The sequence below is a fragment of the Podarcis cretensis genome (assembly GCF_951804945.1).
Source record: "Podarcis cretensis genome assembly, chromosome: 6".
Lineage (NCBI taxonomy): Eukaryota > Metazoa > Chordata > Lepidosauria > Squamata > Lacertidae > Podarcis > Podarcis cretensis.
In genome coordinates, this window is record NC_137175.1 from 85266920 (window position 1) to 85339008 (window position 72089).

The 72089-nt window shown below is 43.1% G+C and overlaps 2 long non-coding RNA genes across 5 annotated transcripts; one reads left to right on the forward strand and one right to left on the reverse strand.

Annotated features, from left to right (window-relative positions):
• Positions 1-5623: 5623 nt before the first annotated feature.
• On the reverse strand, positions 5624-25151 carry LOC307218989. Its single transcript, XR_013840229.1, has 3 exons — positions 24822-25151; positions 22169-22261; positions 5624-5693 (listed from the first exon to the last, which is right to left on the reverse strand). It is a non-coding gene; the product is annotated as an uncharacterized lncRNA (long non-coding RNA).
• Positions 24507-56018, forward strand: LOC307218921. Of its 4 annotated transcripts, none has more exons than XR_013840138.1 (4): positions 24507-24813; positions 26361-26457; positions 54896-55142; positions 55884-56018. It is a non-coding gene; the product is annotated as an uncharacterized lncRNA (long non-coding RNA). The 4 variants fall into 4 exon arrangements; XR_013840139.1 differs by having other exon boundaries at positions 26361-26453; XR_013840140.1 differs by lacking the exon at positions 24507-24813 and adding an exon at positions 25171-25242.
• The last annotated feature ends 16071 nt before the right edge of the window (positions 56019-72089 follow it).

Sequence of the window (72089 nt, forward strand, 5' to 3'; positions counted from 1 at the left end):
ATAGACAGTTGGGATAATCAGTTAGGAGTTACTAGGAAGGTATAGGTCGGTAAAGAAAATAAGAAACGGACAAGAAAAATTATCTGAAACCATAAACTTGTTAATGCTTATAAAATAAACTTGTTTATTTGGTTTAATGTTAACAACTGTCTGGACTCTGTGTGTACCCAAGAGAAACAGGTTGGTAGCAGCGGGAAAGCAATCACAGTGGTGGCACAGGGATCAATAGACCATCAAACGTCCGGGGACCATGTGTGATTGCCACAGAGGGTCATAAAGAAGGGCCTCAGATGATGATTGCATGATCTGGGTTGGTTTATACGGGAAGAGGCGGTCTGAAGTTAAAATTAGTTTTTAAAAGCCAGTACTTTGTATGGACCTGGGAACTAACTGGCTGCCAGTGCAGTTGGACAAGGATTGGTGTTATATCCTCAAATCTGGCTGCTGAATTCTTCAGCAGCAAGTAGCCCCATGTATAATGCATCAGAGTAATCTAACCTAGAGGTTACCAGACAGTAGTAATCATACAGGGCAACCAAAGCAGTTTCTGTGTACAGACTTGGTCTAAACTCTGTTTGAAATGGCACTTTCCTCTGAGAGTGTCTGGATCTCTACCCAAAGGGGAGTCATCAAGGTGAATGAATGAATGTTGTTTAGTCGTTTAGTCGTGTCCGACTCTTCGTGACCCCATGGACCAGAGCACGCCAGGCACTTCTGTCTTCCACCGCCTCCCACAGTTTGGTCAGGCTCATGTTTGTAGCTTCGAGAACACTGTCCAACCATCTCGTCCTCTGTCATCCCCTTCTCCTTGTGTCCACCATCATTCCCAACATCAGGATCTTTTCCAGGGAGTCTTCTCTTCTCATGAGGTGGCCAAAGTATTGGAGCCTCAACTTCACGATCTGTCCTTCCAGTGAGCACTCAGGGCTGATTTCCTTAAGAATGGATACGTTTGATCTTCTTGCAGTGCATGGGACTCTCAAGAGTCTCCTCCAGCACCATAATTCAAAAGCATCAATTCTTTGGCGATCAGCCTTCTTTATGGTCCAGCTCTCACTTCCATACATCACTACTGGGAAAACCATGGCTTTAACTATACAGACCTTTGTTGGCAAGGTGATGTCTCTGCTTTTTAAGATGCTGTCTAGGTTTGCCATCGCCTTTCTCCCAAGGAGCAGGGGTCTTTTAATTTTGTGACTGCTGTCACCATCTGCAGTGATCATGGAGCCCAAGAAAGTAAAATCTCTCACTGCCTCCATTTCTTCCCCTTCTATTTGCCAGGAGGTGATGGGCCCAGTGGCCATGATTGTGCGGTAGTTGGAGCATTCTTTGGCAGTGCCCTTCTTTGGGATTGGGATGTAGACTGATCTTCTCCAATCCTCTGGCCACTGCTGAGTTTTCCAAATTTGCTGGCATATTGAGTGTAGCACCTTGACAGGATCATCGTTTAAAATTTTAAATAGTTCAGCTAGAATATCATCACTTCCACTGGCTTTGTTATTAGCAGTGCTTTCTAAGGCCCATTTGACTTCACTCTCCAGGATGTCTGGCTCAAGGTCAGCAACCACACTACCTGGGGTGTACGAGACATCCATTTCTTTCTGGTATAATTCCTCTGTGTATTCTTGCCACCTCTTCTTGATGTCTTCTGCTTCTGTTAGGTCCTTTCAACTTTTGTCTTTTATTATGGTAATCTTTGTACGAAATGTTCCTTTCATATCTCCAATTTTCTTGAACAGATCTCTGGTTTTTCCCATTCTATTGTTTTCCTCTATTTCTTTGCATTTTTAAAAAAATAATATTTATTACTTTTAAAGCTTACAAAAAAGAAAGAAGAGAAAGAAAACAAAAAAGAGAAAACAATACAATACAATATATAAACAATACAAAACACAACCTTAACACATTAAACTAAATACAATAAACTAAACAAAACAAAACAAAAATAATTTAAAAGCATACATCATACCTTTTCCATACTCTATCTTTCATTCCCTTGTTTCATCAACCTCCTCTCACCTCCCTCTTTGTATTCCACTTCCATTAATTGTTTCAGCAATTCCTTTCCATCTTTCTCTATTTTCTATCATATAAATGTCTTAACATATTTTTAATCTTATTTCCATTAAAACTAGAATACTTATTTAAGCTTAACTCCTTATAACATTTCTACTAAGGCCATAAAATTTCATTCCAACATTTTTCTATCACTCATTAATTTTACAATATTTCTATATATAGACTTTAAATTTTCCAATCTTCTTCCACCATCTCCTCTCCCCGGTCTCGGACTCTGCCAGTCACTTCCGTCAACTCCATACAGTCCATCAACCTGGATATCTTATGTCCGAGGCTCTTAACTCTTTTCCAAGTCCCTTCTGCAGGTCTTCTTCATATTCTTTGATGCTATAGAGCAGATCCCTTTATTTCTTTGCATTGCTCATTTAAGAAGGCCTTCTTATCTTTCCTTGCTATTTTTTGGAAATCTGCATTTGATTTCCTGTATCTTTCACTATCTCCCTCACATGTTGCTTGCCTTCTCTCCCCCGCTATTTGTAAGGCCTCGATGGACAGCCACTTTGCTTTCTTGCATTTCCTTTTCATTGGGATGGTTTTCATTGCTGCCTCCTGTATAATGTTACGAGCCTCCATCCATAGTTCTTCAGGCACTCTGTCCACCAAATCTAAATCCTTAAACCTGTTCCTCACTTCCACTGTGTATTCATAAGGGATTTGACTTAGATTGTATCTTACCGGCCCAGTGGTTTTTTCCTACTTTCTTCAGTTTAAGCTTGAAATTTGCTATAAGAAGCTGATGATCTGAGCCACAGTCACCTCCAGGTCTTGTTTTTGCTGATTGTATAGAGCTTCTCCATCTTTGGCTGCAGAGAATATAATCAATCTAATTTCGATGCTGCCCATCTGGTGATGTCCATGTGTAGAGTCGTCTCTTGTGTTGTTGGAAAAAAGTATTTGTGATGACCAGCTTGTTCTCTTGGCAGAACTCTATTAGCCTTTGTCCTGCTTCGTTTTGAATTCCAAGGCCAAACTTGCCAGTTGTTCCTTTTATCTCTTGACTCCCTACTTTAGCATTCCAATCCCCTATAATGAGAAGAATATCCTTCTTTGGTGTCATTTCTATAAGGTGTTGTAAGTCTTCATAGAAGTGGTCAATTTCAGTTTCTTCAGCACCAGTGGTTGGTGCATAAACTTGATTATTGTGATGTTAAAAGGTCTACCTTGGATTCATATCGAGATCATTCTATCATTTTTGAGATTGCATCCCAGTACAGCTTTCGCCACTCTTTTGTTGACTATGAGGGCCACTCCATTTCTTTTACGGGATTCTTGCCCACAGTAGTAGATGTGATGGTCATCCGAACTGAATTCGCCCATTCCCATCCATTTCAGTTCACTGATGCCCAGGATGTCAATATTTATTCTTGCCATCTCATTTTTGACCACATCCAACTTACCAAGGTTCATGGTTCTTACATTCCAGGTTCCTATGCAATATTTTTCTTTACAGCATTGGACTTTCCTTTCGCTTCCAGGCATATCCGCAACTGAGCGTCCTTTCGGCTTTGGCCCAGCCACTTCATCAGCTCTGAATCTACTTGTACTTGTCCTCCGCTCTTCCTCAGTAGCATGTTGGACGCCTTCCGACCTGAGGGGCTCATCTTCCAGCCTCATAACTTTTATATGCCTGTTGCCTTTGTCCATGGAGTTTTCTTGGCAGGGATACTGGAGTGGCTTGCCGGTTCCTGCTCCAGGTGGATCACCTTTGGTCAAAACTCTCCACTATGACCTGTCCATCTTGGGTGGCCCTGCACGGCATAGCTCATAGCTTCTCTGAGTTATTCAAGCCCCTTCGCCACGGCAAGGCAGTGAGTGAATGAATGAATGGGAATCTGCAAATTTGTGCAGCTGTACACTCTTATCGCTGCCTGCTTCAACAATATCAGTTAAACAGTAAAGCTGATATATCAATGCACAGATGAGAGCAAGCAGAATCTCATTTACTCAAAGAACCAAAATCTACCCTCTGACTACAAATTACTGCATATTATCCCTCCAGAACCCCATGTTTGATTAAGGGAAATTAGATAAAAACTTATGCTTTCAAGAGAAGGCATTAACTTATAAAATATTCCAAGAAACTGTTTACTCTCTTTGTAGAGCACTTGGATATGTCATAACTCTGTCGAGAGTGCATCAGGTTTAGGAAAGACTGGAGTAATTAAATCAGAGCAAGCCTAATGTGGCATTCTTCAGATAATGTAGGGCTCCATCTCCCATCAGCCTTAGCCAGTGTGACCAATGGCCAGGAATGATGGGAATACAGCAGCATATGAAGGGCATCACACTGGAGACCCTTGGCTTTTTTTGTTTGTTTTGAAAAATTATGTTGTGTATAACATTTTCCTTCTGCTGCACCCAGAATGTACTGACACCCCCTTCTGATAGCTGCATTTATCTAATTTCCTAAGAGAATCAGTGATGTGTTTTCAGATTTGGTAAGATTGCTGTGGGAGGTGGTGGAAGACAGGAGTGCCTGGCGTACTCTGGTCCATGGGGTCATGAAGAGTCGGACATGACTAAATGACTAAACAACAACAACAAGATTGCTGGGCTAAGTTTGCATTCTTGCTTCTATCTCATTGTCACTTGCTACAGCTAATGAGAGCTGACAGGAACTGAAGGTGTTTGGGGTCTGAAGAACCCTGCACATGCTGGTTTTTGTTTTGTTTTTGTTTTTTTGCTATAGTAAGTGCTTTTCAATGGTGAAGTTTCTTTTTCTCCCTTGCTGTATGATGATCACAGACACTCTTCCTGTGTCAATCTTAGCTTAAGTGAAGGGAATTTACAGTCCTTGTGACTTTAGAATGCATTCCAGCCAAAGGAGGCAATGTCAGGCCCTGGGAAACTATGGGCTAAGTATAAGGAGTAGTGACATCTTTTATCAATGATGACAACAGGTTGGGGGGAAAACCAATGCAGGACTCTCTCACCGCCCCCAAAGAATCTCTGGTGCATGTTGCAATTAAGTATGACAGACAAAATCCTCAAGCTGCGATTGACCTTTCTCTTCTCTAAGAAGCTCGAAAGCAAGTAAAAGTAGTGTAGGGCTTTTGCTTTTGTGCTTGCAAGCCAATTGGTGGCTTGTTTTTTGTTTATTTTCATGGTTGTGATTTTTTTAAAAAAAAGAGGCATTAGCAAAGCTGCATGAACTAACTGCTGAAGCAATAAAATTTGTGTGTGAAAAGAACCCAAAATCTATGACAACAAAACAGGGATTCTGCAGCCCATAAAGAATATGCAAATTGGCATGCTCTCTCCTATTTTAAATCATTTATTCTGAATTGTTATGAATGTGATTTTTAGTGTGCTTCCCTTGTCCTCAACTTGAGGAGGGACAGAAAGCTTTTTAAAAAATAAAAAAATCTTTGCTTACTGTTATTAGCTATTTTTCTGTTCTACAAAATAACATATGATGTTCCTTAAAGCATTTGTTTGCAACCTGCTTAGAAAGTTGGTCTGCTGCTTAAACAAACAAACAAACAAACAAACAAACAAAAAACCAAAATGTTTTTTCAGGAAGTTAAAAAGGGATTATACCAACCATCACCCATCAGCCTGAGCCAGGATGGTTGTGCTGGCTGGGGCTGTTGGGGTTGGGTGCCATAGCCATTCTAAGAGAAAGAGGAAGAGGTTCATGGTGAGCTCTGACATCTCATTTTCTGGAAAAATAGCTCAGATATGCACAAATGATGAATTTCTTGCAGCCTTTGTTGTAATTTGAAACAGGTTGGTGCAGGCTGGATTGGATTAATTCCTGGAAGATGAAGTCTGTCAATGGCTATTAGTAACAATGGCCAGTGCTTTTGTTCTGGGGGGGGGGTACGCAGGGGTATGCACACCCCTAAACATTTTGTGAATCTAAGTTTGGCCTCATTGAAGGGGCAATATTTCAATATGAGTAGGAAAATGAGAGTACCCCTAAACACTTTTTTTTTGGGGGGGGGGAAGCACTGGCGATGACTGCTGGTATTGTTATTGTAAGTGTTAATAATCACAATATTAATATTGTTGTGATTTGGGGGTAGGCTGCATGATGAACGAGTCCCTTCAAATTCCTGTATCAAACAAGGCTTAACGTATAATGGAAGATTCCATTGTTAAATTAGCCAAGCAAGGGTCATAGTTATGACCTAAATATGGTCCTTATTCTGGCAAAGGAAGCTGCTATGTGCTCAGAGATTGGTGCGCCATGCAACAATAGGTTTGTGCATGTCACACCTTACTACGTATAGCACCCAAGGCAGCTTACAGCTGCAGTGGAGGCTGGTGTTAGTTTCTGTTTGCCACTGTGCAGTGCTTTGGAGTCACAAGACTCTGTTTACATTCCACACATTCCATACTGTTGGAAGTCTCACAGGAGACGGATGTGACATTACTGGTTTCCTCTTCTTTTGTTTGTTCAGTTGCTCTCTGCTTTCACAGAGAGAGGATGTGTTTTCTGTTTGCGTAGTAAGAAATAAAGCATAGCGATGTAGCCATAAATCTCATCACTTCCGCGTGCTGCTTTGATTCTCTGCTGAATGGGAATGTGCCTGGAACCTCTTTAAGGGCTCAGGTCGTTAATCATCGTCAGAGGCCAATTCCGGAAGATGAGCTTTATCAGCTCGGTCGAACGGAGATTCCAACAGCTGGTTTATTAGAGCACATGAAGCTCTACTCACCAACCTCAGTTTGTTCTCAACCACCCCTACCAGCCTGCCTTCTTACTTACAATTCCAAGGCATGGCATGCTCTGTCTGCTTCCTTCTCCTCCTTACCGTTGCTGTTGCAGAACTCATCAAGCGAGAGGATGGGGTTGACATTGGAATTAGTTGGCCCAACTGTAATTGGTGTTGTCTCTGCCTGTCGCCACCACCTTCAACCCTACCAGATCCAATGGGCACCTGCTACCACAAAATGGTGATAATAATAAACTAATGAACCATTTTTGAAAGAAAAAGCCAACGATTTTCAAGAAGTCTATAACAATAAGGTAAAACAAATAAAAAATGCCAACAGTAGCCACATTAAAACATATTAAGATAAACAGGAAGGGAGGGGGGGTCAACTCAACAAACGCAAAACCTGTTTGAATTATTTTTAATATTACTACTACTACTACTACTATTAATAATAATGATAATAATAATTTGCCCATCAACTGAAGAATATCAGAGACAGGGCTAAGCGGGATCTGTTAATGAGTGCTGATTTTTGCAGCTTAAAGAAAAAAATCTGCAACATTGTGACATACACATAAGCCTGAACATAAGAATTGCTTTGCTGGATTTAACCAGCGCTATGTTTGCAAGAGCACCTAGCTTCTGAAAACCCCCAGGAAGGGCATTATTGTGATAGCTAATATCTGGGCTTTGGTTCCATCATAATGAGATCTACAATGGACCTGAACATGGAGATTCCATTTAGCTATCATGAGCTTCGGACACTAATAGACCTCCATAAATTTGTCTAATCCTTATTAAAATGCCATTTAACCTAATGGCTATAATCACGTCTGGTAGTAATTTAATTCCATACTGTTCATTGGTGTTTGGGAGTGCACATGATGCTTCAACTTTTATCCTTTTCTGTAGACGCTAAAATCCAATTGGACATCAAAACACAATTGCTTCTCTGTGAATTCTGCTGGTTTGCTGGTCATCCCAGGCCAGCAGTAGAAACAGGAGGTTTATTAAACTCCTGGCTATCCAGCATAGAGTGTGTGCTGTGGTCAACTTTGTGAGATACAAGTTGCGGACACATGGTATGCTTTGTACCAGTATTATCTCAAGTAAGTTTGTGAGTTTTTGATGTATTAAAGAATCTGATCAAAGGGGGTGGGGGAAAGTAATGAATGTACACAATGAAAGCTCAAGTAGTTTGCTATTCACAAAAGTCAATATGGGGCACCTCTTTTCCTTTATATCAGGGATGAAGAAGGAGACTGTCACCCTCCAAATGACTTTCATCATCCTTGATAATTAGCCATTCCCACTGAGGCTCATGGGAGGTGGAGTCCAGCAATATTTGAAGGGCCACAAGTTTCTCATTCCTAGCTTATATTGAAAAGAAAAGACTGTTCACTATTAGGGAAGAAAAAGTTTGACTACTTATGCTTTGCCATTTAAAATGGTAACAGACCTGCTGTTACAGTTCTGGTCTCCCGCTGTCCAAGGTACTGGCAACATTGGCGCTGTGGTCTAAACCACTGAGCCTCTTGGGCTTGCCAATCAGAAGGTTGGCAGTTCAAATCCCTGTGATGGGGTGAGCTGTCATTGCTCTGTCCCAGCTCCTGCCAACCTAGCTGTTTGAAAGCATGCCAGTGCAAGTAGATAAATGGGTACTGCTGCAGCAGGAAGGTAAACAGCATTGCCACGTGCTCTGGTTTCCATCACGGTGTCCCGTTGCACCAGAAGGAGTTTAGTCATGCTGGCCACATGACCTGGAAAGCTGTCTGTGGACAAATGCCAGCTCCCTTGATCTGAAAGCGAGATGAGCACCACATCCCCTAGTTGCCTTGGACTGGACTTAACTGTCCAGGGGTCCTGTATCTTTTTTACTTTTACATGTAAGATGCCAGCTGTTTTGATCAACAAATGGTTGATTGGTTGATTTACCTCTTTGAGAGATATTTGTAGCACATTTACTGTTGTGTATGTCATTATTACTCCTCAAAACAAAAATCATAGTTCTTGAATTCCCAGCTTTTTTTGCTTGAAACCACAAAACAGAGTGTCTGAAAACTCACATGTAAGTTGCGCTCAGGTGAATAGGATAATAGCCTTATTGTCAAACTACATGTCATGTCTTAATGTGTAGTGTTCAGCCTGCCTCCATGTACATATCTCTATCTCTATCTCTATATGAATAGAAATGGGAAGATTCCTTTCTGGACCACAGCATGGTAGGGAAGGGAAATTGATCTTCTCTCTCATCCCAACCGGCAGCTGCAGTCAGGGTGAAAGTCACACATATACAGAGCTGGAAGAAAGGCTACCTTTGTGAGAATTATTTCTGAAACATCTTAGCTGCACAGGGGGGTGTTTTTCATCATGATAACTAGCTAGGGAGGAGAGATACCCCACAACCGACTGTGGTCCAGATAAAAATAACCCTCAAACACCTGTAATTAAAGAAAGACCAGCAATGTAATTGCATGGTACACATTAAATGCCGTTTGACACACACAGTAATATTATGGCAAAGACGAACTTCTCCTGGGGTCTAGAATATGGAAGCAATTGAATGATGGCAGCAGCTGGAGGGCGAATCCTGACATTCTCACATAGTTCTGAAGAAATGAGAACAATTGTCAGAGAGAATCAGCAAGGCAAGATCCAATTTGAGGTTTCAGAAAGTGAGCGCTGTGCACTGACAAGGAATATTAATGTGGATGTGAAAGAAGTGTTTACAGTCAACTTAATTTAATTGTGAGTGAAGCACCAGTGAGGCAGGTGTTAATGGAAGAGTTCATTTCTGAAATTCCATCAGTTCAGTCTGGCATATTCTTTGCACCATCGCACATTAACTCTTTGGGTCTCGTGCCTAGGTCTCTACCATTCTTAACCTTCAAATACCTCATTCAGCTCCATAGGCTTGCTCATACATGATGACAATCCCAAAATGAACACCTTGAGAAAGTGTGGAACTGTTATGGGGTTCTATGTTGGGTAATTCCCAATGGGACACATCCCATTGGGTAATCTGTTTGATACTGAAGCTGAAATGATATAGAGAGAGCATGAACAGCATGCTCATCATTTCAACTTCTATAGCAAAGAGAATATACCCAGTATGTCAACTGCTGAACTGCTATATTCCCTAAAAATGAATTAGGATGCATTTTTGTACAGACACACAACAGTTTTTGTTCTGCCATGTACCGCAGAAACATACTGATTCAAGTCTAAGTCCTACTTAGATCAGTGGAACTTCCTCACAGGAAAGTAGGAGTAAGATTGCAGCCTCGGAATACCTGTGCAACACTACTTCTTTAGCTCTAGTTTGGAATGTGTCAAGGCAATCCCAGATCACTCCAGGCTGGTTCCACCTGGAATCATCTATGGCTACCAAAGAGGGAGGAGAGACTTTTGCCTTCACCATCTCCTACATCCCCCAGACTCACCATCAACCACATATTTAATTTGGGTTTAAAGCTCTGATTCAACATGCATGTTGGGTGGAGTAGCCAGATGATGCCACCTACTACATGTTTAATTAGGGTTTGAAATATTCATTTTATATTGGGGACTGTGCAAGTCCCCCTATTCAGTTCAAGCCTCTCATCTAGATCAGGCTGGGTCAAGAGCAGTTCAGGTCTGACTGGGGCCTAACTGGGATCACCAAATTGGGTCCCACATTCAATCAGAAGTGGTCTGCACAGCCCTACTTCACATGCTCAATCTGTGCCACCAATGCATGGGTTATAGAAATGAATATTTTCTCTTATATGAGACCCAGTCTCTTCTGCTCCTTCAACTTCATCTAACTGATGCTTACAGATTCAGTAGCAGTCGAGTTAGATTACTATAAAGTGAATGAAGAAGAAAAAATAAAACTGGTATAAGATGAATTCAGTGGGGCAAATGTCGTTCTCACTCTACCAACACAAATTTCCACACATGGCTAATTTTCTTTTCTGTTTCTTGTTTGAGCTTTTCTATACAATTCCCCACCCCACTGCTGAAGGCAAAACAATAATGTTTTTCTTAGGTCCAACTTTAAAATATAAAATGAAAGTGACAGGTGTAAGATTACTACGAGTCTGGGAGAATTAGCCTGAACAGATTTGTTTGTAAGAAGATGGATGATAAGTACCTTGAAATCCCATTATCACTCCAATAGTCATAACCGGCAGAAACATCATTTATTGATGCAGCCTTCCTTAGAGGCTATGAAATATTTGCATGGCTAGCAGTTGTGAATGAAAATGTATTATGATTTCACCAACCCATGCTCACACCTGTTTAGTAGCCAGTTTGGGGCTTTGTTTTCCATTGTTTTCCATCCTCCCAATTTTATCACTGTTCTTATTTTTATCACCATCTCATCTAAATGCTCAGTTGACTGTGCAGTAAAGTCCCATGTGGATCAAATGAGACTTAACTATAGTTATTTATTTCCTTTCTTCCCTGCCTTCCTCAAGATCGTGGACCCAAGGGAAGTTATAAATTCAGTACAGTGGTACCTTGAGTTAAGAACTTAATTTGTTCCATAGGTCCATTCTTAACCTGAAACTGTTCTTAACCTGAGGTACCACTTTAGCTAAAGGGGCCTCCTGCTGCCGCCACCGCACAATTTCTGTTCTCATCCTGAAGCAAAGTTCTTAACCTGAGGTACTATTTCTGGGTTAGTGGAGTCTGTAACCTGAAGCGTCTGTAACCCGAGGTACCACTGTAATGTAATCCATCAGTTTAAACAGTAAACAAAAACAATCACTGACGAAACCATCATAAAAAGACATCGCAGCAACACAAATTAAAGCCATCCTTCACCCTGCTCCACACAATTTCTGGGGGAGAAAAGGAGGCGTCCATGTCATTCCAGAAGGTTTTTAAAGAGGGAATCACATTGACCTGAGAAAGTGAGTTCAATAACTGTTGAGTCACCACAGATAAGATCATACTCTTGGAAGCAACCAACTTAACTTCTAAAAGGGATGCTTCAAGGAATACGCTTCTCCTAAAAGATCCAAGGAGCCTGGGATATTCATATGACACAGAACTTTTTCCTGAAGAGCATAGCTGGATAGTTTTCTCTCCACATCACCTCACTGGCCCTTATGCTGCAGGAGGTAATTGCCAGTGGTCTTGTTATTGCCAATAGAAGCGGGAATGTTAAGGAACATACCTTGTACATGGACTGAGGAAAATACAATTGCTTTTGTTGGCTAGTTTCACTTTAATGTAAATAAAAGGTGTTTGCTTTGCCCAAACCTCCAATTTATTGAGACTTGATTTCCTTGTGAAGGAGGCTCCCTCACACCCCTGTCACCTTGAAAGCAAGGTACGCACAACAAAAACCCCATCCATGACTATTTTGTATTTTCTCTCTGTGTGTTTTGATCATTTCCAAGTGAAATTTCTTTCCCCATTAATTGATGAAGAATGGGGAAAGCATGGATTAAATTTTCAGCACAGTACTGTAGAAAATGAGTCATGGAGCACTAGAACTCCTACCAGATCAGCTCATAAACAAGAGGAACTCACAGTACAAAAACTTCCAACTTTGTGCTTGTTGTTGTTGTTTTGGAAGCCCGCAAAGCATTCTGGTATTTGAGGCAACTAGGGACGGGCATTCTGTCAATTTCAGTTTCTCTATTTTCCAATCTAAAGTTCAAGTCTTCGGACTTCCGGGTTAGCGCGATCGGCTAATGGCGGATTCCCTCCGAGCTCCGGAGGGAATCGGCTCTGCTGAAGACGGGTCTTACCGCGCCGGCGACGCGGGGACCCTTAGAAACTGCAGGCGCGGAAGCCTGCGGACTTGGTGACTCGGCGGGCACCTTTAAGCGCCTTCCCCGACCCACGAAGAGCCTTTTTAAAGGCTACGGAGAGGGTACGGGGAGCGGCGTGGTGCTGTGAGTAGACCGCTACTTCAGTGGAGCGAAGCCGCGAGCCATGGCCGGAGAGCGCTGACATTTTTCCAAAAATTCGGACTGGAAAACAAACAACCCGTGAGTAGAATGGAATTTGGACTCTAAAATTTATATCTTTGAATTCGGTACAACCGGGGGATGTGCTAAAGGGAAGTCCGCACCCCCCCTACCTACAAACGATCTAAAGCAAGGATCGGAGAATTAAGGTGGAGAGTATTGTTTTTGGTGTCAGATAAAAGATATTTCCATGAATTTGACAGAAGAAGTCTTTGTGCTGGAGAGAAAGTGAGGAATTTTGGAAGTTTTTGTGTAACCCCCCCCCTCCCGAACCCGAACCCGGGAGCGTCCTGTGCGTGAGCCGGAGGAAAAAGAATAAGGAGTTTGACAGCTGTCAAAGGAGCTGTCAAACGGGCGGTGAAAGTTAAGAACTTTGTTACTTAATAACTCTCTGAACTAAAAGTGTTGTATTTGAATTGAGGTGGTTGGAAACAACGTAGCTATAAACAACAAAGTAACGGACTGTTGGAAAAGGACTATTAAGCAATTGGAATCCCCCTAGGGGGAACTAGAGACATTACAATGGCTGCAGAGGGAAAATTACAAGAAAAAATGTTTTTTCTTGTGGGAATCCTGCAAGAGCAGAGTACGGCTATGAACAAAGAACTTATGACCTTGAATCCTAAAACAAACAACTCTGCTGAATGTGTAAAGGAAGGGACTGATAAGAAATCTGCAGCTGAACCAGAAGAGACATTTTTGGAACTGGTGGAAAAGAAAGAAGGAGTGGAAAAAGTACAGGAAAATACCAATCAGGAGTCTATATTGTCAGGAAATAAAGAAGAAGATCTTTGGATTACAAATCTGCGAAAGATGAGAAAGATGAAGGAGGAAGTCCCTGGAATACCTGGAACGCTGGAATTTAAAAGAATAAAGAAATATGATTGGGACTTCCTCTTTGAGTATGGGAGATCAGCTGACCTTTAGCAGCAACTGCTTTTAAGTATCTTGGATGGAAGAAAATTTGATGTGACTGTGACAGAACTCCTTCGAGACCTGAGGTCCAACAAGAAGGATTACCAACAAAATCGGCAGAGAGAGACGGACAGAGATTTGAAGGCCTCGGATGTGAGGAATCCGGGCTAGGAACTGTGGACATTTGCTTGGGAAGGGATGGAAACCGGGGTAGGGAGGGAGGGGAGAACAGAATCTCAAAATTTTTATGATTTTTGTATTTGGCTATTAGGACATATAATTAATTAATATATAAAGGGAGAAATTCGTGGAAGGGAAATTAGGTCGACCTTAGAAAAAGGATTTAATGTTTATAAGAGAATTGGATAAGTTAAATGTGGATAAGTAAAAAGAGCTAAGTTTAAAAATAATAATAATATGTTAAAGATGAGAGATAAGAACTTGTTGAATTAATTATTGGAATTGGGATGTATGAAGAGGGGGTGGGGGGAAGTCAGGGAAAGGCGGTAAAGAAAGTAAGAGTATGAAATTATACATGTTTTGTTTTTGTTTTTGTCTTTGTTTTGTGTGTGTGTATAAAATGTGAAAACCTAATAAAAATTCTATAAAAATAAATAAAGTTCAATTCTTCACATTTATTTTTTTAAAAAAAGATCATCAAAATTCATCATCAAATTTATCCTGGTCTACACATTTTGACATGCAACTTTTCCTAATCTAAACAAATATAATGCATTTTTATTTATGCTGTTTTTAAGAAGATATGCATTTCTATGCCCACTTCAGGCTGGTATATGCATTTTTGTGCACATTCTTTGAATGGACTACATTGCAAAATTCAGAGAAATGCAAATTTTGAAGGGTGTCTGTGATTCAGTTCAGTTTCATATATTGTTCCAGGAAGCAGGCCCACCCTTAAAATGAACTGAAAGATATCCTCCTCCTCTGTCACCAGCCCGGGCAACAAGAAAACCACTCTATGAGCTCCATGTAGGATTCCCTGTGCCCAAGGAATGTTTGTAATGTTTTCAGAAATCTTTTTATTTTCCTCAGCTGCTTTGCCTGAGGTGGAACCCAGAGATTTGTCTTTAGTTTCACCAAATACAGATCTACCAGTTGCCAAGACTGCTGTTCTACACTGAAGCTCTTCTTTAAAAATATCTTGAACAGGAAATCTACAAGCCATTACAAAGGCCATTTTACTGCTGAGAGGTATATGGACCTCCCCTGCCAGCCTAGCAGTTCAAAAGCACACCAGTGCAAGTAGATAAATAGGTACTGCTGTGGTGGGAAGGTAAATGGCATTTCCGTGTGCCCTGGTTTCTGTCACGGTGTTCCATTGCACCAGAAGTGATTTCGTCTAAGCTGGAAAGCTGTTTGTGATCAAATGCCAGCTCCCTCGGCCTGAAAGTGAGATAATAATAATAATAATAATAATAATAATAATAATAATAATAATTTATTTATACTCCGTCCATTTGGCTGGGTTTCCCCAGCCACTTTGGGCGGCTTCTAACAAATACATTAAAATGTCACATTAAAAACTTCCCTGAACAGGGCTGCCTTCAGATGTCTTCTAAATGAGCGCCACAACCCCATAGTCGCCTTTGACTGGACTTAAGCGTCCAGGGGTCCTTTACCTTTTTTACATGGACCTAGAAGGAGCATGTCTGTGAGGCCTCAAGAAGCTGTGTGGCAGTAGAATAGTGGGTGGGAGATTTTTAAACAAAGCTTCCCATTGAGATTTTTACACGTCTCGCAGAATCACGAACCACTTTGCTCTTGATGTATTCGTAACTGTGAACTTACTCTGCAGTTTAATTTGCTGTGAAAAAGTATCAAATCTTCTCTGAAGCTAAGGAAGATGCAGAACATCCTCCAGGCTCAACTTCACCAACTTTGGTGACATGGAACCCACTCATTGGAAGCATCGCAGGGGCCGGAATGACCACTCCCCGCCTAAAACGGGGGGCGCCCTTTGCGTGGATGCGTGCAGCCCTAGATCTGAAGCGGCTCCAACAGCATAGGCTTGGCTTTGCCTTCCCTCAGGTGGGATACCTGGAGGTCTCTGCCTACCCCAGCCAGTTGTCCAATCCCACCTGGGGGGAAGCATTGTCAAGGAGACCAGGCCAGGTAGGGGAGGGATTACCTGCCCACACAATAGAGGGAGGATCTTACCTGGGAATCCTCACTTGGCTCCAGAGCTTCTCCCACCCTACCCACCCTCAGTTAATGTCTTATTTTGCAGGTTAACTTTTCTTCACAGGTTTTGCAGGTTAACTTTTCTTCACAAGTATGCGGGCGCTGCTACGTTAAGGTCGCTGTTAAAGGGCTGGAAAGGAATTTCCCTGCATTAGCAGGTTTCGCCTTTCCCATAGCAAAACGTCGCAATTTTGGCGGTATCAGGCCTTGGGCAGAATCCTTTAGTCCATCTTCCTCTTTGTGGCGGTGATACCAGGGTTCCCTGTTAAAGGGGTTTCTGAAGGGGTTTCTGAAGGGAGTCTTTGACCGTACGCTGAAAGGTCGTCATTGCTCTCCCCTGCGGCGGCGGCATAACGGGGGCGGCTATCTCTGCTTGAACATATGTTCTCCAGAGCCGGCCCATCCCCCCACACACACTGGATAACCCTGATGCTCCCTAGGTCCCCGGCTGGGGACTGGGGAGGGAGAACGCCCAATGCCTGAGCCAAGGTCTACCCACATTTGAAATTTAATAAAGTTGTGGCCAATTTAATCCAATAGCACGTTGTCTTGAGTCATTATTCCACATGACGGGGGGGACCGCGCGGGATCTGGGGACTCCGCCTGTCCACGCAAAGCAAATCCGTTGATTATCAGCACAGGGATTCCTTTTTAAAGAAAATCTTGTGAAATCATCCTGAAATTGCAGGGGCAGCAGGAAACTGGCGTGAATCACGGAAAAGAGATGCTGTGCAAGGTGAATGGATTTATGATGTTTTCCTTTGTGCATCTTACTGCTCCGATTCACCTGCATTTCTCCATCGCTGTTCAAATCACAGCTTATGCTTGGTCTTAGCCAATGGTAATTTAACAGCCCCGTTAAATTGCTTTGTTCATGTATTTAAGGAAAAGAAAGAAAGTGGTCAATTAATGAGCTGGGACTAAACAGTTTTGCAGCACATCCCCTCTAGATTTGTATTAATGCAGATCCAAATTGGGGGCAGGGATGAGGGGAATATTGTCAGTTTCTATTAATCCCCATTGTCCTAGCCGCTGTTCTCCAGTGCCATGAAACTTCACTTGTGCAGGCTTTTAAAAAATGGGGGTTAGGGGAAATGACCAAATGTGAGTGTAAAGCACCTGATTTGCGTACAATAAGCTCCAAGTGCAATACAAAGTATCTCCAATTAAAAGGATTCAGGTACCAAAGTAAGAAAAAGGAAGAGGTCAGAGACCCTGAAGAGTCACGGCACCAACCCTGATGTATTTGTAGTACCTGGTGAAAGATATACACCTCCCAGACTAATCTGTAGATTTGTATTTAACCAATCCACCATGCAGTGACCAATTTGCATTCTTTTACGCATCTTTATTTCCACCTACATCCTACAACATAGTAAAGGAAATGATGTTGTAAATATGACACCATTTGTTGCTGTTGTTGTTAAGTCATTTAGTCGTGTCCAACTCTTTGTGACCCATGGACCAGAGCATGTCAGGCACTTCTGTCTTCCACTGCCTCCCTCAGTTTGGTCAAACTCATGTTGGTAGCTTCGAGAACACTATCCAACCATCTCGTCCTCTGTCGTCCCCTTCTCCTTGTGCCCTCCATCTTTCCCAACATCAGGGTATTTTCCAGGGAGTCTTCTCTTCTCATGAGGTGGCCAAAGTATTGGAGCCTCAGCTTCACGATCTGTCCTTCCAGTGAGCACTCAGGGCTGATTTTCTTAAGAATGGATAGTTTTGATCTTCTTGCAGTCCATGGGACTCTCAAGAGTCTCCTCCAGCACCATAATTCAAATGCATCAATTCTTCGGCGATCAGCCTTCTTTATGGTCCAGCTCTCACTTCCATACATCACTACTGGGGAAACCATAGCTTTAACTATACGGACCTTTGTCAGCAAGGTGATGTCTCTGCTTTTTGAGATGCTGTCTAGGTTTGTCATTGCTTTTCTCCCAAGAAGCAGGCATCTTTTAATTTCATGACTGCTGTCACCATCTGATCCATGTGATCATGGAGCCCAAGAAAGTAAAATTTCTCACTGCCTCCATTTCTTCCCTGTCTATTTGCCAGGAGGTGATGGGACCAGTGGCCATGATCTTAGTTTTTTTTTATGTCGAGCTTCAGACCATATTTTGTTTTTCTCCATTGAGTTTTCTTGGCAGGAATACTGGAGTGGCTTGCTGGTTCCTGCTCCAGGTGGATCACGTTTAGTCAAAACTCTCCACTATGACCTGTACGTCTTGGGTGGCCCTGCACGGCATAGCTCATAGCTTGTCTGAGTTATTCAAACCACTTCACCACTACAAGGCAGTGATCCATGAAGGAGAAATATGACACCATAGTAACATTCAAATTCCACACAGGGTTCACCCAAGTGCGGAAAACCCCTTGCCTCCAGCATGACTGCCACATCCTGGGGAGGCATTGTTGCTGTCCTGCAAAAGCACCCAAATGGGTGGTAAGCATCATTACACAACAGACAAAACATGTTGAAATGGTTTTTCAAAAGTAATAATAATAATAATAATAATAATAATAATAATAATAATAATAATAATAATTTACTATTTGTACCCCGCTCATCTGGCTGGGTTTCCCCAGCCACTCTGGGCAGCTTCCAACAAAGATTAAATATACATTAAAATGTCACACATTAGAAACTTCCCTGAACAGGGCTGCCTTCAGATGTCTTCTAAATGTCAGGTAGATGTTTATCTCTTTGACATCTGATGGGAGGGTATTCCACAGGGCAGGCGCCACTACTGAGAAGGCCCTCTGCCTGGTTCCCTGTAACCTCACTTCTCTCAATGAGGGAACTGCCAGAAGGCACTCGGAGATGGACCTCAGCATCCGGGCAGAATGATGGGGGTGGAGACATTCTTTCAGGTATACTGGGCCGAGGCCATTTAGGGCTTTAAAGGTCAGTACCAACACTTTGAATTGTGCTTGGAAACATGCTGGGAGCCAATGTAGGTCTTTCAAGACTGGTGTTATGTGGTCTCGGCGGCCACTCCCAGTCTAGCTGCCATGTTCTGGATTAGTTGTCATTTGCAGGTCACCTTCAAAAGTAGCCCCACAGAGAGCGCATTGCAGTAGTCCAAGTGGGAGATAAGCTGAGGAGGCTCCACTCTGGCGAGACAGTCTGCAGGCAGGTAGGGTCTCAGCCTGCATACCAGATGGAGCTGGTAGACAGCTGCCCTGGATGCAGAATTGTTTCTTGGAATTGTTTCCTGGATACAGAAAGTTTCCTCTTTCTTAATGCTTCCACTGCCTCCTTATTTTTATTCAATGCCTCCCAATTGCAACTGAGGCTAATACCGCTCTCCAAGGTGGCGGTAATGCCCATTTTGGGAAGCACTGGCCCATCCCTGCATAGTACCTAATTTTTTGAATTTTGGTGTGCTTGTGCACTCTTATGGTCACTTTGAATAAGACCTGCTATTCTTCCCTAGGGTAACCAGCTTTCTCTGACAGCCTTTCCCTTTCTCCTCTCCATCACAGAACGAAGGAATAGCTATGCAAGCTACTATTTGTAATGCTAAAGAGAAATGGATGAGAATTTGCTTGAAAACCATTGTTCTACTTGCTTAGGCTGTATCAAATTTGGAATGCAGAAATAAATTACCGAATCTCAGAGTAAGCAATGGTACCTAGCAGTGCAGTACTATTTCAGTTTCAAAGTTCAGCAAATGTATTTTCCAGCAGAGACAGGTAAATCAGTCAGGTTCCTGTTCATAGCAGTTTCCTGCATGTTCACTCACAAATCTGTTCCATTCCTGCATCAGTGTGATAATTATTTATTGTTCAAGTCTACACACAAATCACATATAAATATGGGCTTTAAACTAATTTTCTCCTGAAACGAACTTTTCTAAACAGCTTTCTTTTGCATTTGGCTACCTTTTTGTTGCTAGCCAAAATCTCTGATGGAATATTAGGACGTGTAGAACCATGATGATCTAAGAAAGCATCAAAGTATGTGGAGGCACAGATCAGAATTCAAAAGAATGAATTCCTCGAGCATCCTTAATTCACAAGAAGATTTACATATGAAGATTTGCAGTTTTATAGCCCTATTCAGAGGGTTCCAGATGTGTAACAGCTGAATTGACTCCTTCATCACCAGTGAACTTTCCGTCTTCAGTCAAATAAGTTAAAACAATGTAGGAAGAACAGAAATGTTAACTGTGGAAAATGAAAGTTGCCCCAACTCCTCTCCGTCATATTCTGTAGTCCTATTAATTTTCTTTATGCAACCCAGGTGAGTCAAAAGAATCCATTAGCTGTGGGCACAAAGTACTCTAGCACAAACAAACAAATCACATAACGCACACATAAAAGTGAAAGACTGCCTTTGTGTCCCATTCACTTATATCACATGCAACACAAATCACAACCGAACACCATTTGAGCTATTTTCCTACTGAAAGGAAACATTCTACAGAAAACCAAATGGTGGAACAGGCTTCAACTATTATAGGCTTAGTACTGCCCCACCCCCTCCAGCAGTATGTCTTTATGGCAATATATCTCCTTTTACTTACAACAACTTTACCTCAGTGTTGCAGCATTTGGATTCTCTACATCAAATACAAGCAGAGGAAACAGGGAGTCAGCAATCTAGGGAATGGGTTCAGCCTGGACACTGAGTTCCAGCTTCAAGGGCTTTCTGGCGGTTCCCTCATTGCGAGAAGTGAAGTTACAGGGAACCAAGCAAAGGGTCCTTCTTGCCTTGTGGAACACCCTCCCATCAGATGTCAAAGAAATAAACAATTACCTGACTTTTAGAAGATAGCTGAAGGCAGCCCTGTATAGGGAAGTTTTTAATGTTTGATGCTTTGTTGTGCTTAATTTTCTTCATCATTTAACATCTGAAAAAGTTACATGGTCCAGCCTCACAACTAAGCTTTGAAAAGACCAATGCCCATCTATTGGAATGAAATTCTTCTGCCTGTCTCTTAATCCTCAGCTTTTGTCTGATATCCCTGTTTGTTCGTTAGACTTCTTAAAACAATTTCCCCTCAATTCTTGCAAGGTGGGAAGCTCCTTTTCCTTTTTAAAAGACTAGCTAGCAGAGAATGTGAAGTACAGAATTTGTTGAAAGAGACCTTAAAAAAAAAAACAACAACTGGATGCATCCAGGCAGATTTCCTTTTTTCTGTCGGGATGGTATCCAAAGAAAATGATTAAAAATAAATGGCTATCAAGATCCAACTAAGGTAATTCTTCTTTTCAGTGAGAGCAAAACCTCAGAAGTAAAGATAGATACAAATCTCTGAAGGGTTGTCATAGTAATCAACGCACCAAAAGTAATATTTCTACACCTGGAACTTTTTTCTTCCTTTTTTTACAAGAGAAGAAGAAAAATGATTTGAGTTTCTAATCACAGCAGGAAACTTGGATGGAATGGGAGGTTGACTGTCTTCCTCCACAACAACCTGCTTTTGAGACAAGAAGAGAAAATCTTGCACAATGAGGATGATTTCAGAAAGCATTTCAGTGTGGTTGTTGGGTGCTGGCTTTAGCTGTGATGTTAAAAGAGATAGAAAATCTTTTATTTCCTGGCAGGGCACCTTACTTTTCTTTTCTGCCACCCAAAGTGAATGGAGCGAAAGAATGCTGGAGAGACTGGGACGCAATTTTTCAATCACTCACGAGTTTATCTGGTGACTTTGAGCCAGCCAGTCTCCCTTGTTCTAGCCTACCTCACAGGGCTACTGAGAGGATAAAATAAGGTAAGTCCCATGGACTTCTTTGGTGAAATTGTTAGGAAGTGAATATGATTAACATTTTTAATCTGTTTGCCCTCAATAAATGTCTGTGCAATGGAAAGCTCAGAGGTTTGTGTGAGGTGTCACCTGATGACTAAGAGTGGGAGGAAAAAAGTGTATATCTCTGGTTCAAACTAGGAATGTACAGTGGTACCTCGGGTTACATACGCTTCAGGTTATATACGCTTCAGGTTACAGACTCCGCTAACCCAGAAATAGTGCTTCAGGTTAAGAACTTTGCTTCAGGATGAGAACAGAAATCGTGTTCCGGCAGCACAGCGGCAGCGGGAGGCCCCATTAGCTAAAGTGGTGCTTCAGGTTAAGAACAGTTTCAGGTTAAGTACGGACCTCGGGAATGAATTAAGTACTTAACCCGAGGTACCACTGTACAAACTTGCCCCAATCCATTCTAACTATCGTTTGTATCCAGTACTTTTGGTTCTGCTGCAATTGTATTATTTTGCACAAGCTTTTGTTCCATTTCAACATCCACCGATGTGGAAATATACCTATTTTTTATGTAACATAGCGCCCAATGCACACATATTTCTCAGTTGTCAACAAATATTTACAGATCAGTTACCTTGCTTGTGTGTTTCCTTTTCCAGTTCATAAATTTGCAGTTCGCAGGCCTTGTTAGTCTTTGTTACCAAAAACAACAGAGTCCTGTGATGCCCTACAGGCAAAGTGAATGAAGGAGTTAATGGACCATCACAAAGCCATCCATGGCTGTAATCCTAAAAATGTCTACTCAGCTGTCAGTCCCATTGAATTAAAGAGTGCCAAGATAAGTCTTGTTAGGATTGCAACCTATCTGGGTGGCTTGATTTCATTCCTTCATTCATTTTCTTTGTAGGTTGCTTTTCTACAAATATATCATGCTCAAAGCAGCTTACAGCAAAGAAACAGGGATGTATTAAAACATCATCATCATCATTTATTATACCCCACCCATCTGGCTGGGTTTCCCAACAGAATATTCATAGAATCAATCATTAAAGATTTCCCCAAAGAGGGCTGCCTTCAGATGTCTCCTAAAAGTCGGATAGTTGTTTATTTCCTTGACATCTGATGGGAGAGCATTCCACAGGGGGGGGGGTGCCACCACTGGGAAGGCCCTCTGCCTGGTTCCCTGTAACCTCACTTCTCACAGGGAGGGAACGGCCAGGAGGCCCTCACCTCTGTCCCTTAGTGTCTGGGCTAAACGATGGGGGTTTATGACCAGGGTTGCTGTGCGTAAGAGAAACCTGGTGGACAAGCAGCGGCAAGATCCAGCCCATCTGCTTCATCCAACCAAGTCTCTGTTACACATGTCAGATCAAGTCCTCCATCCACGATCAAGTCATGGATGGCAGTAATCTTATGAATAATTGACACGGCATTTCACAGCAGCACCTTGAGGTCATGTGGGTCTCTCTTGTTGATTCCAGTATCTTTCCGGTCAAAACCAGGCCCAGAGGCAGGGATAGTCTTCAAACAACGACTAAACCTGCCTTCTCGGTTATGACATGGTCTGGTCTTAGCGTAACTCCTTGTCCAGCCCGTGATCACTGAGATCGGGTGTCCCAGTGCATCACCCCCACTGTGGAACCTGCCCCAGACATTCTGTTGGCTGACCCCACTGCCAGGCAGCCCTTACCCTCTCACCTTGAGAACAAAGTATAAACAATACAATAGGCAATAAAACAGATGGGGGGGGGGAAATACAATTATACCAAAACTGTCAGGAGTCCAGGTTCTCAGCTTGATAACACAGTAAGTGTAGGTCAGGCACATAAAACTCCCAAGAGACTGTGATCTACTCCCAGTATTAAAAAATTGGCAGTGATCTACCCATTGTTATTGCCCAGAGCTGTTGAGCTTTGGTTAGCTTTTTTTTTTTTTTTGGAAAGGAATCATAGAATCATAGAATCATAGAGTTGGAAGAGACCACAAGGGCCATCGAGTCCAACCCCCTGCCAAGCAGGAAACACCATCAGAGCACTCCTGACATATGGTTGTCAAGCCTCTGCTTAAAGACCTCCAAAGAAGGAGACTCCACCACACTCCTTGGCAGCAAATTCCACTGTCGAACAGCTCTTACTGTCAGGAAGTTCTTCCTAATGTTTAGGTGGAATCTTCTTTCTTGTAGTTTGGAACCATTGCTCCGTGTCCGCTTCTCTGGAGCAGCAGAAAACAACCTTTCTCCCTCCTCTATGTGACATCCTTTTATATATTTGAACATGGCTATCATATCACCCCTTAACCTCCTCTTCTCCAGGCTAAACATGCCCAGCTCCCTTAGCCGTTCCTCATAAGGCATCGTTTCCAGGCCTTTGACCATTTTGGTTGCCCTCCTCTGGACACGTTCCAGTTTGTCAGTGTCCTTCTTGAACTGTGGTGCCCAGAACTGGACACAGTACTCTAGGTGAGGTCTGACCAGAGGAGGTGCAAAACAATTTCTAAGCTTCTTTTGGGGATCACCACAGAACACCCCATGATCAACCTGCTACATCCCCACGATCGACCACTAAATTGTGATCGTCCTGTTGTACATGCCTGGTGTAGGTAATTAAAAAGAAGCATTATTGTCAAAAACAACGGGTAGCTCCAGATGGCTTAAACAAAGCATCCAGCATCATTACTCAGATGACCCTTCTAAAAAGTCATTCTGGGATCTACAGAAGATATTCAACTTACGACTCTTACGTCTTTGGTTTTTCTTCCTGTCTAGCAACACACACACACACACACCCATTCGCCGGCTTTTGGGACTTATTGGCTTAACTCCAACCTAATTTGGTTCCGACAGACTATCTCCTTGACTGTTCGTGCCTAATTGATCTTCCAGAGAGCTTTGGCTGCATTCCAGCCCACTCTCTGTCGTTCCCTCGGCAACCGGCATTCCAAAGCCCATGGCAGTTGCACTGGGCACTGGGCACTGTTCAGCCAGCTGCAGATCTAACTCTCTCTGTTCTGCAGCTGGCTGTGGAGTTTCACTAGGAGCTGGCTCATTCCTGACAAAAACTAAACCAATCCCAGCAAACATCCAACCCACCAGGAACAGAGCAAAAACACAAAAATGCCACCAACTGTGTAAGAACATTTCAAAACACATGGGCAGTTGAAGCAGGGAAGCAACAGCAGAACACCCCCATCACTTCCCCAGGAGTTCACTCCAGTGAGTCCAGCCCCATGCAATGGGCCCTGCAGTCCTCTCTGCAGCAGATGGTTCCTTGGCTTCCCGGGGTAAGTACCTGGAAGTGTGAGGGCCTGGGCCCCACCCACTAGGCCGGCTGGTGAAGGCCTTGAAAGGGAGCAGGCCCTGCAGTCCTCCCCACTGCCGATAGCATTGCAAATCAACTGGAAACGGAACATCCCAAAAAATTACTGTACTTTTCCATGTATAAGACTAGGGGTTTTTTTACTCAAAAATAATGTTAATAAACGGGGCTCATCTTATACACGCGCAGTGCGTTGTGGGGGAGTGTGATTGGTTGCAGCTCTGAGCTGCAGCTTGTCAAGGGTGATTTGATGGGTGATTGGTTGCTGCGGCAAGGGCTGCCATGGATTGGGTGCTGCTGTGGCAGTTGGGCGTTCGAATTCCGGCTGCTTTTGGCGAGCAGGCAGACGGCAGTTGGCTTCTGCGACGAGCAATTCTGAGCGTTTGTCATCCAGGTTAGTGATTTTCTGCATTCCGTCCCCCCCAAAAAAAGAAATCAACAACTCTGGACCATATCTCCCTATTTTCTTAAATTTGAGTCTCCCAAAAAAGGGGGTGTCTTATACATGGGTGTGTGTTATACACGGAAAAATATGGTACATTCCAATACTATAAATATAACAAGATTACAGTGGTACCTTGAGTTAAGAACTTAATTAGTTCTGGAGGTCCGTTCTTAACCTGAAACTGTTCTTAACCTGAGGTATCACTTTAGCTAATGGGGCCTCCTACTGCCGCCGCACCGCCGCCGCCCAATTTCTGTACTCCTCCTGAAGCAAAGTTCTTAACCTGAGGTACTATTTCTGGGTTAGTGGAGTCTGTAACCTGAAGCATCTGTAACCTGAGGCGTCTGTAACCCGAGGTACCACTGTACTTAAAAAGCATGCAGCACCCAACAAAAAAAAAAGCATGCAAAAATAACAAGGGAATTTCTCTTTAGTCCTAGAAACCCCCCTCCCTTGATGTTCCCTATTGCCCTCTCCTTCAGCAGTTTCTTATAAGGCTTCCAAAGCAAAGGGTGGGTGGGGGGAGCTAAAAACACCCCTCTCAAGATGTTGCTCCATGAGGTTTTCAGTGCAAGCTTGCCGTCCTCTCGCATTCTCTTTACTCAAGCATCAGGGAGGGAACACTTAGCACTCAAAATTTTGCTCGGTGTCCTGGATTATATGGATTCCTGTGGGCAAATCACACTTTTTACAGACACTTTCCTTTGCTCACTGTACTGCCACTGAACCACTTATAAATCCTTCTTTTAATTGTGCATTTTATTCCGGAAATGCATATTCTATACAGGAAATGGCCCTGTGTGTTCATCGGCTGAAGTATAACATTCATGTTAATTTATGTTGAAATGTTTGTAGTAAAGGGGTGGAATTCAGCATTGTGCTATTTTAAAACAAGTGGGTGGAGAGCACAAGCTATGATCATGTTGCTACTGATTTGAAAGAACAAATCCCAGCTTTTCCCCCCTACCCCCTGGTTCCATGGCACATTTTTAAAATTATGCAATAGAACAATTTTGTGATAATCTTTGAAAAAAACATATATTTCTTTCCTGACCATTCATTTTCAGATAAGACATTTGCATGAGAATTATGTTGCACATTTGATATACATATCTTCTCCAGAGACAAGTTTAATCCAGAGCTGCCAGAACTGCACAAATGTAGGTTAGTCACAAATATCTGAAATAATTTGAATGAAAAATTGATGGCTGTCTGGTAAAGAGTTATAGAAATGACAGAGAAAGAAATGTAGGTTAGCCTAGACTGCTAAACAATCTACTTTTTCTCCTCCACAATGATTCCCCCCCAAAACACACACACACACACACACACACACACAAAATGCTTACGTTGGGAAAGAAAGAAAAAGTTTCCTGATTCCCAAAAGTAAAGCCACCCTTTCATAGGAACAACTTCCTGAGAAAACTGGCAACTAACATGGTGCCAGCAAAGATTCATAGATGATCTATAAGTATGTAAAAGAGTTTGCATGCATGCTTTTCCAAAGCAGGAGTTCATACCACCAAAGATATGAGGAAAGTCACCTTTAAAAACGAACAGCAGCTTCTCTCTTTGGCAATAAGCTTTCTATGCTTTTTTTTTTTTTTTTTTTTTTGCAGAAGTCTTGCATGAAATGACACACAAGGTTCTGATGGCACATGTAGTCTCTTCTACTGTAACATAATCACACTTCACCTAAGGTTACCAGATGTCCCTGTTTCCTGGGGACAGACCCCAGATTTACAAATCAGTCCCCTGACAAAATCCATCTTCTTTAGTAGGAAGTTGAAAAGTGCCCCCGGATTCATTGAAAAAAAAATCTGGTAACCTTAACCCCCCAAAGAAGCTGCATTCTAGGCCAAATTAGGTCCTGGAACCCCTTTGCCCATGGCTGGTAAGGAGCAATGGTGGGCAAGAGTTTTTTGCACATGTCATGATCTCCATGGATCCCCATGGGAGTGGGAGGGAGTAGAAACTTCCCACACTGGAGTTCAGGAGCATTTTGCCCCATGAGTTTCCCACCCAACCTTAAGTTAGCCTTCACTGAGCTATTTGGGTCACTGGTGGACTAGAACTGAAAACCATTCCTCCCCTCCCAACCAGGTTTGCACTAGGTTGGGGTTTCCTTGCCTTTCCCCCAGTGAAAATTATGAATTTCTTTCATTGGGTGGAAGATTGTTGTCTTTCTACAGCTGCTGAATACATATTCCCTCATTCCCTTTCATTGCTGCTGCCACCATATGAACATGGGGCATTAGTGTTTTGAAGAAAACTGTAGATTCATTTCAGTGTTTGTGAAGAGCAGCTTCCATTCTTCTGTCTCTTGATTATGGACCTGAATGTAGCTCACGACTTGGGGTATGTTGGAAATTAAAGCATTAAAATCTATACCGTGTGGGGATAAGACCATTCAGAAAATGGTTACCCTCCTCTCTCAATATCACCCTAAGACACACTAATAAATTGTTTACTTCTCCTTTTTCCCTGATCCCTGTCTGATGCTTTCCTTCCTCCTTGCTAGCTTCTCCACCCTTCCCTGCCAGTTACTCTTACCCTACTTCCCTTTGCTCTGTTTTCTTTCCCCCATCACCCCTTCCCCCTCCCACATCCTTACCCAAGCAAGTGCAGATACTTCTCTATGGGAACCACTCATCCTTTTGAGGAGACAGCCATTTTAGAATCCTCCTCAAATGCATTGCCCAGCATCAAGTTGGACTTATGAATTTTTGGGATTCCAAAATAACCACTGCCTCATGGGGCTAGAAGTAGAGCTCATATAAAAGCACAAGTGGCACTGTGGTCTGAACAACTGAGCCTCTTGGACTTGCCAATCAGAAGGTCAGCAGTTCGAATCCCCATGTCGGGGTGAGCTCCCATTGCTCTGTCCCAGCTCCTGCCAACCTAGCAGTTCGAAAGCATGCCAGTGCAAGCAGATAAATAGATACCGCTGTGACGGGAAGGTAAATGGCATTTCCATGTGCTCTGCTTTTCGTCACGGTGTCCCGTTACACCAGAAGCTGGCCACATGACCCAAAAAGCTGTCTGTGGACAAACGGCAGCTCCCTCGGCCTGAATGCGAGATGAGCCCAACCCCATAGTCATCTTTTGAGGCATCTGATCAAGGCCCGTATTTTAAAATGAGCTTAAAGATTTGCAAATGTTTCGTGCCAGGCAGAAAACCAGCTGGCTAAGGACTTTGGCAGTTGTTTATCCTCCTGGACAAGGGCCCCCCTGATTTATAGTAGTAGCAGGAGACAGGTTTCTCAAGCTTATAAAAGGGAAATACAGGCTGGGAGCAAAGGTTACACTGACCCAACATATTACAGAATAAAATCAAGCTGCAAAAACACTAATTAAGAGTTGGTAAATAGTAAGATCTCTGTTTAGATAGAACTTAATACCACGAGCCATCTGTTTTAGCCATTTGTTTTGGAATGCAGGGGCAACAAGGGCAAAAGGTGATCTGGTAATTAAGGTGCCTTGTCGAGGCAAATGTAAGATATATGGCTACTTGTCTGCCATTTATGGATAGAAGGAAATATAGCTCTTTGTCTCCCATAAAAGGTAATAGGAAATGGGTGTATCTTTTATGATTGGTTCTAGCAAACAGCCAATAGGAATTTCAACCAGGCTGATTGGACAGAGGCAGCCAAAGGAGGAGCAAGGGGGCTGGGCTGAGGAAATATAAGTGCTGGCCATCAGGGCTGGAGGACAGGCAGAGCTTTGGTAACCATATACCACTGTGCCTATCATTTATTTGTCTGATAAATAAATTATTATTTTAATTTCTCTATTGCTGCGTTGAATATTTCATTCCAGCTAAGCGTTAACCACAAGCAGGGTGCTACACTTTGACTGGACTTAACCATCCATGGGTCCTTTACCTTTACTAGAATTGCCATCATCCACTTGAGTGACAAACATGCAGTAAAATCCCATTTTACAGTGAGTCTTTTAAAAAAAGAAATGCAAAAGGACCCGTGCGGATAAAACCAATCTAAAAGAATATAGGGTGGGGTATGGGAACATTTATTTGTGTTTTTATTTTGAGCATGCATGTGTAACGACTGATGGTCCAGTGCAAGCATAGCTCGGCAATTCAATTAAAGTGCCATTTCTAGAAACTCACACACCTGCTGATTTCTATTTATATTTAGGGATAATTAATAAACTACCCTGCAGAGAGTGTCTGTTGCAGATGGGAAGTAAGGAAAGGCCACGTTTTCACTAGAATGGCAAAGCGGGACAAAGCCATACCCGACATTCCCCTTTGATGCTGAAACCAGGTCTGCTGCCAGGGCAGAGGTTGCAGATGAGGAAATATGTTCCCCATTTCCCTTGCTGTCAGTGATTAATCTTACTGTGGGCAGTACTGCTTTGCCCCTATTATATTCTGAAAGGTTACAGTGAGTTTAATAAGTCTTCTATCAAATGAAACCGGTTTCAAAACAGGAGAAAATACTCAAATATTCTCAACACAAAGAACAAGCAACCACTCCCACCCCCAATTTACACAGGGTTATGTTCTGAGGTACTGCAAGAGCCATTGAGACAACCTTCAAAGACCCTGTTCCACCCCTTTTTTGTGATGTTTTTGTGACATTTTCGGGTCACTTCTGTGTAAATTGGGTGACAAATGATAATTGTTTGCATGGGCTCGCCACCTTAGCAAAGAGGATTTTGGAGACCTCACAGCCTGAACAAGACCAGTCCAGCCAAGCTTATTACAGGGATGTGAATATGAGGTTTTTCTCTTTCCTTCTAACATGTGCTACTGTGAATGGAACAATGAGACAGGTCCAAGCCGATTTTTCTCAGATGCAGGAAATTGTTTTCCGGTTGCACTGCTCATTTTTTCCATGAGTGGGCTGCTTCTGCTGCCACCGCCAGGACCACTACGCCTTCCTCCAGGTCTCACTCTAGCAAAAGCCAAGGCAGTGCTTCCTCAGAACAACGTGCTCGTGAGAGTGCCTGTGGCACTGTCGGTTTCCACAACCACTAGTTTAAATTTAAGGGAGGTGGGGAGTTGAAAGTCACTGACTAACTTAGTAGTGTTAAGCTTACTTTCTAAATCTATAGCATTTTAATTGCTAAGGCAAACCACACCAGGGCACGGGGGGCTCTCTCAGCTATCTTACCCAGAATGCCTCACTCTGAGGGAGACCGCAGCTTCTTCAAAGGCCATCATAACTTGCTTCAGAAACGGTGGCGGCAGCAACAAGGGACAGAACCCCCACATGCACTCGCCGCATGTTGGCTTAGGGCAGGCATCCCCAACCTTTGGCCCTCCAGATGTTTTGGCCTACAACTCCCATGATCCCTAGCTAACAGGACCAGTAGTCAGGGATGATGGGAATTGTAGTCCAAAACATCTGGAGGGCCAAAGGTTAGGGCTTATCTTAAATAGCATGGGGAGAGGGATTCTGGTTTGCAACATTTTACTGGCTGAAACTTTATATACTGAGCGATTTTATATACCTAACCATTGCTGTCTCCTTTGTCATTTTTAATGGCATACACATTGGCACCTTTGGAGCCCCTGTGTTAAGCCCTGAATGAATTCTCAAAAGCTTGTCTGTGGTGCAGAGTGTCCATCCATAGACTCAATAAAGCAGACTCCATTAATCTTATCAAATTGGTTCATGTGGAATTGTACTCTGAAGTGTTTGTTTAAAACAGGGGAGTGTGGCAGGGGGAGAAACCTCTGAATGCCTCAGTTTCCGTGGAGAGATGTCTTTATCGTCCAGCCACTTTCTCCAGAGTAATCCTGTTGAACTCAGTACTGCTACCCTTATGTAAGCAATCTGTAGGTTGCAGCCTACAATGTCTGCTTCCACTCTTTATTAGGCCAGGGTCCCTCATCAGTATTCCTTCCTGCGCTCGTTCCTCCTTTTAAGACAGTTTCTTGGAAGTCTTCACAAAGGACAGTTACACAGTGTGCAGGCAGCTTGTTCATCTTTGGATTCTGTCCACCTGGCCTGCCCCCCTTCCCGCCCACAGAAGCACAATGGGAACTGCACAAGTTCGGCTTTTTTCAAAGCCATTCTCCTACCTGTGAAAGAGAAAGTCTGATTTGCCAATGTTCCTTTTCAGTCTCCATTACAACTGCCTCCCCTCTCTCTCTCCCCCCCCCTCCTTTTATTGTGGCTGCCTCTGACACTTAGCCACATCGTTCTGAAGTTGTTCCTCTTCTTCCTCTGCCTTGTTGTATTCTACACTTTTGGCTTTTCGAGATAAGGGCATCTTCTGAGCTGCAGCAGCATCCCATTTGCAGGAGAGTGCCTTGCGGAAGTGTGTGCAGTGCGGAAATCATATCCACTCAGCTTTGCACTCAGAAACGGAGAGACTTTGCTAGGTCACTCAACAAAGCTGATCCCCACCCCCCTGGCAACAAATGCACTCTTCCCCCTCCATCCTTTGTTTGCAGGAGTGTGGGGTGGGTGTGGGGTGTGCGGGTTTTTGTACATGTTCTATTTTCCTTGCTACCACTTGGTTCAATTGATCCACCTATCAACAATAGAGAGAATGCTATTCTTATGTTTCTTTCTTTGGATCAAAAGAGCTGTGTTGTGTAGTGGTTAGAGCAGAGCTTTCCCAACTGTGTGTCACGACATGTTAGAGTATTGGCTGCAGCGCATGAATGTGTTGCATGAATGCTCCCTTTACTCCTCCTGAGGCTGGAAAGGGCGCTGTGGTCTAAACCACAGAGCCTAGGACTTGCCGATTAGAAGGTCGGCAGTTCGAATCCCCGTGACGGGGTGAGCTCCCGTTGCTCGGTCCCTGCTCCTGCCAACCTAGCAGTTCGAAAGCACGTCAAAGTGCAAGTAGATAAATAGGTACCACTCCGGCGGGAAGGTAAATGACATTTCCATGCGCTGCTCTGGTTTGCCAGAAGCGGCTTAGTCATGCTGGCCACATGATCCAGAAGCTGTACTCAGCCAGTAAGGTAAGATGAGTGCCGCAACCAGAGTTGTCCGCGACTGGACCTAATGGATAGGGGTCCCTTTTCCGTCACGTTTATGGTAGTAAAACTGAATTACTGTGTCGTGAAATGATGCATGTCTAAAAAGTGTGTGCATTGTCATGATCTCAAGGTGGCTTACATTATTCTCCCTTCCTCATCCCATCCCTGAACTCTTCTTGAATCAGGGAACTGCCTGCCCCCCACCCCAAGATCCAGATTCTCTCTGGCCTCCAACAGATCTCTCTCCAGTTGTGATATTTGTTCCCCAAACCCTTGTATCATAGCTTTCTTAAATAATTGGTTCAAATGATGTAAAATTGCCTGATAATTTCTTAAATTCTTTTAATTGATACTGTCCTCTCTTGTTTTAATAAAAAAATATATAAAATGTTTGTTATCTAGATTTTTTATTTTTCCGGTAAGATTTGCCATTTCTGCATATTCCATAAGTTTTTGTATCCATTCTTCTTTCGCTGGGACTTCTTCTTCTTCTTTCCATTAACACGACTAAAGACTAGCATATTTGTAATACAACTTTCGTTAGAATAGAAGAAAAAATATTTAATTGGGGAAGGAGGAACTGGGCCTTGGGGGGGAGAGCTCAGCTTGAGCTGCTTGCCTCACTGTTGCCGCTGCCTGGAAGAGAAAAGAAGAGAAAATATTCTTAATATTTTCATTTATTATTACTGCAAGGATCTCCAAGTGGCCCACATTATTCTCCCTTCCTCATCCAATCCCTAAACTCTTCTTAAATCAGGGAGCTGCCTCCCACCCACCCCCAGCCAACCAGATTCTCTCTGGCCTCCCTGTTCTTCGTGAACAAAGATCAACACTCTCCATTGGTAGAAGCACTGGTGGCATCCATCCCCTGGTCATATGGTCTTACATATATTTGTCTTATTTTTACCACCTCCAGCTTCCCATTTTGATTACATTCAACCTCCTCCCACTGTTCACAGACCAGGGGGTGTATTTTCCAAATTCAGCAGCAGGAGACTAGCAGCCCACAGAGTCTTTGGAGACTTCAAAATCTAGGGAAGAAGAGGGAAAATTATCAGGGAATGGGTTCTAGATATTTTCCCCAAAGCATCTAAGGTGGCTCTGAGGACAATTTTTAAAAATTAATCTAACCATGACCTGATTCCCTATATTTCTAAATCTTAACGGATATCAAAAGAAACAGACTGTGGAAAGAATAAGAGATCCTACTTATAAGCCGGATGAAGAAATCTTCATTGTTTGTGTCAGTTGCATTTTCTGAAAAACCTCTTTTCTTCTGAGCAACTGTCCTCAAATAGTTGCTCTTCCCAGATTCCTCAGCCAAGTCACTCAGCAGGGGACCTGTCACAATGGAGCACATGACACCATTACTTTAGCTACCTTGCTTAACAATATGAATTGTTCCCCTTAAGGAAGTGAAATGTTATGAGTTTCTGGGTGCCAGGCATTGAACCCCTGGACACTGAACATCTGGGGAGTTGATATGTGCCTTGTTTAAATGTACCCGAAGCTCTACATTTGATTATTGGCTGTTAAAAACTGGTTGAAACCATTGTATTTCATTCACAAAAGAAAATCTGACGTGATTACGATAAAGGGAGATAGACAATGGGTGACACATTTATTGATCATTTTCGTAACTTATTATATGTCCAATGTATAATTTATGTATAGTAATCAGTAAGGGGTTGGGTGGGAAGCAGTTTTGAATATGAAACTGGTGGATGGCTGTCATTAATTCAGCTCAACTTCATAGAATCACAGAATCTTTGAGCTGGAAGGAACCCAAGGGTCATCTAGTCCAATCACCTGCCATGCAGCCTCCATGACAGATAGTCATCCAACCTCTGTTTAAAACCTCCAGGGAAGGAGAGCCCACTACTTCTTGTGGGACTAGATGACCCTTGGGTTCCTTACAACTCTAATATTTTATGATTCTATGAAATGGATCTGGATTAATGACAGTCATCCACCAGTTTCATATTCAAAACTGCTTCCCACCCCAACTCCTTACTGATTACTATAGATAAATAATACATTAAAGTAGACAAATAAAAACTTACAAGAAGGATCAATATATGTGTCACCCATTGTCTATAAACCTTTATCATAATCACATGTCAGACTTTTGTAAATGAAATAAAAGGGTTTTAACCAGTTTTTAATAACCAATAATCAAATCTAGAGCTTGGGGTTCCTTTAAACAAGGCTTAGATCAAATCCCCAGATATTCGGTGTCCAGGGATTCAGTGCCTGGCACCCAGGAACATATGGCAAAGGGGAGTCTGGCACCCACAAACGCATAACATTTCATTTCCTTGCAACCTAAGGAAAGCTGTTTATTGGCAGGCAGAATACACTGGTCAGAAACTGAAAGAAACAGGGGGACAAGGAGGTCTAAGGGAGAAGGCCTGCTCCTGGCCATCATAATACTGGACAGATTACTACAGGGTGTTGAGACGGATTATTTTTAACTCTTAAGTGAGAAACAGCAGCCGTCATCTAGGCCAGAAGTGTTTTCCCTTGGTGACCCCTCCATGTTGAAAAGTGTGTGTGTTTGCAAGGTGTTTCTTGTCCTGTCCAGAAATGCGCCATGTTGGATGAAGTCAGCTCTAGATCTTTTCTAAATAAATTGAATAAAACCACTTAACCCACTGAAAGATATATTTGAAAAATAAATATTAAGGGGAACAATGCCTATTGTTAAGGAAGGTAGCTAAAGTAACCATGTCCTCTATTGTGACACGTCCCCTGCTGATTGACTGGCTGAGAACTTTGGGTAGAGCAACTATTTGAGGTTATTGAGTGAGAAACAAGTTGGTTTGGGTGAATTGTGTTTGCTGAAAAAAATGAAGATTTCTTCATCCTACTTGTAAGTTGGATCTCTTATTCTTTCCAAAGTCTGTTTCTTTTGCTATCCCTTAAGTTTTAGAAACATAGGGAACCAGGTCATGGTTAGAATTATATTTAAAGATTGTCCTCAGGGCCCCCTTAGATGCTTTGAGGGAAATGGCTTGCAGTGCATAGATAGAGAGTATCGAGGAAATAACTATAATCCATTTTGTGACCTTCTTCCTTTTCTTCCCTAGATCCCGCTGTCTGCACAGGATGAGAGAGCTGCTGGCCTCCTGCTGCCGTGCCATCAAAATCCATCCCCTGGACCGTTTGGAGGAGGATACTGTGATTGACTGTGATTGTGGTTGATGGCAGAAAGATTAGAGTTCAGAGGATTTATGTGAGACCGAGGGCCCAGGAGATGGAAGCCACCAGATGTTCCAGTCTGTGCAGGATGAGAGAGCTGCTGGCCTCCTGTTGCCACTCGATCAAAATCCATCTCCTGGACTGTATGAGGGAAGAAAGCGTCATCGTAGATGGGAGGAGGATAAAATTAAGAACGATTTATGTGAGACTGAGGAACCAGGGGATGGATGCCACCAGTGCTTCCACCAGTGGTGAGTGTTGATCTTTGTTCACGAAGAACAGGGAGGCCAGAGAGAATGTGGTTGGCTGGGGGTGGGTGGGAGGCAGCTCCCTGATTTAAGAAGAGTTTAGGGATTGGATGAGGAAGGGAGAATAATGTGGGCCACTTGGAGATCCTTGCAGTAATAATAAATGAAAATATTAAGAATATTTTCTCTTCTTTTCTCTTCCAGGCAGCGGCAACAGTGAGGCCAGCAGCTCAAGCTGAGCTCTCCCCCCCAAGGCCCAGTTCCTCCTTCCCCAATTAAATATTTTTTCTTCTATTCTAACGAAAGTTGTATTACAAATATGCTAGTCTTTAGTCGTGTTAATGGAAAGAAGAAGAAGAAGTCCCAGCGAAAGAAGAATGGATACAAAAACTTATGGAAAATGCAGAAATGGCAAATCTTACCGGAAAAATAAAAAATCTAGATAACAAACATTTTATATATTTTTTTATTAAAACAAGAGAGGACAGTATCAATTAAAAGAATTTAAGAAATTATCAGGCAATTTTACATCATTTGAACCAATTATTTAAGAAAGCTATGATACAAGGGTTTGGGGAACAAATATCACAACTGGAGAGAGATCTGTTGGAATGTAATGTAAAAGTGTTGTCTAAAATGTATAAGACATTATTCGAATGAGAGACCAAGGATGAGCAAGTAAATTCCTCAATAGATTAGGAATTAGGCAATAGATACATTAGGCAATAGATACTGGTTATAATATAGATATGGGAGCATGGGAACGATTGTGGAATATGGATATAAAACTTACATGCATGAAAGAAAATTATATGAAAATGTTATGTCAATGGTACCTAACACCGAGTAAATGGCAAAAATGTATAAATCAAAATCAAATAAGTGTTAAAAGTGCTAAGAGAAAGAGGGTTCTTTTTATCATATATGGTGGTCTTGCAGTAAGGTTAAAGCTTACTGGGAAATGATATATAATGAATTGAAAAGGATGTACAAAATAACTTTTATTTTTTTAAAAACCCCAGAAGGTTTTCTTTTAGGAATTATAGGGACAAAACTACCTAAATTGTGTAGAAATTTATTCATGTATGAAAATGGTTTATTGAATATTTAGAAATAAACTGTAAACAGATAAGAAGATTGGCAGGATTATTGTAACAACCTGCAGTTTTATAAGAGTATTTAAAGTAGCTGAATAAATGAGCAAATAAAGTTAATTTGGATATGCAGAAAATATAAAAAAAACAAATTTAAGGAATTGCAGAAAGGGGGAAGGAAGTCAAGTTTTGAAATGTTAAGATGATTGTAAAATTATTGAAATGTATAAAATTGAAAATCATAAAAAAATAAAAAAGGAATGAGGCACAACAGAGACTGCAGTTTCTTTTTGATGCATGGTTTGTATAAAACTGAAAATCATAAATGAAATATATATAAGGCACCTCTTCTATCAAGCACTTTTATTACATTTTTTTTGCCCAACTTTCTCTCCAAGGAGTGCAAGATAGCATCCATGGTTCTCCTCATCATCATCATTTAATCCCCATAACAATCCTTTGAAATAAGTTAGGTTAGATGCATCAAATTCCTAGAATCGTACAGCTGGAAGGGACCCAAGGGTCATCTAGTCCGACCCCCTTGCAATGGAGGAATCTCAGTGAAAGCATCCCTGACAGATGGCCAGCCACCTCTCGTGGGAGTCTGTTCGACTGCCAAACAGCTCTTACTGTCAGAAAGTTTTTTTCTACAAATGTTTAGTTGGAATCTCTCCTTTCTTGAAGTCATTGGTTCGAGTCCTACCCTCCAGAGCAGGAGAAAATAAGCATCCTCCCTCTTCCATGTGACAGCCCTTAAGATATTTGAAGATGGCTATTGGATCTCCTCTCAGACTCCTGTTTTCCAGGCTGAACATACTGTGATGGCCTGGGATTTGGACTCGGATGCTGAACCTGAGGGATCCCAGCCTGCACAGGATTCCCCGCCTCCAGAACCAATTGAGCCGGGGCTGTGGCATGAGCCTGAAGGGTCCTCAACTGTGCTGGATCCTCAAGTGCAGGCATCAGCTGAGTCTGCTCTGGCTCCTGAGGTGATGGAGGACCCATTGCCTGCAGGTGCTGCACTCTCAGCCCCATCAGAGGAAGCTGAGGTTGCCTTTGGGTCCGGTTGTTGGGATACTGCCAGGGAGATAAAGCCCATCATGGCCCCCACGTCGCCTCCGGACGATCCATCGATCTCCCGTAGATACAGTATCAGCAATTAGCGACACGAGCTCCAGAAAATAGCTTGCCACATTCCAGAGCTGATGCACGCTCTATCAGCACAATTCGTACAGCGAAAGATGCACGCAGGAGAGCATTATTTAGAAGTTTATTCAGCGTTGGTCAGAACAAAGGAAAAAACATGACTGCCTGCTTGCGTGTTCAGGCACAGAGAGAGAAACGAAAGGAATAGAAAACATAAACTTCCTGTGAACAGGAAATACGCAGACTCTGTGACTCACAAAGCCTGCTCCCTTTTAAGGTGGAACGGAAATATCCTGAGTCTGCTCTGGCTCCTGAGGTGATGGAGGACCCATTGCCTGCAGGTGCTTCACTCTCAGCCCCATCAGAGGAAGCTGAGGTTGCCTTTGGGTCCGGTAACCCTCCAGTCTCTCCTGAGCTGCAGAGACTCAGGGCAGAGAGGTGGAGGGAACTAAGTTCCCACAGGAGGAGTGCTGGCCTCCAGGGCAGGAGAGGCGAGTCACCAGAGGATCAGGGCCGCCCTATGCCTCGAGGCAGATAAAAGCTGGCCAGCCCCAGTCCCAAGTTGCGGGAGCAACCATTGTTTGTTGCTAGTTCCTGCCTGAACCCTGTCCTACATTTCTGCCAGAGCTCCTTACCCGCCCTGGCTCCCTGCTTGCATGTCTGTTCCTGACCCAACTCCCTGCCCTGCACCCAGTGTCAGCTACTACGGACTGCCTCCATGTTGCACCTTTGACCATGGACCGGACTTGGACTCCGCCTCTCGGGTAACCCACTGGACCAGCACACATACCCAGATACTTCAAGCGTTCATCGTAAGGCTTAGTTTCCAGACACTTTATCATCTTGGTCACTCTCCTCTGCACATGTTCCAGCTTGACAACATCCTTCTTAAATTGTGGTGCCCAGAATTGGACACAGTATTCCAGGTGTGGTCTGACCAAGGCAGAATTGAGTGGCACGATTACTTCCCTTCATCTGGACACAAAACCTCTGTTGATGCAGCCTAGAATAGCATTAGCTTTTTTTGCTGCTGCATCACACTGTTGACTCATGTTAAGGTTGTGGACCACCAAGACCTTAGATCCTTTTCACTTGTACTGCTAGTAAGCCAGGTTGCCCCCCCCCTATATTTGTGAATCTGGTTCTTTCTGCCTAAATGCAAAACCTTACATTTGTCCCTACTGAAATTAATTTTGTTAGCATGTGCTCAGTTCTCCACGATGCCCCCAGGACATAACCCTGTGGCGCCCCACTTGTGGCTTTCTTCCTGGAGGACAAAAATGTCCAGGGGGATATTCCTTTTTTATTATTTACGATTTTCAATTTTATACATTTCAATTATTTTTCAATCATTTTAACATTTCAAAATTTGACTTCCTTCCCCATCTTTCTGCTGTTCCTTAATTTACACACATATATTTTCTGCATACTCCAAAGTATCTTAATTTACTCATTTATTCATATAGCCTTGTTGACCATAGTTCACTCCAATGTGCCCATCAGGTCAAAAGGTCCCCAGTACCCACAGGCCATGCCTGACATGCCTGATAACAGTGACTAAAAGATGCCCACAACCCAACACTGCCATCGTTTCTGAAATCTTCTCACCTGTCCAGACTATATGCCAATTACCCAAATTGAAGGAACATCACTCCAACAGACAACATCACTCAACAGTGTGGAGTAGGTGAAAAAGAGAAGACCCAGAGCAAATTAGAGTCTCCCAAAAATATATCTACTCAGCCTCTGGAAAGCAGAAGACTAGCTTGTAGGCCCACACTGAAAAAGGACGAGAGGGTTGTTGCTGATTAAGAAGGGAGAATGCAGGGCAGAACAGATTTAAATAGTCTATCACCACCTTTCCCCATTGAGCAAAATTGCCCTCAGGCCATAACATTCTCCCATAGGAAAATATTGCCTGTACTTTTTTTCTAGGCAAGGAGAGGTGTGACAAATTCACCCCCACCCATAAATGGGGACAAACACATCCTCAGCTAATAATAATAATAATAATAATAATAATAATAATAATAATAATAATTTATTTATATCCCACCCATCCGGCTGGTTTTCCCCAGCCACTCTAGGTGGCTGACAACAGATTAAAAACAGAATAAAACATCACACATTAAAAACTTCCCTAAACAGAGCTGCCTTCAGATGTCTTCTAAAAGCCAGGTAGTTATTTATGTCATTGACATCTGATGGGAGGGTGCCACTACCGAGAAGGCCCTTTGCCTGGTTCTAGGGGTACTCTCCTCAGGTCCCTTGGCTATGTAGCTACAAAATGATCAGACAGCCCTTGGGGGTGGGGGGGAGGAATTGATTACCTTTATCCTTTATCCTGCATTCTGCAATCCCTTCCCTCCAAAGAGGCCTGAACAGTTTACAAGACTCCTGTAAAATTGGAGAACTCCTCTTAAAGATGGGGATACACAGCAACATGGTGTTAAGTCTCACTAATTTTTTATTTGTTAGCTCTTTGAGAAATAATTTACATGGAAGGAAAGCCTAAGCATTATTAATATAACAGGGTTTTACTGTATCTCGGGAAAGCCTTCCCTAGAATTTTAGGGATACAGGAGTAAAATCTCCATCACTTAAGGAGAAAATTTTCACCTTTCCCTTGCTAAAATGTCTATTACATACTATAACTTGTAGCAGATTAGTAATTCAAAGTGTGTTTAAATAGGATTATAAATTGCATGTTTGTCATTGTTATTTGGTTATATTTCCTAGCCATGTGTAGTATTGATTCAACTTTATTACAGAATCTGTTTGAAAGCACAGCTATGGATTTTTGATATTTGTTTAGTTTTGGGTAGGGAAAAATGGGTGAATGTGTTTAAGCAAAGCATTCTTCCATAGCTTTCTCTCACACAAAAATTAATCTTTCTAAAGCAGAAGAAAATTAGCATTTTGGTTTGGTTCAGACTACTAATTTTCCAGTCATCTTGACAATGATGATGTGAGACTCAACTTCGTGTTTTGTACCTTTATAAAATGTTTGTCCTGCTCCTGGGATAAGTCAGTTGTTGCGTTGCTTCTATTCCACCTCCAGAAACTGTTCAGTTGGAAGAAAACTGATTCTCTTTTGTCTGGTATGTCTCAAATTATTGGATAAAATGTTTTTCATCTTCTGTTATTTATTTATTAACAGCCTCATACTCATCTTTGCTAGGGAATTCTAAGAAACAAAAAAATGTGGATCTGGAAGATTTAGTCCACCATCTTGATGCAAAATGGCATCCAATCATAGATGAAAACCTGCTCCTTTATCTCAGGAAGTTTCATGCAATATTTAGTAATGATATCTTAATAGAAAGCGAACAAACAAATTTCCAAAATATAAAGCAGATTTGTCTGTTTATTCCTCCAATCTGTAGAACATCCATCATGCCATTGTGCTCCCAAGGTGGTTTCTAAAAATACACAAGCAATAATAATACATAAAATAATTGAGACTAATCCTAATTTTTCAGTGCTTTGCAATGCATTTCCCCAGAAGATACACATTTTAACCATAAAATGCACATTTTTGTGCACACTTGTTGCACGCTACTTTGGAACTGTCAGATTGGATCAGTTGGCTGCAAAAAGTGAAGACAATGAATGCTTCTTCCTTTCCTATCCCTAGCAAAGACTTGAGCAGTGGTTCCTGAGTCTTGGACTCCAGGGATATAAAAGAAAAGAACTTAAAATAAGTGTTGGAACTGTGTTGCAAACAGAGCACACAGTTGGTGCCCCTCTGTGGACAGAAGGCTTTTTGATCCAAGGGAGCGGAAGAGGGATTGAGTCAATCTTTGCCAATTCACCTTTTACTAATTTGTAAGAGCTGGCCTTGACACCAGACTTCTGGATAGGATGGGCAGGTTAAATTGGGGGGGGGGGGATGTTGGTTCAATGTGAGTGATTTTTTCCTTGGGGGGGGGTTGAGTTTTTGTTAATGTTGCTCACTAGCATTTATATGGCTAGTATGTGTGTGTGTCCCCCCCCCAGGATGTTAGTGTATATGAAATATTAATGTATTATATGGTTTCCCTTCTCCCCCCCCACTATGGTATTATGTACTAAAGGTACATAACGTGGGTGGTGCTGTGGTCTAAACCACTAAGCCTCTTGGGTTTGCCAATCAGAAGGTCGGCGGTTCGGCGGTTCAAATTCCTGCGACGGGGTGAGCTCCCGTTGCTCTGTCCCAGCTCCTGCCAACCTAGCAGTTCGAAAGCACACCAGCACAAGTAGATAAATAGGTATCACTGCAGCAGGAAGGTAAATGGTGTTTCTGTGCACTCTGGTTTCCGTCACTGTGTCCCATTGCGCCAAAGTGGTTTAGTCATGCTAGCCAAATGACCCGGAAAGCTGTCTGTGGACAAACGCCAGCTCCATCAGCCTGAAAGCGAGATGAGCGCCACAATCCCATAGTTGCCTTTGACTGGACTTAACCATCCAGGGGTCCTTTACCTATTATGTGCTGTATATTGTTCTTTGCCATAAGTCACGAGGAGACCTTCAGGTGACAAGCAACTAATAAGTGTAATAAAGAATAATAAAGAATACAGACACAGCTGTTCTAGAACATTGAGCAAGTCCAAAAGCCAGTCACAGTAGTACAGTGGTGCCTCGTAAGATGAAATTAATCCGTTCCGTGAGGCTCTTCGTATAGCGGTCTTTTCATCTTGCGAAGCAAGCCCATTGACAGTTTAGCGGATTAGCGCTATTAGCGGTTTAGCGGCTTTTAGCGGATCAGCTGATAAGCGGCTTAGGGCTTAGGAAAAGGGGGGGGGAGGGAAAAAACCCCGCAGGAACTCGCAAGACATTTTCGTCTTGCGAAGCAAGCCCATAGGGAAATTCGTTTTGTGAAGCGCCTCCAAAACGGAAAACCCTTTCGTCTAGTGGGTTTTCCGTCTTGCGAGGCGTTCGTCTTGCGGGGCACCACTGTATAACAGTTGAGGAGGGCCCTGATGCTTGCTGCACCACCAATAATCTGACAAGTACAGAGCTTTTGAACTGATTCAAGGTGATGTTTCTCATTCACACATGCAAATTCCCACACTTGATTTTCCTGCCATCCATTAATCAGCACATTCTGTGTGAATGTGCCCTAACAGCCTGATCCCAATGAGGTAAAAAAGGAATCAGACTTACTCCAAGGAAGTCTGCATAGGATTGCTGCCTGTAGATCTACTTAACTGTTCCAGCAGTAAAGAAGTGGGAAAGAAATTAGGTGAGAACAGCTCCAATGCATAAAAATAGTGTAATTCTTTAAAAGTCAATAAGACACTCTCCCTTATTTAAGAAGTGAGAAATATTTTTCAACGACAGAATGCTTCAAACAATTCTACCTATTAAAAAGCCATTAAACCCGGGGAGGCACAGAAGCATATCCACAACAGCTGTTCTGAGGAAATACTTTGTATTACGAACTATTATTGGAAACTGAAGGTCAAGTAGAACAACACTGTTCACATGAAGTTGTTTTCCTTTTTGTTCCACCTCTCCCTCTCTCACACAAAATGAACAAGACTTTATTCTTTTAAAATGCATCAGATGAAGGGAACATCGGGGAATACACAGTTGAGGCAAAGTCAGTGTGACTATAATTTTGAGGATTGATGGCGGAATAGAAAACGACTTAACACAAAATCCATATAACACACTTCCCTATGGATGTATATCATCTGAAAAATGGGGAAGGGGGGTGAGATTCCCCCAGTATGAAGGGGACATGAAAATGAATGCTATCATTTAGTTTAGTTATATAACCTAATGGCTTAAAGTGTGAAGCCTGTGGGTTTGGCTAAGGAAGCACTTCTGATCATAATTCAGGAAGTCAGGTTGCTACCAGGTCCTTTTAGGGAGGTTCAGCTGAAGCCTTCATTATACATATTTAGGTGTTAGAATCCCTGCTCCATGATTGCAGTCATGGGATTGTTGTCTATCACATGACGGTATATGTTTTGACTCCACAGAGTGGGAAGTGACGGAGACAGGATGTTTGTGTTACTGTGTTCCGTGAAGTGGGACTATGGTCCTTTGTTCTTTTTCTCTTTCCTGTCTGATGCTAGAGAGAGAGGGAGCCATGTTGCAGTGCTCCGTGTGTGTTTATATGTAAATAAAGTAGATTAGCCAAAATGCTGAGTTGCTGAGGTCTGTCATGCAAACTGTGCAGACTCTGCGGATCCCTAAATGTGTCAGTGTCTGTTGGCATCGGTCGCTGTGATGTTCGGGCAGAAGAAAGCTTTTGAAGCTCCCAAACAACTGACCAGGAGGGAGAGAACATGCCAGTCATGTATGTGTCCCTACCAGGGTCCTACTCGAGTGTAGGATGAGCTCCTAACATTAGGCACCTGGCAAAGGTGTTCCTCTTTAACCAGGTCTTTGACTGATTGACACCTAGTGCCATTTTAAAATGTGTTGGAGAGGTGGGGAGGTTACTTGGTTGTTTTTGTTTTCCATTTTATTTATTTATTATTATGCATTTTGCGTTTTTATATTGTGATTTTATGTTTTAACCTTCCTGAGACCTGCGGGTATACGGCGGTATACAAATAATAGTAATAATAAACCAACCACCCCCCACTAAGCCCAGTATGGATTTCATTGCATCAAGGCATTTCTCCCCCCCCCCCTCCTTCTCACTGATTCTATGGCAATGGTGATCTTGGGTGTTGCACTGGGCCAAAAACCTAGCCTCCAATTTCTCTCATGAAAGAGGATTCTGATTTTCTGACAGACTCACATGGCAGTTTAGAATTTCCTTACAATTCTGTGAGTCACGAGGGCTGTCCCAGAACACTAAAGGTCTCATGGTTCTAAAACTGTTGAAATGGCAGGAACATGGGGAAGAGGTGATACATTGGTGAGGCTCCATATCCTCCTCTCCTTCTCTCCACTGTAATGGCAGAGCTTGTAATTGGTTGATACTCCTTTAGTGATAAGGACCTGGTAGTTTGAGGACTTACTCTAGGGCTACCTGACCTGGGCAGTTTCTTAGGCCTGCTGCTTCAGTTTTGACAGAAGGTCTTAGAGGCTCCTCTGAATTTTTATTAAAATGTTTCCCATTGTTGGTGTCTGTTCTTGGGCCAATAAACTGTTCATCCTCTATGCCTTCCTGTCCACTGATACCTCTTCCTAAAAATTCCCACTGTTTTCATTTCTCCTTGAGGAAGGATCAGCTCAGAGTTTTGCAGGGGTTGATCTCAGAGGGGATACATTCATGTGTTTATGCACATTTAAATGCATCACCCATCCCAAAGATTCAGGTGGGCTTTTTTCTGCTCCGCTTCCTTGCATTGTTGCTTTCCTGAATTAATTTCTGAATCTTATATCCAGGCTGGAATGAGAAGAACAAGAGGAGAAGGAAGAAAGAACACCCCCCCAAAACAAAAAAACCCCACACTTATCCTGGGCTTTGATGTATGTTATATGTAAAATAACTGAACTTGTTCTGCACTACAACCAAGTTATCAGTTATGACCACCGAGGCATGATGTAGCTGCTGAGCGTCAAAATCCCTTTCCATGCTTGCATGTGTTTGCATTGACAGCTTGGCACCTAACAAAAGACAAGTAGGCAAGCTTCAAATTAGACCATTTGTTCCCCTTTATTAACGAAGCAAAATAAAAGCCCCCCACTGGCAAGCTGCCTGTATAAGCTGTCCCTTCAGCACCACACAGCATAGGTATTAATTAAACCAGTGACTTCTCCCTACCCTCTCTCTGTAATAAGATGCAATGATGCAAGTTAAAGTGAATTTTCTATAAAGCTGACCCTCGCCCTGGTATTTCTAAGACATTGCGATTTGCATTATCGATTTTGTTAAATGAAGAGAGAGAGAAAAAGTTAGCTACTTGTGGTCACCTTGACTAAATGTCAAAGTCCTTAGAATGACACTGACAAGAGAGGGAGAGTTTATTTTCAAATTCTGCATGCATTCAAGCTAAATGAAACCACTGGGATCAAAACAAAGTCCCAGATCATATTGCATTGTGATGCTAGTATATTTTAAAACCTTCGTTTACTGTGCACATGCCAATTATGTACACCAGAAGTTACTTTTGCAGTTGTTTCTCCTTCCCCAGCAAACTGCAAAATTATATTTCTGTCAGCATATTCATAGCAGCTGCTTCATACAACAATTCACAGGATAGTTTGAGGAAGCCATGACAACATACTGGTGTTTGTTGAATTTCTCTCTTGCCTCCTTCCAAGCAGCTCAGGGCAGAATACAGTGGTGCCCCGCAAGACGAACGCCTCGCAAGACGGAAAACCCGCTAGACGAAAGGGTTTTCCATTTTGGAGGCGCTTCGCAAAACAAATTTCCCTATGGGCTTGCTTCGCAAGACGAAAATGTCTTGCGAGTTCCTGCGGGGGTTTTCCCCTTCCCCCCCCTTTTCCTAAGCCCTAAGCTGCTTATCATCTGATCCGCTGATAAGCCACTTATCAGCTGATCCGCTAAAAGCCGCTAAACCGCTAATAGCGCTAATCCGCTAAGCTGTCAATGGGCTTGCTTCGCAAGACGAAAAAACCGCTATACAAAGAGCCTCACGGAACGGATTAATTTTGTCTTGCGAGGCACCACTGTACATGGTTGTTTCACAGAAACCTTGTGCAGTAGGTTAGGCTGAGAGACTGTGATGACCCAGAACGTTTTATGTCTGAGTCAGGATTTGAGCTCAGATCTCCACAGTCCTAGGCCAGCACTCTGTGCCATTAGCCTGTAGCATAGACAATGTAGTGCTGTTTAGATACTGCTGAACTACAGCTCCCATCTTCTCTAACCATTGTCCATACTGGTTAGGGCCAAAGGACCTTGATTTTAGTTTTATTCCTCTTTGAACTGATGCACCCGATGCTGCAAATGTATAGTTCTACATGTAAAAGGGGCACTGGTGGCGCTGTGGTCTAAGCCACTGGGCCACTTGGGCTTGCCGATCAGAAGGTCGGCAGTTCGAATCCCCATGACAGGTTGAGCTCCCGATGCTCTGTCCCAGCTCCTGCCAACCTAGCATTTCGAAAGCATGCCAGTGCAAGTAGATAAATAGGTACCACTGCACTCTGGTTTCCATCAAAGTGTTTGTTCTGTTGTGCCAGAAGCGGTTCAGTCATGCTGGCCACATGACCTGGAAATCTGTCTGTGGACAAACACCAGCTCCCTCAGCCTAAAAGTGAGATGAGTGCCGCAACCCCAAAGTCGCCATTGACTGAACTTAACCATTCAGGCGTCCTTTATCTTTCTTTTTTACCACTTCCGCGGGTGGCAATGTGGGTTAAACCACAGAGCCTAGGACTTGCCAATCAGAAGGTCAGTGGTTTGAATCTCCGCGACAGGGTGAGCTCCCTTTGCTCGCTCCCTGCTCCTGCCAACCTAGCAGTGCAAAAGCACATCAAAGGTACCGCTCCGACAGGAAGGTAAACGGCATTTCCGTGCGCTGCTCTGCTTTGCCAGAAGCAGCTTGGTCATGCTGGACACATGACCCAGAAGCTGTACGCCGGCTCCCTCGGCCATTAAAGCGAGATGAGCATTGCAACCCCAGAGTCGGCCACGAATGGACCTTCTGTTCATGTGTCGGTCCCACATGTTAGGGACACCAATCACTTTAGGTGTCCCCCATCCTTTGACTATCCAGCACAGGAGCCGGAGATCACAGACTGAAGTTTCCTTATAGGCAAGTGTGGACAATGCATAGTGGAATCCACACAGGAAGTGGAGCTGGCACTAGGCATGGCCCTAAAAACATGGCATCAAAGCCACCCACCCCAGTCAACACCCAGTTGCCCTATATGTGGATAAGACATGAACAAGTTTCAACCCTGAGATTGTAATCTGTTTTACCTTTTTATTTTTTTATTTTCAATGCAAAATTACAACAAAATTACAACAAAATTACAAACATTGAATCCAAAATAAAACAATACAAACAAGAAAAATAAACGAAAAAAGAACAAAAAACAAAAAAATACACATCCAGAAATAAAACCATATCATTCTAATCTAGTCATTACATACATATACACATATTGACTTCCTTCCTCTGTTCTAAGACCTCAAAATTTTTACTCTTTCTAAGTTGTTGTCTCTAATGTAGATTACTTCTATCTTTATACTTTTTACACCATTTTTCTCTTTCTTTAACCCTGCAAAGCATCATTCATTACATACCGATATTTAATGTGATATTAAATTTACGGCATGCTACACAATCAGAGAAAATTTGATGAAAATGGTGTACCAATGGTACTTAACTCCGGTAAAATTGGCTAAAATTTCCAAATTAAAATCAAATACCTGTTGGAGATGCAAGAAAGAAATAGGTACAATGTTCCCATGTGGTGGGAATGCCGACCTATTAAACAATTTTGGAATGAAATATATGAAGAAATCAGAAAGATGTTTAAAATATCTTTTAGTAAAAAACAGGAGGCATTCCTTTTAGATATAATCACAAACGATATTTCTGACAATCAAAGGAAAGTATTCCTCTGTGCGACAACAGCTGCCAGGATGCTTATAGCAATAAATTGGAAAGGGAGAAAAATTCCATCAATGAAAGAATGGCAAATTAAATTTTGTAAATATATAAATCTGGCAAGACTCACAGCATTCATAAGGGGACAATCGGACCAAAAATTATTAAAAGAATGGGGATGTGCTAAAGAGTATATGAAAAAACATTGTTCTGGAGTAAGCATATCTGGTTTTTTTAGTTTTTAATTGTTGTAGCAATATTTCAAAAAGATGTGAACTACCCAAATGGCATGCTAGTTACAAATAGATTTTGTAAGTGACAGGCGGGATACTTCTTGTAAACATCCTCCCCCCTTTCCCCAGTGAAAACTGCCCATTTCTTTTGGCAATCGGAAGGCCTCAAAAATGACATTTCTAGTCTGTGTTGTGCAGAGATCAGTTGAGAAGAGAAGGATTGCCTCCTCATTGCCTCAGCAGTGGGGATGCATATATTGACCATAAGAGGAAGGCAAGCGAAGTCATTTGAGAATGAAGCAAGAAGAAGAAGAAAACATAAATTAATTAAAATGAACCCCATAAAACTATCAAAGATGTGAGAGCCTCCTTGATGCTGCTAAAATATGAAATAATACAAGTGGCTTGAGCTCATCAACCAGTCTGTCCAAAAATTCAAAATTTGTTTCAGCTTGTTTGAAGTTTTCCTACCACAGCAAGTCTTATTTGGTTATGTGTGTGTAGCCAGCACCCACCTTCATTCTAATCTCAAAAAGGCTTTTTGAGTTTAGCAAAGTCATATCAGCTTCGTGCTGCAGTAAGAGCAATTGCTTTGGGAAGGCCTTTGCCTGCTACAGATGTACTATTGCTTAGTGACTCAAAGAGGATCAAACCAGCTCCAAGAGAATCACGGAGGGAATACATCATCTGATATGTGAAGTGTTTACAATAAGCTGAGCAGCAGGGAAGTGACCTATTACCAAGCATCTAAAACAGAATGTTGACTTATTTGTTCCTTCGCATCTGTCCCTTGAGGTAGCACCTAAATCCTACTGTTATTTATTTAGGAAGTTTTTCTTTCTGTGCCAGGCAGAGGCTTTCTTTCTCTTCAGTTTGGTTCCAGCTGTGACAACTCTCATGGAGAAACTAATTCAACTCCTAGTGGGCGTATGATCCTGTGGTATGTCTGCAGGTGGTTGTGTTACAAAGGCAAAGACAAAACCAACTCAGAGCTGGTTTGCAGCTCAATCATGAACACATTTTCCCCCCTGCAATGCACGCAGGAAAACAATGGATAGATAACATGCCCCTTGTGTGAAAATAGTATGATGTCTGGTTTGCCACAATGCCTGACCTGTTGGGAAGCTCCTCTGCTATCATTTCAAATGGCCAGCCATACTTATGTTTCAACAGAAACAGGGATGGCATGGTGTGACAGCAAAGGCTGCAGCTTGAACCATGAGGGGAAAGGAAGGCAGCAGCAGCAAGAGCAGCAGCACCACCAGCAGCAGCAACAACAATAATAACAATAATAATTTATCATTTATACCCCACCCATCTGGCTGGGCTTCCCCAGCCACTCTGGGCGGCTTCCCAAAAAATTAAAATACTATAATACATCAAACATTAAAAGCTTCCCTAAACAGGGCTGCCTTCAGATATCTTCTAAAAGTCTGGTAGTTGTTGTTCTCTTTGACATCTGGTGGGAGGGCATTCCACAGGGAAGGCGCCACTACTGAGAAGGCCCTCTACCTGGTTTCCTATAACTTGGCAGTGAGGGAACCACCAGAAGGCCCTCGGTGCTGGACCTCAGTGTCCGGGTAGAACGATGGGGGTGGAGACGCTCCTTCAGATATACTGGACTGAGGCCATTTAGGGCTTTAAAGGTCAGCACTAACACTTTGAATTGTGCTCGGAAATGTACTGGGAGCCAATGTAGGTCTTTCAAGACCGGTGTTATATGGTCTTGGTGGCCGCTCCCAGTCACCAATCTAGCTGCCGCATTCTGGATTAGTTGTAGTTTCTGGGTCACCTTCAAAGGTAGCCCCACATAGAGTGCATTGCAGTAGTCCAAGCGGGAGATAACCAGAGCATGTACCACTCTGGCAAGACAGTCTGCAGGCAGATAGGGTCTCAGCCTACGTACCAGATGGAGCTGGTAAACAGCTGCCCTAGACACAGAGTTAACCTGCACCTCCATGGACAGCTGTGAGTCCAAAATGACTCCCAGGATGCGCACCTGGTCCTTCAGGGGCACAGTTACCCCATTCAGGACCAGGGAATCCTCCACACCTGCCCACCTCCTGTCCCCCCCAAACAGTACTTCTGTCTTGTCAGGATTCAACCTCAATCTGTTGAACCTCAACAACACAATACCCTCCTCCTTGTCACTGCCACCAAGCAAATATCTCCTCCCCATCCTTGATTGCCTCACTACAAAGCATATTGAACTTTTGGACATTTACTGACTCCTTGTATTGGGTTGAGTGGCAGAGCACCTAGGTGTGAGGTGAGTAACAATGGTTCAGACCATCACTCCCCCTCCCCCCAAAACCCCCAATCTATATTTTTACTTTTTAGCAACGCAACAAGTTGAACCATTTCTAAGCAGGGGAGGCTTTGCCGTTTGATTCATTACCCATTAGAACAAATAATACCTACACATTTTCTAGACTATTTCCCTAACCCTGGGAACGACTTTGTAGCTGATGAATTCATCTATCAAACGAAGCATCCCACTGATGCAAACTGCCAGCTGACCCCCCCCCCTTCTTGGTTCACAGTGTAAAATACGGAGGTGATACAATAAGGTGCCCAACTTCTGACAGGTGTGCCCTGTTCCTTTTGGATTACTCTGTCAAGTACTGCAGGGGGAAGGATGAGAGAAAATGTCAAATTCCCCTAGGGAAAAGCAGTGTTGGCCTCAGGGCTGTCTTAAGCATTTGCGGTAAAAGGTAAAGGTAAAGGGACCCCTGATCATTAGGTCCAGTCGTGACCGACTCTGGGGTTGCGTCGCTCGTCTCACTTTATTGGCTGAGGGAGCCAGCGTGCAGCGTGGCCAGCATGAGTAAGCCGCTTCTGGCGAACCAGAGCAGTGCACGGAAACACCATTTACCTTCCTATTTACCTATTTATCTACTTGCATTTTGACACGCTTTTGAACTGCTAGGTTGGCAGGAGCAGGGACCAAGCAACGGGAGCTCACCCCGTCGAGGGGATTTGAACCGCCGACCTTCTGATCAGCAAGTCCTAGGCTCTGCCGGGGTGCAAAGATCCACCCGGCACCCCCCCCCCCCCCAGTTGCCCAAAGTGCACAGCAGAGCTGGCCTGGCTGGCTGCCTCAGCAGCAACAGAGGAGCCCGAGGCGGCAGCAGAGCAAGGCCGGGGCCAGGCGCTGGGGGGAGGGGGGCAAGCAGAGCCCAGTGCAACAACAGTGAAGTCCGAGGCTCGTGTGAGCAGCATGCACTGAGCGGGCCTCTTGACGGCCCGCAAATCCCAGGCGTGCAGGATGGTGGAGCAGAAGAGTTGTGGTGCTCTGCTGGGCTCTGTTCCACTTGGAAGCGGCTGTCGGCTCTCCCAATCCCTGGACTCCAAATCTTGGCCCCAGACTCTCAGCCTGGTGCCCCTGAGAGCCCGGCACCCAGGTGCCCCACACCCCTAGCACCTATAGGTAAGACAGCCCTGGTTGACCTCTTTAGATGCCCCCCATCTGCCAGCATCCTCATATTGTTCCTGTAGTTCTAGAACCCTGAGAACCTTGAGGAAGAAATAAATTGGGAGAGAAAAACCTTTCTTGACCTGTGACCTTTCTACTTTCCTCTTCTGAGCAGGGAGAGAGGTTTAGTCAGATTCTGAGTCAGTGCCAGACCTGTGAGAAAGGAGTGTGCTTCCCCACCCCCACCCCCGTTGCCAAGAGACAGAAGGTGATGGTGACTATGAGGTCACTTCATTTTCCTTCTTTGAAAAAGGCTCTAGAGCCAGATAATTCCTCATTTTGATGTAATCCAGAAAGAGGGTGAGACCAATGCTTTTGTGTCCTATGAATCTGCCACTGCAGATTGTATGGCGGTGACTTACTCATATTACATTTCTTATATCTTTTCCTCTCAAGATGTCATTGGGGTAGCCTGCCAGTAGCTGCTTCCTTTGCAATGACTTTCCTGGTCTATTCCATTTCTGGTCCATGGCAGGAACTTTATATGGACTCCCTCTCCTAGGCACATAAAGTTCAGAAGAAGAGATGTTCCCCCAAGCAAGGAACCATAGGAGCCAACTCCTAGAGGCCGTGTGGGATTTGGCCCCCCACAATAAAATATTTGAGGGGGCTGGGCCCCCACAAAGTTGATGGGCATTCCCATTCAAACAGTGTGGGTGCACTGTGTCACGTGATCAGTTATGTGGGGCAGGGCTTATCTGGGCCCCCACCATATTTTTTTTCAAGTTGGCACTGCAAGGAACTGACATGACTCAATGCCTAAGGGGAGAGAGCTTGTCTACACAGGATCTCTGGCTCCGTTGTGGCTGCAAAAGGCAAGGAGCATTGGTGAGGCACTATTGGTGGGACAGAGCTGACCCTGTGGTGGCAAATATGCTCTCCTTTTTTTTAAATAAATATTTATTAAAATTTTTAACAAAATACAACAAAAAAGAAAAAACACAAAAATACACAAAACACAAAAATAGATAAAAATAAAAAAGAAAGAAAAACTCCATTATTCTTTTTCTAACTTTGACGCTCATATCCTTATTTTCTTGACCTCCTCACACCTGCCCTTTTTGTATTCCCATTTACATAATCAAATCAGCAAATCCTTACCCTCTTTCCATTTATCATCTTTAACTTTGTACCTTAACGTATCACAACTCCAATATTTTCATCCATAAATTCATTTTTGCATACTCTTTCTAACTTTGTCACTAATACCACTTATTTTTAATCCAACATCATTTTAACATTCATAAATTTTACACTGTTTCTGTAAATAGTCTTTAAATTTCTTCCAGTCCTCTTCCACCAGCTCTTCTCCCAGGTCTCAGATTCGGCAAATATGCTTTCCTGACTTGGTGTCCTTCAGACCTTGTCTCTACTCCCAGTCCAATATGGGTGGGGAGAAGAAGACTCAGATCTGCTGTGGCTGACCTGAAGTGTGTCCAACTGTTTGGGCTAGCTTTTCACTCCACGAGGTAAGGAACAGCTCCAGTCCAGGGGTCTGCTGGGAAGCACTTGATGTTCCTGAGGCATGGGCATGCTGCTCTTCCTTGTGGAATCTGTTTGCTTGTTCCAGGTAACCAGGGACGTCTTTACCATTGGGCATAGTGGCGCGGTGAGCCAGGGCGCCAAGCAGTGGAGGGCACCAGGCGGAGAGTCCAGGGAGAGGAGAGGAGGGAGGTAAGCGAGGCAGAGCGGGGGCTTGGTGCCTGCGCACCTCCAGCACCCGTCGGAGGTGGGAAGACTCCGGATGCTTTCCTGCAGTCCGGAGCTCTCTCCACTGGCTCCGCAACACACCACCTCCTCGGCTGCATGGTGTGTGCTTGCATCCCAAGCTCTGTGCATAATAAACCTGACTCTACCACCGCTCCCCCCGTCCACTCTACCTCGAAAGATGCCCATGCTTGAGGCTACACTCTGCAACTGCTGCCCCCAGTGCCCCTCCCGCTTTCCCCTGCTTCTCCACTGCCTTGTATTGAGCCTGCCTCCTCCCGGTGCCCCCACCACCTCTGCACTCCTTCACACAAACGTGGTTCCTTCCCCTCCCCGATCTCCTCCCAATCACACTCTCTCCTCCCCCCCCCCATACCCAAGCAAGGATGGTGAGACTGCGGCTGAGTGAGCGCACATCTCTGCTGTGGTGACGCGGACGGCCCAGCTTGCATTGCCTGTCCCTGCCCAGATGAAGAAGAAGAAGAGGAGGAGTTTGGATTTGATATCCTGCTTTATCACTACCTGAGGGAGTCTCAAAGCGGCTAACATTCTCCTTTCCCTTCCTCCCCCACAACAAACACTCTGTGAGGTGAGTGGGGCTGAGAGACTTCAGAGAAGTGTGACTGGCCCAAGGTCACCCAGCAGCTGCATGTGAAGGAGCAGGGAAGCGAACCTGGTTCACCACATTACGAGTCTACCACTCTTAACCACTACACCACACTGGCTCTCAGATGAGACCCCCACCTGCCCCCATCGTGCCCGCCTGCCCAGCCCCACACCATGATCCTGCCATGGGAGCCAATGCCAGGCTGCGCACGAACAGCATGGGCAGCAGCGAGAGGGGGCGGGAGCAACCATTCCCAAAAAAGGTCAACAACTTTGGGGTCCCTTCCTTAAAACAGCTCGACAACTCTGGGAAATGGGGGGGGGGAGCGATCTTTGCTCCATGGCACTGGATATGCTTAAGATGGCCCTGCAAGTAACCCTAGTTCATTCAGTTCAGCAGTGTTTTGGGGTGGTGGAAATCTAAGCTGAGAAGCCTAAAACAATGCTCTTGTTTCTTAGCCCCAAACCAGGTGGAAATTGTTCCATTCCCTAGTTAGGGAAAGGAGAAGAGGGAAGGCAAACAGTGGGAAACCAAAAAGCAGGGAGAAATAACTTTGGCATCAACAGCTTGAGGATCTGCTCCACCACAGTCCTGCTAACTGCAAGCCAGACAGGTCCTGTCTGAGGCTGCCAGTCCTGTCTGTCCACCAGAGGAGGTTCTTCCAAAAGTAGAAGACCACTCCAGTCTGGAGCTTCTAAACAACAGGTCTCTAGAGACTTGTCTCCAGGGAGCTTACAGTCTAAATTTTGACCGGTGAACACCAACTGGGGGGAAATGGAAAGGGTAGAAAGGGTACAAATTAAAGTTTGGGTTTGGGTTTGAAACGAGGTTAAGGCAAAGGCTTCAGTGGAAGAGGTGGCATGGAGTTATGGTTTGAGGGAAAGAGTGGAGTGGCACCGGGTGGGTGTTTAGAGAGGCATTGCTATCATAATTCCATCATAATAGGTGGAACGGGCAAAGTACTATAAGAAAAAACAATTGCCATTACATAAAGGCAAATGCAAAACCACAGATGTCTTTAATATAATTCTATTAATTTACACACTTGAGATTGCAAAGCACAAAATTGACCAGAAAGCTCAGGAACCAAGAAGACCAAAACTTTGGCAAAGAATGGGGGAGGGGGATATATAGTTTATCTTGCAGATGAAAACTTTAGCAGGATTGCAATAATGCTTGTAATGTAGCAAGTACTATGGAGATAATGAAGTGATATAAAAAAATGGACTATTGAATAATATGCAGTTGAAAAGGTTAACAATAAGACCCATGGAGGGGAAGATGGGAAGTCCAGAGATTCGGAGGAATCTACAAATAATTTCAGACTTGTAAAATCAAATAAAAATATATATTTTTATTTTTATTTTTAAAAAAAGAAAGATTGCACAGCACTTGCAAACATCTTTGAATATATTAAGGACTTTCTTTCCCCTTCTTTTTCTTCAGCAGGAAGAAATGGCCTGGCTCACACTGCCTTGAGTACGATAAACCCTGGCTTTGGTCCATGGAAAAGCTGGAAAAGAGCTTGCATAATGTCCCAGGGTACCATATCCCAGGAAATAAACCATATTCAGAGGAGAACATTCATAATTCAGGGTGTGAAAACCTGGCAGCTGCAAGAGGCTAACTTTGTGCAACACAAAGATTGCTTGGACAGCCTGGGAGGCTGGTGGGCTTGATGTCAATGCTGTTGTGTTTATCTATCCAGATGCAGATTCAAGAACACAATATGCATTTGCTTTCCCAACCAACAAGGGGAGGGGGTTGATAATGGAAAGAAGACTACTACTTATGTTAAAGAATGGTTCAATTCAGGCAGATAGGAAAATGTGAACAGCCTGTACATGGAGGAAGTATTCCGGAATCCGCAACCTGCAATTGTCCCGCTGAAGGCATTTATTCAAATTCCCTTTGAGAGGCTGTTGTTTTGCTTTCTTTCAGGACGGCTATGCCATTGCCTTCCAAGTTTAGAAAGATCTATTTGGGGGCACAGCCTATGGGGATTTAGGTTGGTCTTTTCAATAAGAGGGGAAGGGCATGGTGTTAATAATAATAATAATAACAACAACAACAACAACAACAACAACAACTTTTATTTATACCCCGCCCTCCCCAGCCAAGGCCGGGCTCAGGGCGTCTAACAACCAATAATAAAAACAAGTTGAATGAGTACAACTTAAAAACAAGATTAAAATACAACATTAAAACATTAAAAATATTAAAACGCAGCCTCATCACAGGAGAAGAAAGGGTAAAAAGAAAGAATGGGAGGGAATCAAATTGACTCCAAGCCAAAGGCCAGGCGGAACAATTCTGTCTTATAGGCCCTGCAAAAAGAAATCAGATCCTGCAGGGCCCTGGTCTCGTGAGACAGAGCGTTCCACCAGGCCGGAGCCAGTGTTGAAAAAGCCCTGGCTCTTGCTGAGGCTAATCTAACTTCCTTAGGGCCCAGGACCACTAGGGTGTTGCTATTTATGGACCTTAAGGTCCTCCATGGGGCATACCAGGAGAGGCGGTCCCGTAGGTACGAGGGTGCTAGGCTGTGAAGGGCTTTAAAGGTCAAAACCAGCACCTTAAATCTGACCCTGTACTCCACCGGGAGCCAGTGCAGCTGGAAAAGCACTGGGTGAATATGCTCCCATGGCATAGACCCCGCGAGGAGCCTCGCTGCAGCATTCTGCACCCGCTGGAGTTTCTGGGACAGCTTCAAGGGCAGCCCTGCGTAGAGCGAATTACAGTAGTCAAGCCTGGAGGTGACTGTTGCATGGATCACTGTGGCCAGGTGAGGGCGGGAAAGGTAAGGGACCAACTGCTTGATGCAGCGAAGGTGGAAAAAAGTTGCCTTGGTTGTTGCTGTGACCTGTGCCTCCATGAAAAGGGAGGCATCAAGGATTACACCCAAACTCTTAATGGAAGGCAATGGCACTAACTGGGCCCCCACAAGAGAAGGGAGTTGGTCCCTCATCCCCATACCATCCCAACCCAGCCATAGGACCTCTGTCTTCAAAGGATTTAGTTTCAATCGGCTCCCACGAAACCATCCAGCCACAGCTTCCAAGCATCTGGTCAGTGTGTCTGGGGCCGAGTCGGTGTGGCCATCCATCAGCAGATAGAGCTGAGTGTCATCAGCATATAGGTGACAGCCCAGCCCAAAGCTCTGGACAATCTGGGCAAGGGGGCGCATAAAGATGTTAAAAAGCATCGGGGAGAGGATTGCACCCTGCGGCACTCCACACACCAAGGAGTGGTGCAACGACATTGTCCATAAGCAAACAGCCTTCCTTTCAGCATGGCCAGAGAGAAAACATTCCACTGAAGCAAATGGCACTGTGTATGTGAAACATTTAGGCAGCCGTAACAAATCATCATACCATTACCACAATTAGACTAGAGACAAATTAGTGTTGTTGATTATCCAGAGAGCTGGAGATGGCCTGAAAGAGCATAGCTGTCTGCTATGTTGCACAAGACACACTCATATATTTATTTCCTAGAATCACAGCATTCAAAGGGATCTACGTGAGTCCAACCATCCAGGCAAGATGTGCAATGCAAAATGAAACTACAGAATTCCTGATGGAAGGCCATCTACCCTCTGCTTAAACACCTCTAGTGAAAGAGAGCCCACCAGAGGCTGTCTGATCCACTGTTCCATTGCTCCAACAGTAAGGACATTTCTCCTACTGTTTGGCCAAAACCTGCTTCCTTAATATTTCCATGTATACTTCCTGCCTTCCAAAAGCAGAATGGATGAAGCCATAACCAAAGCAACTTGCATCATATGCTGGATCATGCAGTGCTGAACAAGTAAAAAGGTTTTCACCTGATTCCAAAATGACATCTAACCTGATGCAGGTGGGCATAGGTGAGGAGGATAATCCATCAACTGGGCACCATGACTGAAAATGCCATCTGCTGGACATAAACTAACCTAAAATGGCAGAAGGTCAGGTAGAAGAACCTCATGTGATGGCTGCAGAGCTCAGACAGCAGGCTCATGGTGTTCCATCCTGCTGTTGTTGCTGGTAAATGGATTTTGAATGATTATCACCATCACTTAAAACTCGGCAAAAATGCTTTGAGCAGAGCTTATAGTAGGACAGAAGAAATGAGTATATATACCATGGCCAATTTATTTGCTAGACAACTTTAAAACTTGGTCTGCGTGTGTGTGGGAGGGAGGGTGATTTTACATTAATCCAGTGGTTCCCAACCTTTTTTTGGCCATGACCCACCTAAACACCTGTAAAATCCTGGTGCCCCCCCCCCCATGACATATAATTCTTATTCAAAAAGTGAACTCATATTCATGTGGAGGAAGCCTTAAAGGCCATTAACGTGGTCTAAACAAGCTTCCAAGTTGTCCCCCTTAAAAATCAAATTGCCCCCCTGTGGGGCGTGTGCCCCACGTTGGGAACCATGGCTCTAATCAAATATTTAGGCTACCCATGCACAACAATTAGTGTAACTGACTACTTTGTATATGTGTGTCAGGCAGCAGAGGAAGCAACCCTCACGGCAGGTTGCCAGGAATAGGTAAGACAAGGAAAAGCTCTTACCATCTGCTTTTTTATTCAATATTTACACATAGAGGCTTGGAACGAATGCAGCCTCTTGGAATAATGGCATTGTCTTGAGTGACTCTCCATCCCCCTTTTCCCCCACTTCCTGATTCTTTACGTTCTCCCCTATAGGTGGCCCCAAGGGCCCTTTGCTTCTGAGCCCTTTGCTCTACTACTTTCAGGGCTCACCAGGTTCTGGAAGTGGGGGGAAGGTGTCTGGAATGCTTTCTATTTTTTAAAAAAATAATATTTATTCAACTTTTAAAGATTACAAAAAGAAAAAAGAAGAAACAAAAAAGAGAAAAATAAAAAACAGAAAAAATACAAGCAATAAAAAACAACAACAACACAGATCAAACCTTTACATAACTTTCTTTCCTTTGCTTATTTCCTTGACCTCCTCACACCTCCCTTTTTTGTATTCTAGTTCAATTAGATATTTCAGCAAATCCTTTCCAGCTTTGTTTTCATCCTATTCATTTATCTTAATATACTGTAATTTTACATTCTCGTCTTTCACCAATTAACAAATCCATTTTTACCTAATCCTTTATATCATTTCTGCTAAAACCACATTACTTCATTCCAACATCCTTCTAACATTCCTTAATTTTGCAATGTTTCTGTAGATAAACTTTAAATTTTTTCCAATCTTCTTCCACCAACTCTTCACCTTGGTCTCGGATTCTGCCAGTCATTTCTGCTAGTTCCATATAGTCCATCACTTTCATCTGCCTGCTTTCTAAAAACACTGTGTCCATTAACTGTTGCTCTCCTGGTGCTTCCTCCTCCTCCTCCTCCTCCCCCTCCCCATTATTTCCCAGCTTTCCTCCTCATCTGCCTCTGAGCTGTGATCTCCCTCAAGCTCCTGTTGTAATTCTGAACTGTCTTCTTCTTCTCTGGAAGGCTCAAGCTGGGGAAGCAGTCTCCACCATTCCTCCTCTGCCCAGTCCCTGACAATGTGTGTGGTGTAGTGGTTAAGAGCGATAGACTTGTAATCTGGTGAACCGGGTTCGCGTCTCCGCTCCTCCACATGCAGCTGCTGGGTGACCTTGGGCTAGTCACACTTCTCTGAAGTCTCTCAGCCCCACTCACCTCACAGAGTGTTTGTTGTGGGGGAGGAAGGGAAAGGAGATGGTTAGCTGCTTTGAGACTCCTTAGGGTAGTGATAAAGCGGGATATCAAATCCAAACTCTTCTTCTCTTCTTCATTCATAATTTTATTGAAACAATAACTATTCTGAGAATACCATTAGAATTGCGTAAGAATTAGGATTGATGTGTGGGTGCTGGGAAGGAGGAAGGGGCAGCATAAGTTTCAGAATGGGAAATGATAGAAAGCACAGAGGAGGCTATGGGTCAATGTGCCCAGATGTATTTGTCTCATCTTGCCTTTTTTGCAATCCTCCAATGCTTCTTAGAGCCATGCAAATATATCTAGATGAAATAGTATGGGATACAGACAAGTTATTTCTCACATCTATTGGGAACAACATTAATGTTAACAAAATTGCTTCATTAACTAGAAGCACTTCGCAGGTTGAAACTGCTATATCAGAAGACTAAAGATTTTTGACATTACAGCTTACTGAAGATATGGAGCAAATGGAATAGGAAAAGATTTAGAAGTATTATGTTCTGCAAATAACCTGATCAGAGTGGGTAGAGAGAAACCAATGAATCAAGCTAAGCATGGATTTTTCTTTCCCCTCTTTTTCTAAATGACCTTTCTTAATGGATCTGCAGAAATTCTGATGCAGAGCAGAAATGTGTATATTGTGTCACATCATTCTAAAAGCTGATGTACTGCATTGCAACGATATGAGAAAAAGCAGTAATAAATGGAATCGTGCTTTTTTCAGATGTGTAGCTTGAATATGATAGTTGTTATCTGTATAAATGTACTCTGGTCAGAAGCCTTATGCATTTTCTCAGCATCTGCAAATTCAGCAGACGCCTGATTTCATCACTAGGTTTGCATGTACCGAAAAATTCTGTTCTCAACAATGAGACGGAGAGAGAGAGAAAATGAAAATTATATACATTTAGGAAGCAGGGCATATTTTTAATGCTAACTTGTCAGAAGGAACATAATTACCACTTCCAGTGAGTCATGATCCTTCAGCAAGACACATTTCCATTCCCCATACAAAAATGGAATTTGCAGAGCACCACATCTGAATTTTATGCAGTGGTTGACAATAAAACCTGTTTGGGTTATTGCCATATGAATAAACAAGCTCATGCCGCATGCCATGTAGCTTCTGAAGCATATTGCAGAATCTTACTCCTGAGAGGGAATCTGCTATTAAAAGAGATTGGAAAGATGTGATTCTAGGAATTCTATCAAAAGCACATAATCTTCACTGGATTGCCAGAACTTGTTCCAGAATGCAAATTCCTAATAATAATAACAATAATGTAGAAAAATGTGCAGAAGGAAATGAGATATGGAAATGTCATCTAAAATATGGAACAGACTACTTGGGCTCAGGGCTAATACCTCTCATACTTTTATTGATTATTTTAAGCCACCTTTTTATGACATTGAACATGATCCTACCACATCTAAATGCATTTGAGTCTCATTGATTATTAATATATATATATATATATATATATATATATATATATATATAAAACATTTGTGCGTCGAGGTCCCCATGACCCCCCCCAAAGAAAAACACAATTGACACTTAATTTTTGTTTAAGGTTTTTGGCATAATTTTGGCCACAACTTTATTCAGATTACAGCAATGTGAGTGGTTGCTTAGGCATTGGTAGCACTAACTGACAGCTCTGACATTCGCACCCCCCGCAAAGTCAGCAAGGGTAAGTCACCTGGGGAGAGAGACGGGACTGGGAACCATGCTTCACCTCTCCCCAGAATGCTCCCAGGGGCTTGCGTGGCCCTAGCCCCTTGCCAAGGGGTTCGGACAAAAGCATGGCGAGCCCCTGGGTTCCTTTAACGGAAAACCCTTGCAGCAGCAGCAGCAGCATTTTGGAGGGGCAGGCACAGCCAAATCCATACCCCTCTACCAACCAATTCCCAGACCAATGCCTAACCACAACCTTACAAGTTGTGACAATTTGCTACACAGTAGGCAAAAACCAAATGGCACACACTAATCAGCCAAATGGACAAAATTCCTACCGGGCCCCTGCACCAAAAGCAGGCGACCCCATGACAGGCATAGCAAGGTCAAGGAAACAGCCTAAAATTAGGGAAGGGAGGGCGAGTTATCTGAAGCACGCAGCGAAAAGAGGAGGTTCGTCGCTGCGTGCCTTGTATTTAACAAATTTTTTAAAAAATTTTTTATTAGTTTTCCAATTTTAAAACAAGTCAACAACAACATGCAAACATCAACAAATACAAACAAACATACAAATGTAGTTTCTTAACCTCATTTTCATAAACCTCCTTTCTCGGACTTCCCCATACCTCACCCTTTTTGCATCCTTATTTTACAGTTTTTCAGCAACCCTTTTTGCCAATTAAATTTAAACTTATTATCTTTCTCAATTTCACCTTAAATCATCAAACAATTTCAGCTGTAATTCTGCGTCTTCCTTCCCCTTGACATTTTAGCACTCCTCAATTTTGTAACAGTCCTTAAGATATACTTTATACTTCTTCCAGTCTTCCTCCACCGTCTCTTTCTCTTGGTCACGGATTCTGCCAGTCATTTCTGCCAGTCCCATAAAGTCAATCACTTTCGTCTGCCATTCTTCCAGTGTGGGTAGTTCTTGTGTCTTCCAATACTTTGCTAGAAGAATCCTTGCTGCTGTAGTGGCGTACATAAAAAAAGTCTTGTCCTTCCTTGACACCAATTGGCCGACCATGCCCAAGAGAAATGCCTCTGGTTTCTTATGGAAAGTACATTTAAGTACCTTCTTAATTTCATTATAAATCATTTCCCAAAAGGCTTTAATCTTTGGGCAGGTCCACCAAAGGTGAAAGAAGGTGCCTTCAGTCTCATTACATTTCCAACATTTATTATTGGGCAGATGATAAATCTTCGCAAGCTTGACTGGGGTCATGTACCACCTGTAAATCATTTTCATAATATTTTCTCTTAAGGCATTACATGCCGTAAATTTGATACCGGTGGTCCATAACTGTTCCCAGTCAGCAAACATAATGTCATGACCTATGTTCTGTGCCCATTTAATCATAGCTGACTTGACTGTCTCATCTATTGTATTCCACCTCAGCAACAGGTTATACATTCTTGATAAATTCTTAGTATTGGGTTCTAACAATTCTGTTTCTAATTTCGATTTCTCCACCTGGAAGCCAATTTTCCTGTCTTGTTTAAAAGTCTCCATTATTTGGTAATAATGGAGCCAGTCTCGTACCTTGGACTTTATTTTCTCAAAGCTCTGTAATTTGAATTTGCCACTTTCTTGTTCTAAGATTTCAAAATATTTTGGCCATTTAGATTCCATATTAAGTTTCTTCACCTCCTTAGCCTCCATTGGTGATAACCACCTAGGAGTTTTATTTTCCAACAAATCCTTATATCGAATCCAAACATTATATAATGCTTTCCTAACAATATGGTTTTTGAAACCCTTGTGAACTTTAACCTTGTCATACCATATATATGCATGCCAACCAAACCTATTGTCAAATCCTTCCAAGTCCAGAATGTCTGCATTCTCCAGAAGTAGCCAATCTTTCAACCAGCAGAAAGCTGCCGATTCATAGTACAGTCTTAAGTCCGGCAGGGCAAACTCCCCTCTTTCTTTTGCATCAGTAAGTATCTTAAATTTTATTCTGGGCTTTTTGCCCTGCCAGACAAATTTAGATATATCTTTCTGCCACTTCTTGAAACAGTCTAGTTGTATTTAACAAATAGGGCTGTCAATCAATAAATGGCAACATATAAATCTCCCCAGTAACAGCCCGCCCCTGCTTAAAGATGGCCAAACTCTTTTGCCCAGCAACAGTGAGGTGTCTTGTCATCCCCAACTGCAACCCGTGCTCTCCATGAGGGAGAACACGCTATGTCTGTCTGTCTGTTTGCTTATCTTAACCAGGCTATGCTAAGACATGATCCAATCCCATTGATCTCATGGGCCCAATTAATTTCATTGCAAAGATTCAACCATAAATTTAAATCTCCTGCTGAAATAGTAATCATTTCCATTGGGCATACATTTTGCCTGAGTTGGAACCTCCAAATTCCATTCATATTTCAATACTGTGAAATCCTGCAAATCTCCTTGTCCAAGCTATTGTATTCTCCCTTGAAATGCCTGCAGATGCCACAGCGGGGAACTCCAAATTAGGCCCATGCATAAGTTCTGTCCAGTGCCCACCCACTGGTCACTGCATCTCGAACTAAAATTACCCCTCAAAGACTTCACAGACAATAACTCCATCAACGGCTCAACTTACTAGTAAACTCAGAGGAAACTCAAAGCAAAAATTTGTGGAAAAATGGGATGGTTATAGAAGATATGTTCAAAAATACAATAATTATAGTTTTGACTCCGTGCTAGCATTCGAGTGATAAAGGAACTAAAAGGAGGTGGACAACAATTAAGGATTTAATATGTTTTCAGAATGTATTAGAAAAAATTATATAGAAAGGTTTATTGTTTTATGTACATTCAAATGTAAGACAAAATATATGCAAAGGGACTTGACAGGAAGTCAAAGTTGAAGAAAAGATTTTGGAAGATAAAAGGGGGAAAAATATTTACTTTCATTATTATCATTTTATGTGCGGGTGTGGGTGTCTGCACATATGTGTGTTGTTGCATGCAATGTTTGGGAGGAAATAAGACGGTAAATAACAAATAACAAACTAAATATTGATGTATGTAATTTTTATTTCTTAATTATATTTAGTGGTAAAGGTAAAGGTAAAGGTACCCCTGCCCGTACGGGCCAGTCTTGACAGACTCTGGGGTTGTGTGCCCATCTCACTTAAGAGGCCAGGGGCCAGCGCTGTCCGGAGACACTTCCGGGTCACGTGGCCAGCGTGACAAAGCTGCATCTGGAGAGCCAGAGCCACACATGGAAACGCCGTTTACCTTCCCGCTGGTAAGCGGTCCCTATTTATCTACTTGCACCCGGAGGTGCTTTCGAACTGCTAGGTTGGCAGGTGCTGGGACCGAGCAGCGGGAGCGCACCCCGCCGCAGGGATTCAAACCGCCGACCTTTCGATCGGCAAGTCCTAGGCGCTGAGGCTTTAACCCACAGCGCCACCTGCGTCCCTTATATTTAGTGGTAGTATGGCTGTATTGTTTTTTGTAACATAAAATCATTCAATAATTTATTTATTAATTTTTTAAAAGGCAATAACTCCATCAACGCCTTTTTGTTTGGCATTGTTTTTTGCAGTCTGTATCTGGGCTCCTGTCCTTGTTTTCCTTGCTTCTAAAAATAAAAAAGGTACTTTCAAGGTCTTCTTACTACAGCTGATTTTGACAAATACTTCTGGCCGTGTTTCAGAAATGGCTGGCCCACTGGAATGGACTCACAAAGCTAGTTTATTGCTGGATGGGTTGCTGTTGCTTACTGAGAAGGGAAAGGCTGGGAAGGTGATTGCCTTCACCAATGCGCTTTCACTGTGAGGACCTCCCCACTGCCTTGCCCCTCTTGCTCCCAGTAAGCAACAGTGACTCACCTGTCAGGAAGCTAGCATAGCAGATGCCCAACCACCCAGCATGCCACTTCTGTTCTGTTTGCTATGTAGCCAAATGCAGCAAACTCCAGCATTTCTCTATGAGATAAAGTGGAGATAAACTAACTGCATGGAGACCTTTTTTTGCCTTGCAGCGGGTTCATCTGTATTCGAGGCAGGAGGAGGAATATTAGGTTGTCCTCAAGTCCTCTTCCCCTTAAAGGCAAATGTTCTACACGAACAATAGTAAACAACTTAGTTTGACAGCTCCCAGGTTGCGAGAACATAGTGTGCCATGCATTAATTAACGGGAGCTGAAAGAATGGGAAGTGGAAGAAGATTAAATCCAGCCAAGTGAATAAATTGATTGAAGGAGAGGACTTTGCTGTCAAATGCTCCACTTAATGATGTTTAATTATGTATTGTTAACAAGTTATGTTTGCTTCCCTTGAACACAGGATCATTAAGGAAATTTTGGTTCCTGGCCATTGGTGTACACAATTAAGCCACTCTCAAGTTGAAGGCATCAAGTTGCCAGAATGGAGGTGTCTTGGCCAGCACTTTTTAGTTCAGATTATGCAAGGGCTACATGAAAGCAATGGCCTAATATAAAAGGAATGCACAGTCCTTGTGCTGGATGTATTCCAATTGGAATTAGTGAACCTATGGCAGGTTTCTGTCATAAATATCAAAAGGGATTCGGATGATCTGGCAGGAATTTACGGAGAACCAGATCGCCCATGCCAACACAATCACCCAAATAAAATCCGTATAGACCCAAGCAAGTATTCATCATTTACAGTTCCTGAATTTTATTGTGAGGAGGTGTTGATTCAGTTCAAAATTAAGCTGAGCAGCAGTGACAGACTTATGGACCAGAGGCCTGAGTTTGAAATTGTGAGGCTTTGGCACAGAAAATTATTTTTGTATTCCACTTTCAAGAGCCATTCAGAAAGCATAACACACACACACACACACAGAGGGGGGGGGGAGGGAGAGATGCAAACAAAAAAGTCAGATGGCTTTTAAAATTATTCAAATTGTTCTCACCTTGAAAAATTATAATACCGTACTTGCGACATTGAAATGATGCAGCTAGCTGATCAGAAGATGGCTTTCCCACAAGTTACAAGTTAATGGCACAACAGTGGTCGCCATCTCTTCTCTTTCTAAAGATTTAACATGGGAAGGATAAATAGATGTTACTATCTTAGGCCTCGTCCCCAACATCTGCAGCTTGGTGGCAGACAATCTGGTTTGCATGATGAAGCCCTAAATTCAATCCCTAGCATATCTAAGTAGGGGTGAAAAAGACCTCTGCCCTAAAACTTTGGACAGGCACTGATAGTTGGCATTGACAATACTGAGCTGGATGGGCCAATGGTCTGACTCTGTATCCGGCAACTTTCTATGTGCATTGGAGTAAGCGCACTAATAATCCTCTACATAAAACAATGGGAACACTGGAATATCAATATATATAGCCCTGTTTCTCCCAATTTGAGAACAGGCAATAACACATAAGTAGGGCTCCTAGCACATCACAAACAAGTGACAGGAATTAAATAAGATATATTTGGAAGTTGATCTCTTTAGCTCTCCAAAGTTGGAAGCTGCATCGACCATAAGATTTTATTCAGAGTCCAATATAGAGCTTCAGGAAACAGCCCACCTCAGTGGGGGGTGTTTTATAGGTGGCTCATTCCAGCTGAAGGCTGGTCTGAGTCTCTTTCATTATTTCTACCACCAACATTTGATTTTGGTTTTTGTTTTGTTCCCCCCCCCCCTCATCAAACATTAGATAAGCATTTTATTTTTATTTTTCACAATAATATTTATTATTTTCCATACATAAACATAGCAAAAGAAAAGATTAACAATACTAAAAGAAAAAGAAAGAAATAGAACAAAAAATAGAACAAATCATCACTAAAGTAACAATTAATTAAATAAAATCCATCTTCATAAACATATTATTTGACTTCCTCAAATCTCTTCCATCTGAATTTCTTAGTAATTATATGTAGCAGTTTTCAATATCATTATTTCATAGAACCATATCACAGTCAAATCATACTTCCTAACTTTTCTTATCATACATTTTCTTATTTATTTATTTAATCCCAATTTAGTCCTAAAGGTAAAGGTAAAGGTACCCCTGCCCGTACGGGCCAGTCTTGACAGACTCTGGGGTTGTGCGCCCATCTCACTTAAGAGGCCAGGGGCCAGCGCTGTCCGGAGACACTTCCAGGTCACGTGGCCAGCGTGACATCGCTGCTCTGGCAAGCCAGAGCCGCACACGGAAACGCCGTTTACCTTCCCGCTGGTAAGCGGTCCCTATTTATCTACTTGCACCCGGAGGTGCTTTCGAACTGCTAGGTTGGCAGGCGCTGGGACCGAGCAGCGGGAGCGCACCCCGCCGCAGGGATTCGAACCGCCGACCTTTCGATCGGCAAGTCCTAGGCGCTGAGGCTTTAACCCACAGCGCCACCTGCGTCCAATTTAGTCCTAGGCCTAATTGATTCTTTCAAGTGATTACATATCTTTAATATTACAATATTTATTCAGATAGTTATTTCTTCCAGTCTTCCAGTCTTCTTGGTGTTCCTCTTCTTTCTGGTCACGGATTCTCCCGGTGAGATCAGCCAGCCACCATTTAGGGTTTTTTTGTGTTTGGGGGGATAGAACACACAACTTTAACTTTTTTTCTTTTTAGGAGAAGTCGATGACATTTTCAGCCACGCTGGCCTCTACAGTGTGGGTGAAACCTGCCTAATTTCAGACAAATAGGTCCAAATAGCCTTTTGTGTTGGACACCTTTACATTTTTAAAATACCATATTTATAAACCCCCCCTCCCGTGTGTGTGAGTGGGGTTTAAATTGGCAGGTAAGGTTACACTTTCTGATGGCATGTATCCTGCTAAATTTCAAAAAAGATAGCAGCGCTGATTTTCCTGCAAGTTTGGGGAGGGTGAAAAAAGATATTATTTCATCCCTAGCGTATTGTGGGCAATTGGTGCAAAAACTGCAGACATAGGGATGTGTTCCAGCAACTTCCTCTCCCTCATCCCTTGGACAGAATAAGGGAGAGGGAAGGGATTAGGAAAAATAGTCTAGCTTCATATTATGGAGGGGGAACAGAGTGGGGTTTTTTTGTAAGTATGGGAATCCCACTTTGTTTTCTTTTTTTGCAAATCTGAAATCTCTAGAAGCCGCTTCTAGTGTTCTAGGCCGTCTACATGTATAGCCTTCATAGGCCTTGTATAAATTTGGAATACCAGAGAATTCTAATGAAAACAGGAAAGGAAAAGTGTTTGCTCATGATTCCCATGTTTGGAATGGAAATAAATCCAGGAAATATGATTAGTATTCACTGTTGTTGCATTCAGTCCACAAACAATATGCAATTGATTACACACACACAATTTGCATTTAAATGAATGTAACAGAATAACGTAATAACAATTAACTTAAGTCCCCCACAGCTGATATCAAGGCAAATAATGCAATTATTTTGTGGAAGGTGAACTACAGTAGAAATGAAACAGTGTTGCATGCAACAAATAGTGGGTGGAACAGCAAATGATGCCTTTTTTACATTCTTAGTCTAGATATAAACACAACTCTTAAAGAAGTGTTTTAATCACCATCTCTACATAATTATCAGATAGAGCCTAATTTAAAACTAGGCATGCTTTCCTCAGGTGCATTTTCCATTTTATTTAAAGACTGTCCAATTGATTTGCAGAAGGGACAGCAACTAAATGAATACCTCAATATAAGTGACAGAATATTTAGGGTATCTGAATAATTTGATCAAGTTTCCCTAGAAGTGAATATTTCTTTGGCCTCCACTGGTTGTAAAGTGAGCAGTGATTGACTGTGTGTCTTCACATACAGTGCATCAACAGAATTCAGAAACTGTGTTGAGCAATTACTTGATCCAGTGCTGGCAACCATCTCTGATGCTCTCTACAAAATATGACCCAGTGCCCAAGAGTGACAGGGCTATCCATCATCAAATCTGGAAACAGCCCACTACAGGGTGAAGGTAAGGCATCACATTTTTAGCCCAGCTGGCAAAAGCTACATTTGAATCCTTCATATCCGAGCAGCAGTACTGAACCTCAACTCTTTGCTACATTATTTGCTTTTAACCTATATTGGCTAAACCAATAAATTTCACTAAAGAAGTCTGGCTTCCGAACAGCAGATGCATCTACCTTTGCTTATCAGGTTCTCCCAAGAAATTCATCATGCTCGTCAAGAAGGAAACAATGATTAAATCCCAGCACTCTCTTTCACTATCTCTCAGTACCATCTGAATCAGGAGAGGCAGTGCAGGGCCAAAGGTGGTAATGTAGTGGATGTGGGCTGAGAAACTGAAGACAAGATGAAGGTTCTATGAGTGGGTGGTGGTTCTCAGGTCCTGCAATTGCTTGGTCAACCTGCTGTAGGCAGAGGGGTAGGAAGAGGGGTGCGATGGGTGCGATCCACCCCGGGTGTCATGACTGAGGGGGTGACAAAATGGAAGGTGAGTGGGCGGCACACCTCATGCCCAGTGGCAGAAGCTCTTCTGACCTGGAGGCAGAGAGCAGCCCTCCTCAGTCGTGGCGAGGCGCACCCATTGCCAAGTTATGTCTCACTCGGCTACAGAGAGCAGGAGGAGAGTGAGCAGCAGCTTCCTCGCCCCTCTCCTACCCTGTGTGGGATGTGAAACACAAGAGCAGTCAAGTAAAACATTCCTAGAGAGAACATGTTTACACATGGGGAGGAATGTTCGCCCAGCCAGCAGGTAAACTTCCTGTTTCCTTCTGGGCTGGGACAGACTTCCTCTGCATGTGACTAGAGGTGGGCGTGGCCTCACCTGTGCAGGTAACGACAAAAGCACAGGGCAGGGCAACCATCTCTCTCTTTTTGACTACATGCATCAAAGAAGCAACATCTGCTTAACCAAAGATGCTCTCTTGGCTTCCAGCCAAGAGAGGACAAAGGAACTATCTCCTTATGAGATAGTTTCCAGGTGTATGTTACTTTTCTAAGCTAAGTCTGCCTTCTGGGATCCGATTGTGAACAGAATGTGAGTAAACTCTTTTTATACTTTTATAGAAGACTGTGTCATGACTTATCTTTTATAAGAGAATAAGGGGGAAATACCAGGACAGTTATTATAGAGGCTTTAGCGAGCCTGAGCAAACGCATCTGCTGTAAGTTTAAAAAGGGGAATGTTACTCTGCTAAATTGTGAATTTGTTAACACAAGTTGGAAAGGCTATAATCAAACAATATATCCTCTCCTGCATCCCTGAACATTCCCACACCCTGAACTGTGGCACATGGGAGGGCACCCTCTCAGGAGTGCCCCCCCCCTTGGGAGCACGCCCCATGCCCCTCAGGAGCGCGCCCGCCCTGGGCAGCACTGGCATATGCTCTGCCGCTGGCAGTAGGTGGGTTGCACTCCCCTTGAAGGAACAGTCGCATAGTTTGGGGGTGCACCTTGAGTCATCTTTGCCACTTGAGGCCAGGTGTTCCTATGCTCAGTTCCGCTGATGTGCCAGCTATAACAATTTCTCAACAAAGATTTGTCGATTGATGGATTTTTATTTATTTATTCAATTTATATCCCAGTTTATATCCTCCTGAGGGAGCTATCCCAAAGGACAGCTTTGCCACAGTTTCCCATTTCCTGTTAACTTCCAATATAGGCAATATGCTCTATGTTGGGCAGCTGTTGAAAAGTTGCAAGTAGTTGCAAAATGCAGTGGCTCAACAGCTGGTAAGTGCCTGGAGATGCTCATATACAAAACAAATTTTGAAGCAACTACGCTGGTTGCCTTTTGGGCCAGATTTATGGTACCTATGTTAGCAATTAAGTTCTAAATTACCTGGGCCCCAAACAGAGGCACCAATTTGTGCCAAAGATTGAGGGGGCCCAGGTAGGCTGAGGTCCTACTGAGCCCCTGAAGCCCTGAGTCATTGTCCAACTTGGCCATTCGCTGCCACCAGTCCTGAATGTAAACATCAATTCTGTTCCCTGCACTGACTATTTGCATTGGTTATTCCCCTTTTCTTTCTTTTTTTTACAAAACAACTTCTTATTTATTCATTCTCATTTTTACTGACCATTGTGTTGTTTGAAATCTGGGGTGGGGTTGGGTTGACACCAGCATCTGTGTCCCAATTTCACATGCAGATGAGGCAATGGATGGAATTCAAAGGCATAAAGAAATACAGCCATCCAGATGTGAAGCTAATGGGTTAGTGTCAGGAAGCAACCTCAAAGAGCTCTGAATACGCTTGTTAGTGTCCAAAATCTGGCTCACTTGGCAATTAAAAAACCCAACAACATACTGCTTTTGTCTTTTTGTCTTTTTAACTGGCAGAAAATACAGGTTTGGGCTCGCCAAGTCTTCCTAGTTTGACTGAGTCCCTCTCATTATGGAATGGGACTTA